The sequence below is a fragment of the Ailuropoda melanoleuca genome, chromosome 1, assembly GCF_002007445.2.
Source record: "Ailuropoda melanoleuca isolate Jingjing chromosome 1, ASM200744v2, whole genome shotgun sequence".
NCBI classification, from domain to species: Eukaryota; Metazoa; Chordata; class Mammalia; order Carnivora; family Ursidae; genus Ailuropoda; species Ailuropoda melanoleuca.
The window spans coordinates 205,507,899-205,578,558 of record NC_048218.1 but is presented as its reverse complement, the minus strand read 5'-3'; the positions used below and the strand labels follow the sequence as shown (position 1 = coordinate 205,578,558).

Here is a 70,660-nt window from a genome sequence, read left to right as displayed (position 1 = left end):
TAAGTGGTAATTTCCCCGCTAATGCCAAGGTAGCTCTGAAATCCCAGCTTGAGCTAAGCCAGTCCCTCCAGTACTGTTCTTAAAGCTGAGGAGATGGGGTGGCTCTTAAACGTCCACTTGACTCTTTTTTCACAGTATGATCCTAAACTGAAGGTTTAAATCCGTTGAATTTTGTTGCAGGCCTGATAGGATGTTGGATTTGGTTTTGATTCATTTATTTTTGAAACTGATAGCAATAAAATGAGTTCTCTGAATCCCGGTCTGTCTATGTGAATGCTGGAGTCTCATGGCTGCCTCCACGGTGGTTGTGCATAGTTAGTTCCCCCTAAGGAAAAGCTGATAATTTAGCAAAGTTTGGCTCATCAGAGTTGAAGAAGCATCAAAGCAGGGGTGCTAAGATGTATGGGGCTAGACTATAGATACAAGATGGACTGACAGGAGTTGTGAGTTTGGGAGCTGCAAAAGAGATGCTGTTCAAAGTCAAGACAGTGAATGAGATTCCCAGGAGTGACTATCTAAGCGGTGACTAAATCTGAGTAAAGACAAAATAACAAAGCCAAGGGGCGCCTAGCTGGCTCAGTTGGTGGAGCGTGTGACTCTTGATCTTGTGGATTGTGAGTTTGAGCCCCACGTTGGGTGTAGAAATTACTTAAAAATAAAGTCTTGGGAAAAAAAGTAACAAAACCAAACAGCTCTGTCATGCAGCACTACTGGCAACAGCAGTTTAGCATAGAGAATTTTCAAGCAGATGTTAAAAGTAAACATAATACAAGTAGAAGTCCAGGAAACTGCCCCGTTTGTTACGTAAGGTGAAGGTTGAGCACAGAATGTACTTCAGGGAAACAACTGCACCCCATTCAAAGAAATCCTGACTTTCAGAGGGTTCATGTTTCATGTAAAAGACCTGAAATTCTGGGGTGTCTGGGTGGCTCAGTCGGTTAAGCATCTGTCTTTCGCTTGGCTCATGATCTTGGGGTCCTGGGATCGGGCTCCCTGCTCAGTAGGGAGTCTGCTTCTTCTCTCCCTCCCTCTCTGTCTCTCAAATAAATAAATAAATAAACTTAAAAAAAGCCCTGAAATTCTGAGGGATGACAGAAAATGAGATTGTCACTAAACTATAACATGTTATTACAAAACAGTGTTTCACACATGATGTTCTCTGGAACACTAGCTCCAAAGATTCTTTTTCTAAAAAAAAAGGAAAGAGGGGCACCTGCGTGACTCAGTCAGTTAAGCATCTGACTTGATTTTGGCTCAGGTCATGATCTCAGGGTTGTGAGATCAAGTCCGGTGTCAAGCTCCATGCTGGGTGTGGAGACTGCTTAAGATTCTTCCTTTCCTTTTGCCTGCGCCCCGCCCCCCCAGCTTGCACTCTCCCTCTCTAAAAAAAAATTTTTTTATTTAAAAAGGAAAGAACGACATGGGCAATCACCCCCTACACACACACAGAGTCTATGGCTCTCCCAGAGGAAGGTGATATTGTGAATGTATTTGACCTTGGGATTCTTTCTTTTTCACATTTACTATGATCTTGTGGACATAGAGTTCTGCAGGATTCATTTTGAAAAAAAATTACTGAAGAGCAAGTATGCTTGGCTCCAGCAAACCAGCTCTTTGTCCATTAATAGGAATGAGAATCCAAGGAAATGAGGTCTTCAGTTTTAGGGGACAAGGAAAACAGACCTGTAGGTCACAATAAATCCTTACTTGGTTTTAGAGCACCCTCTTTCCTCAAGTGGTGGGACACTAACAAAAGCAACTGATAACCTTAAGAGATGATATCATTTAGGCAGGTTTACAATCAGTCAGAGCCCGGCAACGTCTGTTGTGTTCACGAGACAGCCGCCTTCACAAAGCACGGAGTTAAGACTCAGCATAAGCAAAGAAAGGACAGAGGCCGTGCTGCAGGTGAGTGCTTGTGGTGGGGACCTGGAGAGCAGGATGTGATCATGAACCCCACAGGGGTTTTGAGGGAGACTGAAGGCTGGCGCCTCAACTGCACAATCTCAGAGATGGTAAAAGATCCAGAATGTTTATAGTGTTGCTAAAAACTGAAGTTGTTTTGGAAGATGTCGAGAAAAAGGGTAAGATCCAACCAAACCCAAGTACCCTAGGCTGCTCACACTCAACATGAAAAACAGGTCCCAGAGTGGTACTTAAGAGAGAGATTCTGGAAAAGAAGGTATCATAAGCACAGGTTCACAAACCCTTTTCTATCCTGCCCAAAATAACTAAAAAGAAAAATCCATGCTGAGATATCCTGTAGAAGTCCTTGAATTTCAAGAATAAGGAAAGATGTCTAAAAGTATCCAAAAAAATAATCCTATCACCTCCAAAAGAATAATAAATTTGACTGACCCAACAGTGAAGATCATATTCAAAAGGACAGAATGTTTTGGTTTTTTTTTTTTTAATTCCCATTAAGGTCAAGAAGGCAACGGTCTCTGCTGAGCCATTACTTAACATTATGGAATGTGTTCTATCACTGTATACCTGGGTCATCCAAGACAATCACCTAAAGAACTATTACAAGTAAGAAAAAGATCCTATTCACAAAAGCCCAGTCAGTATCTTGACTCAAGATGGGAACTTAGCACACTCATATTTGTCTTCTGCCTCTGGATATCCCAGGAATATTATAGTAAAGGAATTTTTTTATATAAATCCACAACCATGAAAAGAACTCGGAGGAAACCATCAGCGGACGAGAAAGTTCAACAGATGCCATAATGTTATTGGCAGAATGGTATCTAATGAAGGAAAGTGGAGTCATCACAAGCAGGAAGAGGCAGAAAGGGGACTGAGTCTCAGAGGAGTGTCATCGGTTGAGCAGGTGCTTAGCCGGGGAGCCAGGCAGGATGGAGGCCCAAGACCAGGGCAATTAACTGAAAGTCTGTCAGTGACTAGTCAGGCCCTCCGTCCACTACCACCAGCAGCAGCACCAGGAAGGCAAAGGGAAAGATGGAAGGGGAGTTGCTTAACAGATTTGTGAGTCTGGAGCTCAGAGCAGATGTCTGGACTAGAGAGAGAAACTTGGTCATCAGCATTAAATATTTAAATTCCCTGGCACTGAGATCACCTAGAGCTCGGGGGTAGACAAAGGAGAACAGAGGACCAAGTCCTCAATAACCCTAATAATTTGAGGGTCAACAGATTTGGAGAAGTAGGGAAAGAAAACAAAAAGTAGGGAACTGTGAGATGGGAGGGATCCTAGGAGGGAGTGGTGCCTCAGCAGCCAAGCAAGGAGAATATTCCAAGAAGCAGGACAACAGAGATGAGTGCTGCTGAGAAGTTCAGTTCAGTGGAATGAGAACAAAGAAATGGCCAGAAGATTTGGCAACATCGAGGTAGATATTGACCTAGACAAGAACATTTCCCTTTGTGTTGGAGCAGAAAGGCAGACCTTGGTTGACTGGTGCACACTGTGAATAAGGAATTGGAGACAGGCTGTATAGAGAACTCCTTCCAGAAGTTTAAAGTGGAGCAGAGAAATTGATAGTAGCCAGAGAAGTTACTATTATTGATACTGGAGCAGATTTGCCTGCTAACCGGGAAGGATTCTGGAAAAGGAGGAGAGTGAAGATGTAGCAGAAGACAAACAGCCGAGCAGGTGGAGGAATTGGCCTTCAGTGGAGGAGGAACACTTTTCCCAAGTAACTGGAGGAGAGGGGGAGAGGCTGCTACTACAAATACAATTTGGTTATAGAATTGGGGGTTCACATCTGATGGCTTTTTCATTAGCTAAGAAAGAATAGGGGACATTAGAAGAGAAACATGAAAATATGAGTCACCTGAATCCTTGCAAAATTGATCTGTTGGGAGTAAATTATCACCAGTAGCATCTGGTAGGATGTCTTACATAGCACAAACTCAGTAGGCTGTGCTGAGTGTCTCAAGGGAATCTGGAAATTTCTGACTGGTGTGGAAATTTGAACAAATTTGCATAGCAAATCCCCAAAATTTACAAGAGAAGGGGAATAGTTTAGTTTGAAACGTTAGTGAGAATTTTAGGGACAAGAGGAAGTACTTTTTACAGAAGTCTTTATCTTAGAGGCATAAGCAAAAAATAGAGATGGAAATTTATTTGGCTGAATTGGTGAATGTCACAGATGCTTTTTTTTTTAAGATTTTATTTATTTATTTTTATTATTTATTTATTTGACAGAGAGAGACAGCCAGCGAGAGAGGGAACACAAGCAGGGGGAGTGGGAGAGGAAGAAGCAGGCTCCTAGTGGAGAAGCCTGATGTGGGGCTCGATCCCAGATAGCCGGGATCAGGCCCTGAGCTGAAGGCAGGCACTTAATGACTGCGCCACCCAGGCGCCCCAGATGTCACAGATGCTTAACCGATTGAGCCATCCAGGCGTCCCTAGTAGAAGGCTTCTAAGAGAAACACTAGAATATGCCTAACTTCCAAAATCAGTGACAAGTTATGTACGGTATTACTTAAATGAGCCCTTTCTCTTTCTTCCCGTTGCCCTAGCATTTCTCAGAAAATTCTTTTGGGCCTGTTTTCTGTAAGCTGCATAGTATATGGTTTAAGTCTCTCTTGCTCTCGCTCCACTTACACCTTTATCACAAGATTTCTTTAGTGTAACTAATATAGGCTCTGGGGAGGCGTGTTAAGAGCACAGAGAGCTAGGGTATTTCAATATTCTTTTAAAGTAATAGTTCCCAGGTCTGCCTGGGTGGCTCAGTCAGGTAGGCATCTGCCTTCGTCTCAGGTCATGATCCCAGGGTTCTGGGATCGAGCCCCACACCTTTGACCATAGTTAGTGCACCTTCCCCAGTTCGCCTCCCTTATCAACCCCTTCCTGCCCCTCCCGGTTCCTCACAGAAGCTGGAGGAGTTGCTCTGAGCCCAAGGGAGCCCAAACCTTTCCCGAAACAACGAAACTGTGAAAACCACCATGGTGGACAGGTGAGTGGCGGAGAGGTGGATGGAGTAGTGAATGGCTATGCAGTGACGCACAATTTCATTTTGAAGAGCGGCGATCTGGGGCAGCAACAATTGAAGCAGAAAAAGGAACGGTATACAGGATCCAATTCCCTGACTTAAATGCTGATCAATGTTAGATCTAACCTTGTGTAGCCCTCAAAGGAGGGAGGGTCAGAGCTGTGGAAACTGATGCAATTCCAGTTCTTCCAGTCCAGAGAGCAGGGGACGGCCGGATGCTGTTAAAGGATGCACAGAGCTGCTGAACGCCGCCGGAGCAATCTGCTCCTCCTGCCAGCAGGCGGCGCTGTGGGAGCCGAGTTCACGCGTAGGAAAGGCAACGTTCCCAGGATGCCCTGCGTATTTCCAGGGAGACGGCTGCCGCGGGGCGGAGCTGACGGGCGCAGCCCCGCCCCCGGAGGGGCAGCTATGCCTCCCCGACCTCCCCAGTCGCACGACTCCGGGCGTGGGCGGCAGCGGGGCCTTGGCCCGGCGTCTCGGAGCTGTCAGGTGTGAGCGGTGACATCTCGGCCGGCAGAGGGGGCGGCCGCGGTCGCAGAACAGCCGGCCGGCGTGGTCCGGGCCAGTAGGAGGCGAGGCTGGACGGTGACATATGCAGCCCTCTGGTCCAGCAGCCCAGCCTGAGGTCGCGCCCCGGGGTTCGGAGAGGGCCGTGCAGGCAAATCCTTGCGCTCAGCCCAGGACTAAGTTCCATGAAGCAGACAGAGACTGATTGATTTTTCCTTCTTAACCACCGAGTGTAGGGCCTCAGTGGGCGCTCGCCGAACGCTTGATGAATCAATCAATGAATTAATGAATGGAAGAGTCCTGCACACAGCCACTGATTGTAGTCAGGCCCGGGCTCTCTGAGTGTTGCAGTTTCTCGGAAGCTCAGCTTGCATGTTGGTGAGCTGCAGAATGGGAGAAAGAGGAGCAGAGGAGATTATGGCTGGGAAAAGGAAAGACGTCCCATAGGGGGACATATGATAGTACGATTCTAAATTGCCATTTTAGGCCCTGTCACTTTAACAGTTCTTTAGAAAATGCTAATGATGGTCGCAAATCTTTAGTTTTAAGTTTTTCAAAGAAACTTCCCCCTCCAGGGGTGATAGTAATTCAGTTTCCTGATATTTAGCCTAATTTGAAACAACGTTTCCAAAAGCATGAGAATTAATTTCTTACTGCTTTTTTCACTAATGCAAAAAAAAAAAAAAGTATTAAAAATAGAATCCTTAGTGACCATAATCTAACGTCCTCATCTTATGTGTGAGGAAAGTGACTTGCTACAGGTGCCTGATAATACAACTTCCGTTCCCTGAGTTCCAGTTCTGTGCTTTCCTTCCTCTCCTTCAACTAATATCTGTCGCGGACACCTGGGTGACTCAGTCGGTTAAGCATCTTCCTTCCTTCAGCTTAGGTCATGATCCCAGGGTCCTGGGATCAGGTACTGGGATCGGGGCCTGTATCGGGCTCCCTGCTCAGTGAAGAGCCCCTCTCCCTCTGCCTACTGCTCCCCCTGCTTGTGCTGTCTCTCTTTGACGAATAAATAAATAAAATCTTTAAAAAAAAATCTGTCGGGACTTCTTTCCTTTAAGAAATATAATATTCGCAGTATTGCTTCTCTTGGGTGGTGGCTGCCTAATCAATCTCCTGTTCCACATTTTTCAAGTTATTAGGAAGCTATAGGAGATTTTCCTTATTCCTCTTTGTCACCTTCTAGGGAAAGTGCTATTTTGATGTTCTGATGCTAAAGGTCATTGATGTTCTGTCATTTCTTTCTGATATTTGTAATGTGTTCTTGGGGCAAATAATCAGTTTTCAGTTTAAATTGCATTTTTAGTGGACTGAAACAGTACCAGATGTAGAAATCTCTGCAGATGTGACTTTATGTATTTCTTTCTTATAAACACAGATGTTTTAAAGAGATCTCCCAGAAAGTGTTGAAGACAGCTCTATGCATACTTTATCATGCAGTACTATACCTTGTTGACATGACTACATTCTCAAGTATGTTACTGTGTCCTATGGTATGTACTCAAATGTTCATTTAATTGAATCATACTATCCACTTCAGGTTGTGTTTCTGCAGTTAGAAATGAGTGTCTGTGGCCATTCCACTGACTGTCTCCCTTATGAATCCCCCCATGACACACACGTTCTTCTTATGAAACAAGAACCTATGTATTAAATATTCCACCTCTGCCAGAGTGTACATCTGTTTTGTGTGACGTGTATGTTAACTTGTAGAAGGAGGACCAACAACATCATCACAAGCTCTTTCTGGAATTATGTCACCAAAGCCTTGCCTGTCTTACATATTGAAAAGTCTGGCTTCTCGGGATCCATGTTAGAACCCCTTATCCAATATGAACGAAGGTAGAAGGTTTCTAAACATTTCTGATGAGGACAGGTATGAAGCCGTCCTGAGTCTAAAGCAGGTGTGTTTGTGGGACCAGGTGGCAGTGTCCTTTGATGAGGTAGCCATCTGTTTCTAAGCACAGGAGGAGGAGAATCTGGATGAGCGTAAGAAGGAAGTTTTCACGGGGCACCGGGGTAACTCAGCTGTTTAAGCGGCTGACTCTTGATTTTGGCTTGGGTCATGATCTCAGGGTTGTGAGATTGAGCCCTGCATTGGGATCCATGTTCGACGTGGAGCCTGCTTGGGGTTCTCTCTCTCTCTCTCTGCCCCTCCCCTCTCCCCATCCCCCCACATGTGCTCTGTCTCTCTCTCAAGAAAAAAAAGAAGGGACTTTTCACACATGTAATCTATGAGATTGAGCTTTCTAGGCCTGATGTGTTTTTGTTGAAAATTTGAGAGTAATTCATGAAATCAAAGACCAAGCAAGTCTCAGCAATTCATCCATCTTTTCCGTTTGCTGGTTGGCCAGACTTGATTGTGACATCACGCTTCTTAATCAGTAGGATTCTCTGACCCACCCCTCCAATAACTTTTAAAGTCACATATATTAATTTTTGAGTCACGTGCTGTTGAAGATTCAGCAGTGATTCAGTAAGGGATCCACATAAGAATGAAAGAACGTAACTGTATGGGAAATTGTCCCATTTCTCTAGCCCATTAGAGTTTTCGTGCAGGAAGAAGAGAACATGCCTGCAATTTTGCTATTTGAAAATCATGTCATAACTTTTTTTATTCAATGAGAATAACTTACGTGGGGAAAAACACCCTCTTGCCTCCTGGGTAGGAATGAGGAAGGATGTGACCCCAAGAACTGCTCAACCAACATTTGGAAGCGGAACTGAGAGACCGGGAAACCTCTTCCTGTTCACCTTATTTGAGCCCTGGATTAAACTATACCTGAACTTATGCCACCCCCGGCTCTTCAGTTATGCAAACCAGAAACATCTCCCTCTTGTTTAAAATGCCTGGAGTTGAGTTTCCTCTTACAAAATAGAGTCCCAAGAGACACGGGAATTGCTGACAGAAGGGGGTTTGCAAGTAATAGATACTAAAATGTGGAATTGGCTGCAGAGAGAAAGTAGAATGGAAGGAAGTAATGAGTGTCCTGGTCTGAGACACTGACAGTCTTCACTAGGTAGTAACCGTCACCTGTGGAATCTTGGGGCTCAGACCATGTACCTATTCGTGTGTAGCACTGGGGACTCGGGAGGTAGAAAGAATATTCAGGTGCTGCAGCTTGCTTGTTTCGGCCCTCAGTAAGTTTCGGGGGAAAAAAGAGAGAGAGACAGCTTTAGGCTGTCAGGACCCTTATACTTTTCAAGAATATAGGACAGTTGTTTTGTAGAATGTTTTGTAGAATGGGGGTGTGCCTGGTGTGTCTTCAGGAGTAGGGTCAGGTTATTTGCCTGTGGAGGGATAGCCAGGCAGTGATGCTGTGTTCCCACTGCATCTTGTTGGGCAGCCCGTGATTTCAATTCGTTCCATTACCGATGAGGCTCACCTTGGTCACTTAATTAAGGTAGTACCTGCCAGACTTCTCCATGGTGAAGTTGCTTTTTCTCTTCTTTGTAATTATTAAATATGTGGTGCTTTTGTGGGGACGTACTTCGAAACCATGTAAATATCCCATTCCTCATCAAATTTTTCATTTATTTAGCTATATATATATTTTTTTTTAAGATTTTATTTATTTACTTGAGAGAGAGAGCTAGCACAAAGGGAGAGTGAGAGGGAGAAGTGGACTCCCTGTTGAGCAGAGAGCCCAATGCGGGGCTCCGTCCCAGGACCCTGAGGTCAGGACCAGAGCTGAAGGCAGATGCTAAACCAACTGAACCACACAGGCATCCCAATTTAGCTATATATTTTATATCTGTATGGACTCACAGTTTCCTATTTTATTCTTATTTTATCCAGTGGTTTATAATCCTTTCCTACCAGTATTTTTTTTTAAAGATTTTATTTATTTATTTGACAGAGAGGGACAGCCAGCGAGAGAGGGAACACAAGCAGGGGGAGTGGGAGAGGAAGAAAGCAGGCTCCTAGCGGAAAAGCCTGATGTGGGGCTCGATCCCAGAACGCTGGGATCACGCCCTGAGCCAAAGGCAGACGGTTAACGACTGCGCCACCCAGGCGCCCCTTTTCCTACCAGTATTTATTATGATGCTCTATCCCAAGTTTGGCCTCTGGGGGCTCCCTTACACAGGCTTCTGTGTCCTTTTGACCTGTTCCCATCATTCTTGAGCAACTTCCTTTGTTCTCTGGCACAAGTTGTTCAGGCACATCTTCTATTTTCCCCGTTGGAGCTCTGGAGCGGGACATTTCCACAAGGAGCCCTGGTTCCTTGTAGCAGACAGTGGAATAGAAGCCAAGATCTGGTGTTATGTGTGCTTATTGCTGCTTGAGTGTTGCTACTCCCAGGCCGTCTCGTAGTGGCTTGAGCGAGAACATGCCTATGTATAACACACACATGTTTACATGTGCACTTATTTCTCTTTCCCTTTTTAAAAATGACAGCCCGGCAATACTGCCAATTTCATTCTGACACCACAGTGTCCTTTCAAGTTTTGTCCCTTCTCATATTTGTAACTCTATCTCGGACAGTAAGAAGCTTTGAGCCCATTATTCTTCATATATTTATTTATCTGACCAGTCCCCCTGTATGTAACCCATCTCACGTGACCACTGCCACTCCCTGCCCTGAGCAGATGCCCTCCTTGCCCTCCCCCTGCAGCTCTGATGCTCTGCTCCAGGCACCCCACTCCCCTCCCATTCCCCCACTGGTGTGGATGCTTACCTTACTGGGCTCCATTTAATCATTTTGGAACGGAATGGTTCGGGAAACGAAGGGAAGAGAAGGAGGAAGGCAAGGAGAAGGCGGTGACACAGTTCATGGAAATGGTTTAGCTAACAAAATGAATCAATGTGGATGTGGAAAAAATACACAGGAGATAATGTAATATGCAAGTGGATATATGACTGAAATTAATCCCCGAAAGTGAATCTAGAGTTATAGATTTGGGAGTCGTTTCAGTAAGGGTGACTCTAATTCTATTAAATGAGGAATAGTTAGGGGCACTTGGGTGGCTCAGTCAGTTGAGCGTCTCTCTCTTGATTTCGGCTCAGATCATGATCTCAGGGTGGTGAGATTGAGCCCCGCATCATTGGGCTGCATGCTCAGCAGGGAGTCTGCTTGAGATTCGATCTCTCTCCCTCTGCCCCTACCCCTGCTCGCACGTGCTCTCTCTCGGTCTCAAATAAATAAATAGATCTTTAAAAAACATTTGGAGTAGTTCACTGGGATCATAAACATCAACAGCAAAGCATGACAGCCACGAGCGGATGTTTGGAAAGCACCAGGTTAAAGGACAGCAGCAGGAAGGAAAGCAGCCCTATGCATGCGACAGGCACTGATATGGCCAGTCTCGTGGGCAGAAGGAGGAATTCATGGGCAGTAAAGTGGAATGAGCGCCAGCCCAGAGGGAAAGCACCAGTGGGAGGGCAGCACACGGGAAGGACACTTGACTGGAACTGGAGGGGCCCGGAAAGCTGTTGCAGAGAAATTGACATCTCAGCTGAGTCTCCACCCCATGTCAAGGGGATGGCTGCTGCCCGAGCAGACTAGAAGTTGATAAAGTGCAGGCAGGGGCGCCTGGGTGGCGCAGTCGTTAACCATCTGCCTTCGGCTCAGGGCGTGATCCCGGAGTCCTGGGATCGAGCCCCACATCAGGCTCCTCCACTGGGAGCCTGCTTCTTCCTCTCCCGCTCCCCCTGCTTGTGTTCCCTCTCTCGCTGTCTGTCTCTCTCTGTCAAATAAATAATAAATAAAATCTTTAAAAAAAAAAAAGAAGTTGATAAAGTGCAGGCTGGATAGGCTAACAGAGCCAAGGAGGAAAGGCAAGTTCCTTTTCCACCAAGGGGTCCGTGTGTGGGCTATGAAAAAAGGCAGGTTTCGGAAGGAGGCAGTTGAGACTTCCACATCAGGGGCTCCTGGCTTGCTCAGTCGGTAAAGCATGCAACGCTTGATCTTGGGGTCCTGAGTTCAAGCCCCACATTGGGTGTAGAGTTTACTTAAATAAAAACTTTAAAAAAAAATCCACACATGAGACAGCTGCGCCCCTCCCTCAGTCTCTCCCAGACCACGCACCAGATTCCTCATGGTTTCCTGGCATCTGCTTCCTAAACTACACCCGGCCATTTCCTCCACTCCTTTCTGGGACCGTGCTGGCCAGCCTCTTAGAGAACAGCTGGAACTGCCCTTTGGTTTTGAGCAAAATAGTCCTGTCACTTGGGTTAGATGCTGCTGAGTATGCCTGACAGTGTCTCTCCTGGGGTGGTATTTCTACTATGACCCTAAATACCGTAACACATACACCACACTGGGCTGCTTGGTCGCGTGAGAAGTGTGCCACCTTCCAAGTGAAGGTTACATCCCTGGAGTGCCCATGGTTTTAGTTTCCCTTCCTGGCACCACTGGGTCCTCAGGCTGTTGTTAGGTTTTCGTTTTGATTGTCTCTCTCCCAGTATCTTGTGCGGTTGGTAAAATATGGGAATTCCAGCACCCCGGAAGTTGCTTTTGGACCTAAAGTGGGAGGAAACGAATCCACCTCCTGGTGGCCTCTCTGTGCAGACTCTGATAGTCCCAAACCAGACTCCATATCCCAGACTGAAGTGGGGTGAGAGCCACCTGCCGTTTGGGGACGGAGAGGAAAGGAGAGAGAAAAGGCGGTTAACTCCCACACTGGTGAGCAGATGGGTTTGAAGAGCGTGAGAGCATGGCCGGTTTGGGGGTAAGAGCTCCGACATCTGAGACGCTGCATAGAGATTATACAAGTCCCTTTTCTTAGTCTCCTTGTCATGGTGGCAGCTTTGGGGTTCACGAAAGTGACTGAACTAGAGGAGAAAGCATTGCTCTTCGAGACAGGAATAAGAGATGCTGGTTTGTTCACAGATTGATTTATAAAGTTGATATCAAAAATAGGACAAAAACGCTAAGATAAGCTGAAGGTAGAGTTCCTTTTCAAAGGGAATTGATGCTTTTTCATATATATGATATATCATCATATCATATATGTGCCATGGTCAAAATTATAACTTACATTTAGAACCATGGACATAGACTGTAGTTTTTGTTTTGTTTTGTTTTTGTTTTTTAATGTCTGGGGTATCTGCAACTGATTTCTGAGAAGTTTAAACGTTCAGTAGACTGTTGAAGTTAAATAGGCCACATCACAAAAGAAGATTCTGCAAAACATTTTATTTTGGTTTCACTTCTGGCTTTATTTCAGAGAAGCAAATAAACCAAGATCTTCAAAAAGATCACTAGGTTTCTTTGGGAAAGAACAACCTGTTATCATACACAGTTATCTCCCCTAGTCTGAGAGTGAAAGACATCGGGTTATTCACCAATTTAATGAGAGTTCTAAACCGTCAAATAACTTTTTTAAAAGATTTTATTTATTTTGGGGGCAGGGGGATGGGTTAGCCTGGTGATGGGTATAAAGGAGGGCACATATCGCATGATGCACTGGGCGTTATACACAAACAATGAATCACGGAACACTGCATCAAAAACTAATGAAGTACTGTATGGTGACTAAGATAACATAATATAAACAAACAACAGGCCAAAAAAAAAGATTTTGTTTGTTTGTTTGTTTTTTTGTTTTGGAGTGGGGCGGTGGGGGAGGAGCAGAGAGAGAGGGACAAGCAGACTCCAAGCTGAGTGCAGAGCCCAATGCAGGACTCGATTTCACAACCCTGATGTCACCACCCTGAGATCATGGCCTAAGCTGAAATCAAGAGCTGGATGCTCGACTGACTGAGCCACCCACGTGTCCCTGTCAAATAGATTTTTTAAACTAATACATAAGACAGGGGAATTTTGCATATTGTATCTTAGGTGATGTTGGTCTGAGTCATGGAGATGGTTCTATAGGTATCAAAATAAAGCTGTGAGGCCCAAAGGTGGGACTTGAAGTGCCCTGTTAGATTACCTAATCAGATACTGGACAAGTTTGGAACCTGAGGTGACCCCTTTCTCACTGTCCAGTGTTGTTCTCTCCTGAACTTAGCAGTATAGAGAATTCTCTGATTTCAGCCTTCAAGACCTTTCTGTAATAAAAACTAAATCTGCTCTGTGATAATAGCACAGACCACTTCCTGCCTTAACACCTAACTCGGTTTGATCCCTTGACATCTGTTCGTTTGAGAACACCACTGGCCATATCCAGGTATCATGTGCCTCAGCCGATACAGGGTTCCTTAGAAAACAGAGCTGTTTCTCAGAGAACTCTCTTCATTCAAGAAGCTCTTTTATCCTTTTCCTAGACTCCTTTCTCAATTATGTCCTCTTTGTAAAAAATGTTTTTGCCTTTAGTTATGAAAGTAGAATGAACCTTGTCCCAAAGTCTCCCTTTGGCACCAGTAACACACTGAAGATGTGACAGTAACACAGTTGAGAGGACTTGACGTGTCTGGTTCTGTTTTCTCTCTGCCTTTATAGGGTATCTGCCAAGTCGTGGGCTGTTTAATGATCCTGGACTTCCTGGTGTCCTTATTCTGACAGGCTTAAACCTTGGTATATCAAGTATGTATTCAGGATCAATGCCAATAATAATCTGGGGACAAAGTTAACAACCTCCCTGAGGTTCGGGGGGCTGAATCCTTGTTGCTAGAACTTACTTAGGTCCTAGAATGGAGAAGTCATCTTCTCCTCCACAAGGTGCTTGGAGAAGATCAGGTAGCCGTAGTACAGAATACACAGATTTTCAAAGGCAAGGGAAGAGTTCTGTGCAAAGACTGAACAACTACTCATGTTACTTACGTATATGAGGATACGCACAGATCCATCTCCAGAATTACACACGCAAGGATTCTACCCAGAGACCTGGCGAACAAAACCGACCGCTCTCCAGGGATGCCTGGGTGGCTCAGTTGGTTAAGCTTCTGCCTTCGGATCAAGTCCCACATCAGGCACCTTGCTCAGCAGGGCGCCTGGTTCTCCCTCTGCCTGCTGCTCGCCCTGCTTGTGCGTGTGTGCTCTCTCTCTGACAAATAAATAAAATAAAAATATTTAAAACCTATAGCTCCCCAGATCAAAATGTACCAGCCTAAGATACTCCCTTTGTCTTGCTGGAATCTCAGTACGGTTGGCAAAAAATCATTAAAAAATACAACACTGTACAAAAAAACCCTTTTCTTTCTTTCAAGTTATACAAAGCTTTCTGAAACATGTATGCTGTCCAATTGTGCTGTGCTTTGTAAAAAATAATTAATAACATGTTTGATAACCTTAACCTGTCCGTGTTTCAGCTTTAACATGGTTGATAATAATTTCCTTACATACAAGGTACAAGTGTCGAACTTAAAATTTGAAACTCATTTTGTTTACAAACAAAGTTACTTTCATGGATATATCCAAGTGCTGTGAAAATGAAAGCGAACTTATTGTTTTATGATCCCGATAGAGTTATACAGCAGAAATAAGATGGCTTATCCAAAAGTCTCTAAGGAACTTCAGAATATTTTGATTGACCAGCTGGAGAAACCATAGCTCATTCGAGAACTAAACACCAACAGAATATGTTTCTCTTTAAAGCTTTTCATACAATGACAATGAAATCAGCTTTTATAACAATTTAATGTAATACACCTAAATGCTTCTGCAGTTTTTTTAGAAGATCAAAACATGATGCTGATTTTTAAAAATTACCAGCTATTGCGTGCTGTTTAAAACCACGTAAGTGAAATATCTATAGTACTTAAATCACCATTATTATTATTTTTTTATTATTATTATTTTTTGGTGGGCAGCAAAGCGAGGTTTATTGAGCCGTAGTAAAGTGATAGTATAAAGCTCCTGAAGAGGGAGGGGACCTGAGAGGTTGCCCTGAATCACCATAATATTTTTGTGTGTGTGAGAAGTTTTTTTTTTTATATTAAAGTACAGTTGACACACTATGTTACATTTGTTTCAGGTGTACAAGCTTCTGCAGTTTTATTTTTTTAAAGATTTATTTTATTTTATTTTATTTTATTTTATTTTATTTTATTTTATTTATTTTATTTATTTGAGAAAGAGAGAGAGAGAAGGGGGAGGAGCAGAGAGAGAATCTCAAGCGGACTCCAAGCTGAGCACAGAGCCGGACACAGGGTTCAATCCCATGACCCTGAGATCATGACCTGAGCTAAAGTCAAGAGTCAGCTGCTTAACCGACTGAGCCAGGTGCCCCTACTTTTGTGGTTTAAAAAAAGCCACAATAAATCATTCCATATTAAAATATCAAGGAACATCAAGCTTGTGAAATTAACTTTCTCATTTACCAGTGGCGAAAGACTTCCCTCACTGGAAATGACCATAAACTCAGATGGGTTTCTTTACTGGCTATCAGTAGCTAATTAGCTCAAGTGGACATCTCACCAGAGTAGTGAGAATAACGTGATGGACCAAATCCCTGAGTGGGGTGACTTAGTGAGTCAAGCCTATGGCTATAGATTTATTTTTTCAACAGAATTCTTTAGAGATTATGTAAAAATACCACCTACAGAGTGTGTATTAGGTTTGAGCACTAGATGGCAAGACTGCAAAATCCCTTCCTTTCACAGGGAACCTTGCTTTTCTCCCTTGCTACAGAAAAGACAGAGTCAGGGATTGCCCTACTCAAAGGAGTATGTTATTGACTGAATATCTATGCCTCTCCCCCCATTTCATATGTTAAATCCTAATGCCCACGGTGATGGTTTTAGGAAGCCCGCCTTTGGGAGGTGATTAGGTCATGAGGGGGGAGCCCTCAGGAAGAGACTAGTGTCCTTATAAAAGAGACCCCAGAGAGCGCCCTGGCGCCACACACTCCAGGACACAGTGAGAGGATGGCGTCTATGACCCCGGAAGCCTTCCTCCCCAGACGTGGAATCTGCCAGAGCCTTGGTCTCAGACTTGCATCCTCTGCGCTGTGAGAAATAAGCTTCTGTTGTTCCTCAGCCAGCCAGTCTGTAGAATCCTGTGATGGCAGCCCAGATGGTCCAAGACAGGGGCACCATTCACGTCATCTCTCTGTGGTGTGATCCCGCGTTTGCATTCACTTAGATCAACAGGAACAGCGCTTCGTCAGCTGAGGGCAGCAGGGGCCCTGAGGTTTCTCCACGACGTCTTTACAAATGTTCAAGAAGAGTAGATGATAAGACCTACTCATTTATGAAATAGCAGGGGGCACCTGGGTGGCGCACTTGGTTAAGCCAGACTCTTGGTTTCAGCTGGGGTTGTGATCTCGGGGTGGTGAGATCAAGCCCCATGTCAGGCTCGAGCTCAGCACGGAGTCTGCTTGTCCCTCTCCCTCCCCACTTCCCCTCCATGCTCTCTCTCTCAAATAAACAAACAAATAAAATCTTAAATAAACAAATAAGTAAAATAAAAAATAAAATGTCAGAGATCACAGAGAGGCAGTTAAAACCAGGGATGCTGGAGTCAGAAGCTTCATATCCTGTATTACTTGTCATATGTTCTGACAGTTAATAGCAGTGTGACCCGGGAGGTCAATAAGCAGGCTCTTCAAGTCTCAGTTTGATCTCTGTAAGATGAGGAGAAAGACAATGTTCAGGCCATAGGATTATTGTGGGATTTAAGTGTGTGTGGGGGGGAGCATGCAGAAATGCTCAGCAGAGTGCCTGTCATGTAGTGCGCAAAGATCACTAATTTCCCAAGTTCATAAATTTCATAAGGGAAGTGACAGTAATTATGGTCACCACTCTATCCCTGGGCCTCATTGGACGTCTGCCCCGCAGTTAGCATTCCACAAGCACTTGTCTTAGTGTGCGTCTCCCCTACTCTAAGTCAGGAAATTACGTGGCCCTGATACTACAGTAAATAGTAAGCCACCTAATTTACTGCACCCATCCACGTAAGGGGTTCAAATGGTTCAACTCTAGCTTTGCCAATGCCCAAAGTCTTCCCCTCATTAAAAATTATCATATCCTCATATAGGTTTTTTTTTTTTTTCCCTCTTAGCAGCTAGTTAGCTCAGCTGGATATTCACCACAGTGATATGGATAAGGTAATGCATCTCATCTCTGAGTAAGCTTTACCTTTAGAAGGAAGATTTTTTATTTATTTTTTTTAAAGATTTTATTTATTTATTAGACAGAGAGAGAGACACGGCAAGAGAGGGAACACCAGCAGGAGGAGTGGGAGAGGGAGAAGCAGGCTTCCCGCTGAGCAGGGAGCCCAATGCGGGGCTCGATTCCAGGACCCTGGGATCATGACCTGAGCTGAAGGCAGACGCTTAACAACTGAGCCACCCAGGCATCCCAGAAGGAAGATTTTTAAAAATTTTTCTTTAAAATGGTTTTTCTTATGGATCTACTACATTTTGAAAAATACAGCTTTGCCTACTGACAGTTTGAAAGTTCAACCTGATATTATTCATTCAAGATAGTGTTTGTATCAGGGCACCTGGGTGGATCAGTCGTTAAGCGTCTGTCTTTGGCTTAGGTCACAATCCCAGTGTCCTGGGATCAAGGCCAACCTCGGGCTCCCTGCTCTGCTGGGAGCTTGCTTCTTCCTCTCCCACCCCCCCTGCTTGTTCCCTCTCTTACTGGCTGTCTCTCTCTGTCAAATAAATAAAATAAAATCTTAAAAAAAAAAAAAGATAGTGTTTGTATTATACCCATCAGGATAACATCATCTTAGGTCTCTTCTTTGAGTAAACCACCCAAAGATGTGCTTAGAGGGATTATTATATTTCCCTTGGACTTCAAATTAAATCTTTTTTTTTTATTTCATAAAAGACTCTGGCTTTAAATAAAACACCACCCTGTGAATATCTTTTAAAAATTAATTAATTGATTAAAAGAGAAATTATTAAAAATAAAGTGGTTTTTCTTTCCAAAAAAAGAAAATCATGTCTTGCCTCTATTTCCCTATTATATCCAATTATTTTAAAGTACCCACATAAGTGGGGGAAGATTCATCAAATATAATGTTAATGGAAAAAAGAAAAACAATACAACCCCCAAGATGATATAGATAGTATCTCATTTTTTTTAATGTAGGCTCCATGCCCAACATTGGGCTTGAATTCACAACCTGATATCAAGAGTCACATGCTCTACTGACTGAGCCAGCCAGGCGCCCCTAGTATCTCATTTTTGTACAAGAGAATGTGGACATGTGGGTGTGTGTAATGTGTATGCACACTGATACAAAAAAAAGGAAGGAGATAACCACAAGATTCACAGTAGTAGTCTTTGGGTAGGTGGCCTATGGATTTTTTTTTCCTTCATATATTTCCTTATATCTTCTTGTAGTTTTCAAGTGTTCTATAAATAATACGTATTACTATTTTTAAATACCTCATGAAGAGTCCATACTACTGCTCTGTTGATAAATCTCATAGACATTGTTGTGCTCCTTGTCTTATTGTTCTCTCTTTCATGAGACTTTTCTCTTTCATAACAAAATGATCACTCTTACCTCTCTTGTATCTTATGACAGTCCCTGAGATATTGTTCTCCCAAGTGCCATCCTCCACTTTCTTCTCACTCCACACATTCTCCATGGGTGATTCCACCCACTCACAATGCTTCACTTACCCTTCATATACTGGCTGTAGCCAACTCATCTCTGGGCAAGGGATTTGTCCTAAGCTCCAAACCCATGTACACACTTGCCTACTATATATCTCTACTCAGACGCCTAACAGGCATCTTAAACTTAACATGCCCCAAACTGGAATTGTTCCCAGCCTCATTCCCACCCTAGTCCCTGCCTGTCAATACACATGTTCCTCCATGTCTTTCCCTATCTCGCTAAGTGGCACCGCTAGCTGTCCTACTGACTCTGCTTTCCCCTGCCCGATACATCTCTGTCAGTCATCACTTTCACACTGATTTTAGCTCTCTGCTAACACTCTCATCTCTTGGCTTCATCCCCACCCTCACTGCCATCTCTCACCAGGATTAGCACAAGACCACCTTCAACCTGGTGTATCTGACTGTAGGTACTTCTTCCTCCACATGACCACCAGAGTATCTTTAGACAATGCAAATACTATCATGCTACTCTCCTACTTAAAATTCTTCACTCACTCTTTATTGCCCTCAGGCCAAAGCCTTTTATTATCTGGCTTCCTCTTCTCCAGCTTCATTCCTTGCTGCACCTCCTGTCACCTCGGCTATACTAAATAATCTGCCTTTCCCCCAAATTCTCCATGTTCTAGTTTTTTGCATGGTCTCCCCTTGCATAGAGTACCTCTCATTATGTATCTGAGCTGTATTATGTTTCCCATCCTGTGTGTTCTAATTCCTGGATAGACCGTCCTATATCCACCATCTCCACCTGCCTAATTCATTGTCTAAAGCCATCATTAGAGGGAAGTTTGTAGCACAAAATGCCTATATTAGAAGAGAAGAAAGGCCACAAAGCCATGACCTCGGCTTCCATTTTAAGAGACTGGAGGGAAAAAAGGTAGATAAAACCTAAAGTAAGCTGAAGAAAGGAAATAAAGATCAGAGCTGAAATCAGTGAAACAGAAAACAAGAAAAGAATAAAGGAAAAATCAATGCAACCAAAAACTGGTTCTTTGAGGAGGCCAATAAAATTTACAAGCCTACCAGACTAATAAAAAAAGAGAGAAGACAAAAATTATCAACATCAGCAATGAGAGGTGACCTCGCTACAGATTCTATAGTTACTAATATGTAAGAAAAGAATATTATGAACTTTATGCCAATAAATTTGACAATTTATGTGAAATAGGGGAATTTCCACTACAACCAAAGCTCACCCAAGAAGAAATAGATGACCTGAATAGCCCTATATATCTATTAAAGAAATTGAATTTATGGTTATAATCTTCCCCACAAAGAAAATTTCACTAGAAAATTCTACCAAACATTTCAGAAAGAAAAATATATCAATTTTACACAAACTCTTCCAGAAAACTGAGAGGGAGAGTACTTCCCAATTCATTCTATGAAGTAAACATTATGTGGTATCAAAGCCAGACAAAAATCTAACGAGAGAAGAACAATAAAGGCATACATACATAGATGTATAAACTCAATAGAATTTTAGTAAATCAAGTCCAACAATATAAAAATGATAATACATCATGACCAAGTGCAATTTGTCTCAGGAATTCAACAGTTGGTCTAACTGTTGAAAAGCAATCAATATAACAATCTATATGAACAGACTAAAGAAGACAAACCATGTGATCCATTCCTAATTTTAAAATCTTTCAGAAAACAAGAATCAGAAGGGAACCTCCTCAACCTGACAAAGAGCATCTACTAAAAATCTACAGCTAACAATTTATGCAATGGGAAAGACTGAATTATTTCCCTAAGATCAGGAACAAGGCAAGGATATCCACTCTTACGACTTCTTTTCAACATTGTACTGGAGGTTCTGGCCAGTGAAATAGGGAAAGCCAGATAAACGAAAGGCATCCATAATGAAAAAGTAAAGTGTCTTTATTTGCAGAGGATATGATTTATGTGGAAAATCCTACGGAATCTACAGCAAAGCTACCAAAACTATTGTGAGTTTAGCAAGGTTGCAGTATTCAAGGTCAATACAAAAAAATCTATTGTACTTCCGTATATTTGTAATGAGCAAGAGTTTGAAATTTTAAAAATGCACTTTAAAATAGCATAAAAAATTATAAAACATATGGAAGATTGCACACCGATAACTCCTTGGCACATAATAAATACTTATTATGGTACTTAATAATTACTGAATGAGTAAATAAAGGAGTAGGGTCTAACCTCAAGATCATGCAGTCTGACTCCAGAGCCTCTACTGCCCTTTCACAACAAATACAGTAAATATTTTTTGTTTCTAATATAAATGTATTATGTCTTTGATTTAAGTTTTACTGTTTAATTTCCACAAATACCAATAATGTCTTTTTAGTAACAGCTACCATATGCCTAGAACCTTCTAGCATTTGGTGACAATGAAATTTGAATACTAAGGGAAAAATCTTAGTTTGAATCTAAAAACATCTTAAGAATTCCTTCACCTTGGGCACCTGGGTGGCTTAAGGGCCTGCCTTCGGCTCAGGTCATGATCCCAGTGTCTTAGGGTCGAGTCCAACATTGAGCTCCCTGCTCAGCAGGGAGTCTGTTTCTCCTTCTGCGCCTCCTCCTGGCTCATGCTCTCTCACTCTCTCAAAAATAAAATAAAATCTTTAAAAAAAAAAAAAAAGAATTCTTTCATCTTGGGGCCTCCTGCGTGGCTCAGTCAGTTGAGTGGCTGAGTGGCTGGCTCTTGGTTTCAGTTCAGGTCATGATCTCAGGGTCCTGACCCTGCTTGTCCCTCTCCCTCTGCTCCTCCTCCCCTGGAATAAATAAAATCTTAAAAAAAAAAAAAGAATTTCTCACTTTAGAACAATGAGAAATGGTGGCCAAGAGCATTGGCTTAACAATGAAATGACTGTGCCAGTTACCTATTTCTGCAAACTTGAAAAGAATGTCTTGTCACAGACAACCTCCTGCAAAAATGTCAGCATGGCCTTATTTTCAATGGTTGGCCACCTGTATATGTGTGAACATTTCCCTATTTTGAATCAGAGCAAAAGTAGTCAGTACTCAAGGTTATTGGCAGATGCAATAAAAGTTGCAGCTGCTGACGTAGCGTTATCCTCTGAAAGGTAGCGATAGAATCTGAGCACAGCGTCTCAGCCGTGCATAAAAGGAATTTAAGGAGTATGGCAGGCATTCTCCGGCAGCAGCCAGAACAGTGAAAGGAGTTCTGAGTGTGGGTTTGGGACCTCCTTTCCATCTCTAATTTTCTTAGTTAAGGCAGAGCCTTCAAGTGAAAGCAAAGTTCCCTCAGAAGACAAGGTAACAGGGTGGGAAAAACTATTATAATGCAATATTAAGTTTAAAATGTAGGATAGAAAATTACATGCAGGTGAGTGTATCTCTGGCTACAATAGTGTTTGGCTGAAGAAGCAGATATTTCTGAAAATGAATTCTTTTATTTTTGAAAGCTTCAGCTCCCCCCCTTTCAAAAAGGTTTTATTTATTTATTTATTTATTTATTTATTTATTTATTTATTTATTTTAGAGGGGGTGGGGAGGAGCAGAGGGAAAGAGAGGGAGCAAATCACAAGCAGACTCCGCACTGAGAACAGGGCTGATTAGGGGCTCCATCTCCTGACCCTGAGATCATGACCTGAGCTGAAACCAAGAGCTGGGCTCCCTACTGGCCTAGCCACCCAGGTGCCTCCAGCTTTCTCCCCTTCTATCGTAATCATAGGATGGTAGTCAGGACCACTCCTGAGTTCTCCAAGCACATATAAGAGATTGTTTCATCCTACATGGTCTAATTCCCTGATCAGATCAATCATAAGACTCATCGTGCAGGGCATGGAGATGGGCAGCTGCCTGGTCTCAGTGTACTGTTTTCTGACCATATATACTTGGCATGTGACAGCTAACCTAAGTGCCTGGATCTGTAATGATGTCACAGATCGCCTGGACAATATCTACATGGGGAGGATTATTTCCCCATAGGTCATTTCTCTAGGGATGCTTCAAAGAGGGAAGCACATGTTCAAACTGACCTGTAAACATAGCCCAACAGTTAAATGGCAGCTGGAGGGACACGTCAGGGGCGAGTTGCATGACTTAACAGTCAGCCTCTCTATACTAACAACCAATTTTAGGGATCTTGGAGATAGTTATGAAACTATTCTGAGCTTTGGCACAGTGGTCTCCCAACCTGCTGTTACTAACCCCATAACTAAATCAGTGAGATTTAATGATAAAGAAAGAACAAGGATCTTTCCAACTTGATGTTTTGCTATTGAATGAACTTCTATTGCTATACTATAAATGCTTTTATTTATTTTTTTTAAAGATCTCCTTTATTTATTTGAAAGAGACAGAGGTAGCGAGAGCGCAAGAGCAGGGGGGAGAGGGAGAAGCAGGCTCCCTGCTGAGCTGGGAGCCCCAATGTGGGGCTCAATCCCAGAACCCTGGAACCATGACCTGTGCTGGAGGCAGATGCTTAACCGACTGAGCCACCCAGGCATCCCTATAAGTGCTTTTAAAAAGAACATATTTAATTTCACAAGTAATGTGATACTGATTACACACACAGAGATAATATATATTTATACTGCATTTTGAAAGGTTTCCTTCCAGACCTTGTGTCAACAAAGGGTCTTAGTCACTTTTCCAATGAAGACATACAAATGGCTAACAGACACATGAAAAAATGTTCAAAATCATTAGCCATCAGGGAAATTCAAATCAAAACCACACTGAGATACCACCTTACGCCAGTTAGAATGGCAAAGATAGACAAGGCAAGAAACAACAATTGTTGGAGAGGATGTGGAGAAAGGGGATCCCTCCTACATTGTTGGTGGGAATGCAAGTTGGTACAGCCACTCTGGAAAACAGTGTGGAGGTCCCTTAAAAAGTTAAAAATTGAACTACCCTATGACCCAGCCATTGCACTACTGGGTGTTTACCCCAAAGATACAGACGTAGTAAAGAGAAGGGCCATATGCACCCCAATGTTCATAGCTGCATTGTCCACAATAGCCAAATCATGGAAGGAGCCGAGATGCCCTTCAACAGATGACTGGATTAAGAAGCTGTGGTCCATATATACAATGGAATATTACTCAGCTATCAGAAAGAACGAATTCTCAACATTTGCTGCAACATGGACGGCACTGGAGGAGATAATGCTAAGTGAAATAAGTCAAGCAGAGAAAGACAATTATCATATGATTTCTCTCATCTATGGAACATAAGAACTAGGATGATCGGTAGGGGAAGAAAGGGATAAAGAAAGGGGGGGTAATCAGAAGGGGGAATGAAACATGAGAGACTATACTATGAGAAACAAACTGAGGGCCTCAGAGGGGAGGGGGGTGGGGGATTGGGGGATTCTGGCTAGGCTCAACCTTTTTGAAGAGTTCTCTAAAATGATATTGCTGATGAACACCTGTAGTGTATAGAATTGTTGATGCACTATATTGTACACCCAAAATTAGTAACACTGGGTGTTAACCATACTGGAATTTAAAAACAGATAAATATAAAATGATATTGAACTATTCGATATTCTACGTCCCTAGCATTCAAATAGGTCACTTCATGTATACTTTGGTGTTGTTAGTTGCAGAATGTCTTTCTGCCCTACGAAATTGAGGGGAGAACCATCAGATTCATAGGAATTCATTAAAGATTTATTAAATTAAAATTTTCTAATTGCTAAAGTCTGTGAGTAGCCGGCTTTCTTCCTTCCTGACTCAATCTGTATACACAGAAAAATACTCCTGGACTAGAGTTTTTTCCTCCATTTGTCTTCTCTAACTCTTCAGGCATACTAATCCCCTCGGGTGGAAGAAGTCTCAAACCCTAATACACACCACAGGTTTGGCATTCAAAAATTATTTTAACCTAATTTTCTTCTTATACGTTGTCAGGAAGGCAAACCTGGACTGTATTTAGGTATATGTAGGCCACTAGATTGCCTATCTGGTATTGCACTTTTGCTGAAAATCACTAGAGTAATAAACAACAGGAGACAAAGTTTAGACAAACAACTGATGGTCTGTTCATAAATGAAGCCGCGGAGGGCAGCTTCCAGAACTCTTAGGTCTGGATTCATTTTGCAGCATACTCAACCCCGCCCCCAAGCCCAGTATGTGTTTTAACCAAGGAAAAAAATGCAATCTTTTATTTGCTGAAAGGCACACAAAAAGAAGCCCACGAACATAAAGCAGACTCAAGGGCCACGTTCTCTTTTCCCGTCAACATAACTTGCTCAGGCCCCTCTGCCGCTTCGACCTCAAGCCTCACCAGGCCGAGCTAGTAGCGCGAACACCCGACGCTTTTCCCTACAGCTCCTGTAAGGACACGTGTTCTTCCAGCCAAGCCTGGCGGCTGGACCCGGAGCCCCGCCGCGCCCCGCCTTCCCAAGTTCCGCCCCGCCCACAGCCTCGCCAGCCAATCGCCCCCCAATGCGCAGCCCCGCCCCGCCCCTCCGGCCCAGGCCCGCCGCCTTTGTTCTCCCTCACTCCCTCTCTCAGCCTGTGCGCTCCCGGCAAACCGAGTGGCAGCCGCTGATTGGTGGCTGCGGCGCAGCCAATCAGAAGGGGGCACCTCACGTTAGGGCTCGGAGCTTTAAACGCGCGAGCCGCGGGGCGCGCGGAGGAGGACGGGGAGGAGGGCCGGGGCGGAGGGCGGCGCCGCGGGGCCCCGACGCGCAGCGAGGCGCACGCGGCCCGCACCCCCAGTCCGTCTGGGATTGGCCCGCCGGTGGCTTCTCCGCCCCCAGCCCGTTGCTGGCGAGGACTTCCTGGGGGGTTTTTTGCCTTCCCTCCCGTTTCGCTGTAGAGGCGAGGGCTCGAGGTCCGGCTGCGTCCAGGGGCTGTTGGGAGGCCGCGCTGCGCACTGTCGTGATGAGGCTCCGGAAAGCATGCCTGCTGCTTCTGCTCCTGGCGCTGGCGCAGCTACGGGCCGCAGCGAGCGCCGGGGGGCCGGACGAAGGTGAGCTGCCCGGCAGCGGGCCGGGCCTTATGGGCCGCAGGGACCTGTAAGTGGGGGCCGGGGTGGCTGCGACCCGGGACCGGTGGGTTTCATGCGGAGCCCTTCCAAAACTGACGTCTGGTGCCAACTTGCTGGAGTTTAAGAGCAGTAGCGGTGAGCGGAATCGCTTAGGAGATCCCGGGAGAGGAAGGAGGCGGAGGCCTCCTAGCAAGCCCCCTGCCACTGAAGCTGAGGGCGCGGAGAGGGTGCCAAGTGCCTTTTTTGCAGCTGGCTCCTTCGTGATCGCGCTCAGATTTTACTCGGGTTCGGGTCGACTGCTCGCTTTTGGCAAGGGGAGCTTGGGAGCTGGTTAAAATTTCCGGGCGAACACGCCCAGGGAGCTTGAACAAGAGGGGGCCGCTGTTTTCAAAACAGGTCTTAGAGAAGAGGCGAGAAGACCTGGTAGGAGCTCTCCAGGGCAGACGTGGGCAGCAAGCGTCTTTTAAAAATGTAGTTTGTAGATTTGGAAATAAATAGCTCATGGATATTGGTTTGAGGGAGAAAGGGACAACGGCTTGGTTTGCATTTGTTAGAAACCAAAGGTTCCATTCCCTCTGCGGCCATTTATTCAATACCTACTATGTGCCAGTTACTGAGCAGGGTTCTGGGAGTATAGGATGAGCGTGGCCACCACGGCCCATAAAGCTCCCGCTCTAGTAGGAGCACTGGACAGCTACTAGTCATTATTGCCACATTTTTCTTGGAAACCAGCTAGCAGAAAACAAATGGCATAAGAGAAATTCGATAAAGAGAATACACTAGTCAAGAAAAGAATGCTGTTCCTAGAAAACAGGCATCACATTCCTGGTCTTAACTTTCTTCCTCTCTGGCCTTTCTCCTGATGACAGATTTTGCCAGCTAGTTTGTTCCAATATAAATAAACCCCATTTTCTGACAGTGTGTAGGGGAAGTGTGAACTTTATACCCTTTCAAACAGATTGAGTAACTTCTGTGTGGGTCACTAATTCAAGTCTAAACCCAAATAGAAAGGGAAGTAAGAACAAGCACTTGGTGATAAAGACACCTCCTGAGAGGAAGTAGAAAGCAGCGTGGCCTTCAGGTGAATTTTGGGACCTTTATCCAAATCACCTGATGCTTTTTTAAATACAGAGTCCCAGGGGTGCCCTGGTGGCTCAGTTGGTTAAGCGTCTGCCTAAGGCTCAGGTCATGACCTCAGGGTCCTCTCTGCTCAGCGGGGAGCCTGCTCCCTCTCCCTCTGCTTGCTGCTCTGCTTACTTGTGTTCTCTCTCTCTCTCTCTGTTAAATAAAATCTTAAAATAAATAAATAAATACAGAGTCCCAAAATACACCAAAGCAGATTGCAGGGGTCAGCCCTGGAATCTGCAGTTTAAACATGTTCTTCATTGATTCACATGCAAGTTAAACTTTGGGGGGCACCTTAAGTTTGAGGACCAGTGGGATGGAGGGTCATTTTTGGAATGTTGCTGAAAAGCAAAATTGTTTTGTCTTGACTTTGATTTAGTGATTCTGTTTTGAGGGGCTTCTTAAGAGGCCTGAGACAGTGGCAAACTTGGGTGCATGCCAAGGGTTATTAGGACCTGCAGGTTTATTATTTGGGTGACAGTTCGCTAATGCTGTGAAGGCCCCGGGAAGCAGCTGCCTCTGGGTTGAGCCCAGGAACCTCTGGAGTTGTCATGGTCATGGCAGGTCTTCCAGGGCACTGTCCTCTGGCAGGGTTGGGCTGGGGGGAGTTCTAGTCCCTACCTTGACCCTTTCCCATCCCTGAGGGCATCCTTGGTCCTTCACTTTCACAGGTAACTTGTCCTGCAAATTTATTTTGGGGCCACATTTCTCTCCCACTGCAGATGTTCTAAGTCTTTCGGTTTTGTTTTTGTTTTGTCTCTCTTACGTTTCAGATTCAAACATCCCAGTGGTGTCAGGGCCACAAAAGACAACACCCTCTCCCCCCCAAGAATATGGTTACTAAATAGAGCTTAAGCTGTGGTGGTGCAGGCCTTAGGTGGTGGGGCTTTCTGTGCCTCAGATCAGAAATCACCTGTACTTTTCCCATCTTTCCAGCTAAAACAGTGAAAGAAAATACTTTGATGCTGGTTGTTGCCTGTTTTTATCTGGGATTGGTTTAGATTTAAAAGTTAAGTGAAGATCCACTTGTGTGTAGTGCTAATGAACTGTCCAGCCCCTCTCTTTTCATTCCTGAGAAGTAATTATCACATGATTCCACCTAAAGCTTTGGGCATATTGGGAAACAATCTGAGGTGACAAGAGAGCAGCTGAGTGGTCAGGACCCTCCACTAAGTAACTTCGTGATCCTTGGGCAGGTGATCACCCTGTCTGTGCCTTAGTTTCTTCATCCGTAAAGTACATGTAAAGTGTCCCTCAAGGGGTGAGAGAATGTGTTTACGAGCGCAGCACGGTGCCTGGCACTTAACAAATAGCTGCTGTAATGATTTGTCTGATGACAAGTTTCTCTTTCTCCATATTTAATGTCAGCTTCAGTGTTGACCTAATGGTAGAGTTTATCCAACTGCTCTAGGCGCTAAGCCGGTGGGGACTGAAGAGTGAGCAGCTGAGGGAGTAGAGCAAGGACATCTTGGAAGGAGCTGCCTGCATCCAGGCTGGGCAGGGCTCCGGTGTTATCGTCAGAGGTACTGTTGAGAGTGGACAGGAATCGCAGAGGCCTTACCAGGTGGGCTAAGCAATGTGGAGGTGATGTGGGCGGCTTCATTGGCCTCATACTGAGGTTAATGGCACCCATCCAGAAGATGCTAGAAGGCTGTGGATATATTTTCTGTCCTAGAATGTCCAGCCTTAAAAGTGAAGCCCAGTGAAAAAATTGTCTCCCTGTTAAAATGTGGGATATTTTCCTTGCAGGGATGTGTGGCTTTCTAGTAGGTAGGAATATAGAGCCAGCACCCTCTCAGGTCACAGAGGGTCCAGTCCCAGGGTTATCTGCAGGCTAGGAAGGACTGGAAAGGTAGGGGCATGCCTTAATGCATTTGAGAGTCTTTAATAATGTGGGGCAGGTTCTGTCATTTTGTTTGTTCTTTTAAAAAAAAAAAAGTTGGGTTATTTATTTATTCCAAGTATCAAGAAATGAGTTCACTCTTTGGAGCTCTGTCCCGTGGCCTCTCAGGGACACCCACTGGATCCTGAGAGCTCTGCCACTAGTGGTGCTCACAGCCCACATCAGGCTGAGCGTAGGAAAGAAGGCAGGTTTCCTTGTCCTTTTTTTGTAAAATTCACCTTATCCCAGTGCTTTGAGTGGATTGTCGAGTCCCTCTGCCTCCCCCCGCTGTCTCTTCTAGCTTAAAGTGCGGATTAAGTACCCTAGATCGTTCTTTCCATCCAGTGCGCCCGTCTTTCCGTCCGCCTACAAGTTAATCTGCTTCCCGTATTGGCCAGAGCCGTCAGGCAGTGAGATCGGATCTGCGGGGCCCACAAGCCCTGCCTAACTGTCCTCAGCAGGCCGTCCAGCCTGTGGGAAGCATCCAGATCGGAGGCCGCGGGTGCAGTGCCTCCTAGGCCCCTGACCTGGAGCAGAGACCCTGCAGAACGTCCCCGCATCAAGTCCTCAGCTTTGCAGCCACCACACAGGTCATTCTGGGTAGGACTTTTCAAATGTTGAGTGGTCAGAGTAGCCTTTTGGAAAGCCAGGGTGACTGCTTGTACCACAGGCCACAACAGGAAAGCTCAGTGCTTGGTTCTTGCCTTGCGGGGTGGCTGTAGGCAGTATTTCCAGAAGCACCTAGAAGCCCTGGCCAGCTAGTATTAAACTCAGGTTCCCCAGAGCACTAGGTGCTCAGATTCACGAAGACCTGGGTGTGGAGTGTTGGCTGCCCATCACGGGGGGAGAGGGACTCTGTGTAGGCCACCAGCCTAAGGGGCGAAGATGGGGGTTGAGCCCGCATTGTATTCCCCAGGTCCTGCCCTCCTCCACATCCAGGAGGTCGGATGACAGTGCTGGGGGCCCGGGCCTCTGCAGGCCTGTCCTCCCCTAGATTTCTTGCTGTGGCGGAGGGAGGCAGGGGCAGATGCTAGAGAGCCGTGGCCCCTGGGAAACCGGGAGTCCGCTTGGTTTGTACTTCTCAAATTGGTGGCTTTTCTTTTGGGACTTTAGAGGCCTTTCTTCCTCCCCCACAAAGGAGGAGAACTTTACCTTAGGCTGGAGAGACAGACATGGAAGTCAGGGAGAAACAGCAGGATGTGTAAAGGGACATGATGCAGCAAAGTGTGGCTGCTGGTGGATTTTTGCTTTGCTTTTTGTAGTTAGTTTGCAGCTTGGTAGATTTTCACGAAAAGGAACAGAGCTGCTACGCCACCCAGACCGGTTCCCTGGCCTGTCCCAGCAGCTGTGGAGCCAGCCCTGGACTCGTTAGGGGCAGGGTGAGGGTGGGGCAAGTCCCTGAGGTTCCCGGATCCTGAGGCTGACTTCATCCTCCGCCCTCAACACAGAAGCATCAGAGTTGCTTTATCTCCTGAGAAGCATCTCAGGAAAGAATAATTGTTCCCTTGACATGATCTGGCCGCAGAGTTCATGCATTTCGGGGCCCAGCTGCATTTGGCTGGTGAGACTGCCGCGGGGGAAGCCGGTGACAAGAGCTGCCGTCCCATGTTTCCTTGTATCTGTCGTTGGGCAAGATAGTCCCTGAAACCTGGGTAGTAAGCTGAACTCACTTGCTTGTGCTCTGGGAAGAGAGCTTTGCAAGGCAAGGCATCCGACGGAGGTGCGATTTGTTGTGTAATTTTGATGCACATTGACCCTGTAAATCTTTAAAATTCTTTGTGGGATAACTCCTACCCTGGGCATTACTCTGGGGTGACTCTGTAAGTCAATAAAATTCCCCACCCTCTTCCCTGCACACTTCAGTCTCTCTCTAAAGGACCATGAAACCTGTGGGGCTGGTTTTTGTGCATATGAGGTAAAATGCCACCCTCTTTCAGAAATGGAATTAGTTAGTAGTCCATCCTCCAGAATGAAAAGTCGAGTGTGAGTCCTTGTGTCCTGTGGGTGCTGTTTTGGGAGCCGGGCAGCCATTTGTTCACGGGAGACTGAAGGAGGCCCGACCTGTGCAAAGCATAGTGCGTGAAGAAGAGGAAGGTGTTGGTGAAAGTTAGCTCCGCCCTGGAGCACAAACGTGGGGTAACCGCAAAACGAAGTGCCTTAGAGCACAAAGCATGGGATGTGGATAAAGGAGCCTTGCTATGGGGTGAGGCCTGGAGAGCCTGCAGCGGGGCGGTGCTGGGGACTGGATCAGACCCCAGAGTGGGGAGGAGGGGCTGACGGTTAGGGTCTGCCCAGCCTGGGTGGGAGGCATGCCGAGCCAGGCTGCCGGGGGGCTCCATTTGCAGCCTCAAGTCCTGCCCTCAAGTCTTGCTGGGGCATTTAGACTTTAACTTCTATTTTGCAAACATCTTTGTAACTGGGACCTCTGTTCAAGTGAACTCCTAAGTGGCGACCCAATATGCAAACTTTGGAGCAGAATTTCTGGGGTAGGGGAGACCTGATGTCCCCACTGCGGCTCGTGGTGGCCCTCAGGGGCCCCTCAGGACTCATGACACATTTGGAAGGTTTGGGGTTCTAGGAAAGTTTTTAAGGAGAAGAGTCACCAATTTCCTAACCAGTCTGGATATTTTCTGCTCAGATTCTTCTAATAAAGAAGATGCCATTGAGGATGAGGAGGAGGAGGAGGAGGACGACGACGACGATGACGAGGATGACTTGGAAGTCAAGGAAGAAAATGGTGTCCTGGTCCTGAATGACGTGAACTTTGATAACTTCGTGGCTGACAAAGACACGGTGCTGCTGGAGTTCTATGCTCCATGGTAAGGACCCTCGTTATCCCACCAGCCTGGACGAGGGGTACATCAGTGCTCACATGCTTGACGCCTCACGGACCTCCAAACCCTGTGATGGGGGGAGTGTGGGTGCAGGAACCCCAGGAACTCAGCATCCAGTGAGCCAGCCCTCACGGAACGTGGTCCCTAGCAGTTTAAAATAGGAATGTGTCCTCTGGGGCGCCTGGGTGGCACAGCGGTTAAGCGTCTGCCTTTGGCTCAGGGCGTGATCCCGGCATTATGGGATCCGAGCCCCACATCAGGTTCCTCCGCTGGGAGCCTGCTTCTTCCTCTCCCACTCCCCCTGCTTGTGTTCCCTCTCTCACTGGCTGTCTTTATCTCTGTCAAATAAATAAATAAAATCTTTATAAAAAAAAAAAAAGAATGTGTCCTCTGGTAGTTACAGCTGGGGTATGGGTATGTGATGACATGGAGACCTGTGTTGGTGACAGACCCGTCCCTGGCTACAGGTTCTGCCCTGACCCATCTCAAGGCCACTTGCCACCCTGCCTCTGCCAGTTGCTGCCCAGGTGCAGGTGTGGCCCGCGGGTGGTTTCCAGTATGGGAAGACACACCATCCCCGGGGGCAGTGGGCACCCCACTTGTCCTGTCCTGTCCTTCACCCTCGTGGGCCCTTCCTCCTCACCTCTGCTGCTGGTCTTTATCTCATAATCCCTTCTTGTCTTTCCTCTTTGCCCTGCCCTCTTTGGTTCACTTTGGAGACAGAATAGTTAAGCTATACTTTGTTTTTGGTCCAGTGCGTGGTGTTCAGGCATGAGGCGTTTTGTATAAAATATCTAAATAGTCCTTTGAAGAGGTCTGTGAGGTCATAGTGTTTTGTAGATCAGTACATCTCAAACTCTGGTCTTGTGAGTCCAAATAGCTTTTTATGTGGGTCATGGCTATCTGTAGTTACCATATTAGACATTAGAACTGAGGCATTTCCATATTAACTCATCTTTAACAATAAACTTTCCATGTTAACATCAGTATGTTGACCTTGTGGTCAGTCATGTAGCCTCTGGAAAACTCACTGTATGCTCTGAGGGAATGAGTGAAGAAGGCCAGAAAGGTCTTTTGTAAAGAGTTTTTTTACTTCACAGACCCCATGCGAGGAGTCCCTGGACGAACTTTGAGAAGCTTATGGAAGTCTGAGCCCAGGCCAGAGCTGGAGTTCCTGCCTCCATCTGTCTGGCTCCAGCCGCCTTGGCTTCCTTGTTGTCTTACCTTGTGTGTCTCCTCTTAACTGCAGTCGTTCTGGTCCTGGCGCCCCTGTTCCTGAGTGCATTGCTGGATGTAAGTCTCCATGGGTAGAATTAACCTGCTTCTCCTTCCCAGGTGTGGACATTGCAAGCAGTTTGCTCCAGAATATGAAAAAATCGCCAGTGCCTTGAAGGAGAACGACCCTCCCATTCCTGTGGCCAAGATCGACGCAACGTCAGAGTCGGCACTGGCCAGCAGGTTTGATGTGAGCGGCTACCCCACCATCAAGGTCCTTAAGAAGGGGCAGGCTGTGGACTACGAGGGCTCCAGGACTCAGGAAGGTGAGTGGAGCCTGTGCTCCTGGGGGAGGCGGGGCTAGGACTCTCTTCCCACTGGAAAGTAGAAAGGGGGATGTTTGGATAAGAGAGAGGAAGATAAGTTGGTGGGCTGGGAGTGGCCCCAGGAGCACCAGCTTCTGGGAGTGCTCCCTGCTGGAATGTTCCAGGTAACTGAGATCAAAGTAAATTTGTCGTAGGGTAGGAGGGGTGTCTTCTCATTTCAGACTGTGAAACTCAAGATCCGGAGCCCTTGTGTTACGTGACACACAAGGCCGCGGTTCTAGGAGGTGCCCTAGAGCAGTGCTGCTCGTGTTGACCCTTGTCAGAGTCACTTGGTGGGCTCCTGAAGCCAGTGCTGAGCCCTATCTCCTGCCTCCCAAGTCCCTAAGTTTCAGGTCAGGCTCCCAGGGCTTATCTGAAGCTGTGGGTTCAGAGCCCTGTGTTGAAAACCCCTGATGTGGGGAGCCAGGCAGTTCTCCAAAACCAGGCCTGATGGGTCCCTGCCTGACTTACATTAGGCACAAAATAAAATTTTTTTAAATGAATGAACAAATAAGACGGTGGTATCTTCCCCATATCTCTTAGTCACTAGAAAAAACCCATCACGTTACAGTTTCCATTCCCAGTGTGGCATAGTGGACATAGCGGTATCTGCATGTCCCCTTGTGTCCTGGACACGTGTTTTCCCTTCGCCAGGCCTTGGGTTCCTCATCTGAGAACCAGGGGTGACTTGGATCTGATTTTGGAGTTCCCTTCGAGCTGGCAGAGGGCCTGTCCTGTGCCCCCCCTAGGGATTGTACCCACTGCAGGCGCATAAGGAAACATCACAGCTGTTAACGCTTGCTTTCACATTGTCTGCTGACTAGTTCATACGTTTATGGGGTTCAGAATTCAAGGGGCTAGATAAGAGTCTTTCCACCCAGACCCTGGCTGTCCAGCTCCCGCCTGGGAAGGCGGCTCGTGTAACAAGTTTCTCCTGTGTCCTTCAGAGATACTGTGGGCACGTGAGAGCAAATGTATGTGTATGTGTGTCATTTCTCACAATTGTTAGCATATCTTTTTTTTTTTTTTTTTTAAGATTTTTATTTATTTATTTGACAGAGATAGAGACAGCCAGTGAGAGAGGGAACAAGCAGGGGGAGTGGGAGAGGAAGAAGCAGGCTCCCAGCGGAGGAGCCTGATGTGGGGCTCGATCCCAGAACTCCCGGATCACGCCCTGAGCCGAAGGCAGACGCTTAATGACTGAGCCACCCAGGCACCCCTGTTAGCATATCTTAATCGCCATTTGCACCTTCACGTTTTACTTAATGAAAAATGTCTTAGCCACACCAGCACATAAAGGAACTTCATCTGAGCACAGGCATAAAGCCGTGTCCGTATTGTTTGAAAGTGAACAGGCTTGTGTGTTTAGAGGTCCGTGCCCAATGTTTGACCGCTAGAGGTGGGGCTCGCTGGGGATCTCGAGAGTGGTGTTTGCCAAAGGGGGCTCCTTGGGCCGCTGGCCTCCCCGACACTGATGGACTCGGGCTTTGGGTGTGGGCCGGGACCAGGGCTTCCCGCCGTGTTGGTGCCGCAGAGGTGCCGCTGTACACACTTCCGCCGGAAGCCGCCTGCTTTGCAGGAGTGGTTCTCAGCTCTCGCTTCTTGGCCATTGCACAGCAGAACAAAAAAAGGAGAAAAAAGAAAAACGTGAAGTTTGCCACCAGTGCTCCTAAGAGCCACTTGGAAGGTGCCTTGTGAGAGTGTGTTCTGTGTCCCACTCCCGTCATTGAGTCTGTCCCTGGGGCACGAGGCCACTACCTTCCCCGTGATGCTGATGCAGCCTGAGCAGTGGGGGCCGTGCTGCTCTCTTCATTTTTCTTGATTTTTTGCACGTCGTGACGTGCTTGTGCCACATTGCGTGGCTAGATGCATAGGTCTTTGTACGTGAGGAGGGGACGCCCTCGAGACTGCTTGTGGGCACTCACGGTCGGCTGCGGGGAGATGCGCTCGCAGTTAGCACCACAATCTGGCAGGAGCAGGGCCTCTCTCGTCAGCTTGGTCTTGGGCTGTCAGAGAAGCCGCCAGGCAGTGGAAGGATAGGGAAGAGTGGACCCTCATACCCTGAACTGTGGCCTCAAACTGCAGAGTGGCACTGGCTGGAGATGCAGCTGGATTTTAGGGAATCCCATTTCCTGTTCTCCTTGGCCCTGCCGCTTCTCCGTCCTCTCCTCCCCACCTGCCTTTGCGGGGAGGGTCTGCCTGTGCTCAGGCTTGTTTGGTTTCTTTCAGAAATCGTTGCCAAGGTCAGAGAGATCTCCCAGCCCAACTGGACGCCTCCACCAGAAGTCACGCTTGTGCTGACCAAAGAGAACTTCGATGAAGTGGTGAATGACGCAGACATCATTCTGGTGGAGTTCTATGCCCCGTGGTAAGATGGTGTCCGTCCCGTGTTGCTCAGATATTGACGAGCTCTGTCCTGCATTCGGTACTACCCCAGCCACTGGGCAGGGGCGTCAGGGACCCCTGCGCGTGAGGCAGAGCCGAGAACAAGGGGCTGCCCTGTACCCATCATGCAGAAAAGCTGATGTGTCTAGGAGAGGGGTAGTATTTTCCCAGGGGTGGGACGAGGTAGACAGGCCTATAGCTCAGAGGAGCGTGAAGCCTGGGAGACAGAGCAGGGCTGCCACCACCGTGGGCAGGGCTGTGGTAACTGGTGGCCTCAGGCTGCCTGCTCCAGCCTTGCTGCCTCCTGAGGTGTCTGAACGGTGGTTTTATCTCAGCTCGTGGCAGAGATGTTCTGGAGCGAATCTTGGAAGGTGACCCTCAACCTTGCTTCACCTTCCAGACGTGTGCCCTTCTCATGTTCGGGCCTCCGGGTTCCCGCAGTTCTGTCTCCTCCATTCACCCTGTCTCCTGCCTCTCTCGCCCCCAAATCCTCCATTACAACTGGGCCTCTTGTAGGAGAGAAACAGCAGAGCCCAGCTGGGGGGTCCTGAGGAGCTCTTGTTTGGGGGCAGCGGCCCGAGGACATGGTTGGGATTGAAGCCTGCTCTCTGTCAGAAAACAGGAAGCCCCAGCTCTGCCGAGGAATTGGGCCAGTTCCTTAGAGTTTAGCAGGGACGTGGCCTACGTGTCCCCAGCATGTGCAGGAAACAGCTGGTTCTGGCCCCAGATAGTAGGTGATGACATCTCATCGAGGAGAGCAGCGCAGAAATGATCAAGGTGGGAACATGCAGGAGCAGGAATCCGGTGGGTCGGGACCCGGATGTGGGAAAGAAGATGCCAGAAAGGCAGTCGGAGAGTGGGGGAGAGTGGCTGATCGAGGTGCCGGCTTGGGAGCCACGATGCTGCGTTTCTCGTGCTTCGTGAGGAGAGGAGGGAGGCGTGGGCAGCTGGAGGAGACAGCAAGGCAGGCCATCTTCAAGGGAGATGTGAGTGTCGTGGCCAGTGCTCTGGGAAGACTGTCGTCTGCTCCAGGTACTGTCTGTTGGTGACTTCATCCTGGGTCATGATTCTTGAGCAGGCTTGTGTTTGTCAGGGTGGGTGGTGTAGACCAGAATCAGGAATGTGACCATGGGGCGAATGACAGTGACCCAAGGCTCTGGACCTCTGCAGCATAAGGCACTGCCCTTGGTCATCGTAGGGTGTGCGTACCCAGAGGGGACAGATGGGCGGGGGCGGGAGGAACACCTGGTGCACTCGGAGAGCAGGGGGGCCCATGAGTTGGTGAAGGTGTTGGAGGACAAACAGCTACACAGGGATGTCTCTCAATGAGTTACGGATCCTACATCGTACTTGCCCGGAGCTAAGTTCAGCAAGCTGCTGTTCACGTCACATGCTCAGGAAATGCTTAGAGAGCAAATGCCCCTTGTTTCTGACGCTGCGGAGAACGTTATCCTCTCCTTGCAGACGGTTTACATTCTGTAGGGCACAGCCGGGAGGTGCCCTGAGGACCTTAATGTGAGACTGTGCTTCGTTCAGCTCGGTCTGCAGAGCCTGTGATTGGCGAGGCCCTTGCCCACGTGGGTCTGCAGAGCCTGTGATTGGTGAGGCCCTTGCCCACGTGGGATCCGTCGGTTCCTGCCGTACACACAGGCTATTTTAAGTTGTCTCCGTTCCCAGTTCCCTTGGCTCAGGCCCACCTTCTCCTGCCCTGTGTTCATTGTTCTGGCCCCGGGCTTTTGTTACGTTGTCCCTCCCCTCACCCACCCTTGATGAGCTCAGGTCCACTTCCTCCCTCTCTGTCCTATCCCAGATCAACTGTCACATCCTATATGAAGCCACCCCTGTCTTGGTGTCCTCACCTGTCCCGACTCTCCAACTGAGAGAATCTTCCTTCTTAGGACATTGTCTTTCTTAGGCTTTCCCACATTACATGTTCCTGCCTGTGTCACGTGCATTTGTCACACGTATGTGTGTGTGGTGTGCGTCCTCTTGTTGTGTGAGCACCAGTGCCAGTGATGTCATGCTGGCCTCCAGAGGGGCCTCTCTCTATGCCCTCACCTGGGAGACCTTCGGAGGTTGGCTGGATCGAACCGAGTTGCTCGGGAACACAGGTTGGGTTTTGCTGCCTCCTCGGATGGGAGGCCGGGTCCATGATGGAACAGGCGCTTCAAGGACTGATGCTTCTTGTAGGTGTGGACACTGCAAGAAGCTGGCCCCCGAGTACGAGAAGGCCGCCAAGGAGCTGAGCAAGCGCTCCCCCCCAATCCCCCTGGCCAAGGTCGACGCCACTGCGGAGACAGACCTGGCCAAGAGGTTCGATGTCTCTGGCTATCCCACCCTGAAAATCTTCCGCAAGGGAAAGCCTTTTGATTACAACGGCCCACGGGAAAAATATGGTAGGCTGCCTCCCAGTCCTGGCTCAACAGGGAGGGGGAGCAGAGCTGTCCCGGGGGAGGTGGGGGCAGGGAGAACAGTGGAGCCCCGAGCTCCTCCTCAGGCATGTGCTTTGCTCCCAGGTATCGTGGACTACATGATCGAGCAGTCCGGGCCACCCTCCAAGGAGGTCGTGGCTCTGAAGCAGGTCCAGGAGTTCCTGAAGGATGGGGATGACGTCATCATCATTGGGGTCTTTAAAGCAGAGAGTGACCCAGCCTACCAGCAGTACCAGGATGCTGGTGAGTAGTGGTCCTCTCGGCTGGACGATACGTACCTGCCCAGGCTATGATAGGTTTCTGGGGAGCCTGCTGATTCTGTGGGAAACTCCTGGGGCGGCAGTTTAAAGGATAGCTTGATTAGGAATTGAGATAGCATCTGTGGGGAACAGGCTTTCCTTTCTGGGGTTGGGGCTAGAGTAGAGCTTAGTCCCCCGTTGCCTTGATTACACCTGGGAGATAGGATCTCATACTGAGTGGATGGGTGTGCCAGCTCCCTCCTGGCCTCTGAGGGGAGGGCAGGGGCACGTCAGAGTCATCCAAGTTCATTGTCTCCCTCCCTGTCTTTCCAGGAGCCCCTTCCCAGCGCCTCTGCAAGGGGCAGCGTCTCGACCAGAAAATGAGGGTTTCTAAGTCAGATTCGGGTTCGAGTCCTGCCTCTGCCAGTTACTAGCATGTGAGCGCAGGTGGTGACTTGATCTTTTCTTTTAAAATGTACTTCATTAAATAATCGGCTGTGGAGATCTTTTCTACTTCAGGAGGTTGTTCCATTGAGGTAATGTGGACGAAGCACCTAGTAAGGCTAGCGTCCACGAAGTGCTGGCCCTGAGAGGGGGAGTTATTGGGAACAGCTGTCCCAGGGTGTGTCCTGTGGGGGCAAGTGGCACTCCCCCTGTCCTGAGATCCGTCGTCTGCTCCTGCCTGGTGGCAGGTGTACTTGCTGTCCTGCCTGACCCTAGGTTATGAAAGAGAGACGTTTTCTTTCAGGAAGACTGAGGATCCTCTCCGTCCTTGTCAAGTTCCTTCTGAGCGCCCTCCGCCCCCACACCCCCACTCACGTACCACAGATGGCTTGGTTTTCTGTTTTAGAGGAGTAATCACAGTCCTGTAACTGCACCGATGGCCGCCTAGTGCTGGTTCCGGTGCCGCACAGAACAGCTGTGCATGTGTCAAGTGGAGGTTCACGTGGTAAGGCTGAGAGCAGAGGGAACTTCCGTGTCTGGGGCCGGGGCCAGAGTGGAGGTGCTTCGTCAGTCTTTATTGGTTAGGTAGCCTTGTCATCTCCTTGGAACTAGCCGGGAAGAATCTTGACGAGGGAGACCCCAGTCTCCCCCGTGGCTGCGAAGTAGGCCGCCACAGTTCTACAGAGGAGAGACTGTGGCCCGGGGAGGTGAATCACTCACGTGCCTAAAGTCACACCATTCACAGGTCTCAGAATTGAGATTTGAATCTACTTCTGGCTGATTTTAAAAGCCGCCTCCTACCTCCCCCAAAACGTGTTTCCAATAACCCGGTGGGGAGGCCCACCCTCTGGAGTTGGGAGCACCTCTGACATCTTACCCAGTGTTTGGATCACAGACTCGGCTCAGGACAGAGCAGAGACTGCGGTGCGCTCGTCCAGGGGATATCGGGCAGGGGTGGGCAGGCTGGCCTGGTTCTGTTCGTCTTACAGGAACGCAGCACACTCACTGGTATACATGTTTTCGAGCTGCTTTTACCCCACAGTACAAAGTTGAGTGGCGGGGATGGTATGGCCTGCAAAGCCAAAGATCTTGTCTGGCCCTTTCCAGAAAGTTTGCCAGCCCCTGTTCTCAAGTGTCCTTAGACAGTGGGGTTTCATCTTGAGAGTTTCACGAGATTTAAATAAAAGTATATATAGCAAAAGAATTGCAGCCCACAAATAGACCAGCCACCAATCCAAGGAGAGGTTGGGTGTGGAAACCCACCGTGTGGCTACGGGGAATGTGGTGCCCACCTGTTCTCACGGACCATCTGTGGCTTTCTCAGCATTGGAGACAGCTCCTGACAAATTAGCTCTAAGCTGTTCTGTGAACATTTGGTTTGCTTATTATTTTGGTTTTTTAAAAAAACAACTTCTAAGCTAGAGGCTCTAAGGTGTTATACCTACACCAGGTTGTAAAATGCAAACTTCCTTTGGGTGTTTAAGCTCTGGGCATTGTCCACGCAGAATTCACGGTGCTAATTCCGGTCTTCACAGGGCATCAGCTGGGGCTGTGAGTTCAGCTTCGGTCAGTGATGCAATTTAATAAACTGTGTATTTATCATTCTGTTAATTTCTCAGCGAACAACCTGAGAGAAGATTATAAATTCCACCACACTTTCAACACTGAAATAGCAAAGTTCTTGAAAGTCTCCCCGGGGAAGCTGGTCGTAATGCAGCCTGAGAAGTTCCAGTCCAAGTACGAGCCGCGGAGCCACGTCATGGACATTGAGGTGAGGCAGGGCCGTCCGGAGTCACAGCAGCCTGGGCTGCTTTGTTTGTATTTACCTTGCAGTGAGTTAACATACAGTGTCTGAAAGCCTCCGCTGTGTTGTACAGCCAGGCTTTTGGTCGGCCTGAGGCTACTGGTCGAGCAGTGGCTGGGGATCTGAAGCAGATTTTGCTCTGTGCTTCAGACAAGTAGGTTCTGGACTGCCCTTCCCAGCGCCCTGATCCCCGCGGTAAAGGTGCAGGGTCCCGGGCGGCTGAGGATGCCGGCGGGGTGGCCTGTGATTTATTGCACCTGCCAGAGTTGCTCCCTCTCTGCTCCTCCTGCAGGCCAGCGCCAGCCTCCCCCGGCGCTCAGCCGCTGTGGCTCTGGCCTGCGTGTCTGCCATCATCCCTGGCAGGACGTGCTCCTGGGTCTGAGTTCAGCCTCCTTAGTCAACAGGCGGCTCAGGCGCTGAGCTACAGAGTGACGGCAGGCCTCTCTTCCTTGGCTGGAGCTGTGGAGAGTAGCGCATGGGTTTGGCCTTCCTCCCCCACCTCCCTGGGGCCTGCCCAGCCCACATCTTCTGAGTATGACTTCCGAGTGTGACGTACTCACCTTGGGGAGGGTGGAGGGAGCTTCTGGCCCAGGCTAAGCCTGGATACAGCTTCATGTCCCGAGTGCTTCATGGGGGCCCAGTGCTGCAGTGAGCAGATCTCCGGATTTGGAAGAAACCTTCTGTCTCGAAGCCAGAGCTTTCCTTTGATAGATGGGAATGCAGAGCAGTGAGCCGTCTGCCTGGCTCCCATAGCCAGCTGGGAGCAGGGTGAGGGGAAGGGCTGGGCCATGACCCTCGCTGTTTAGGCAGAGGGCTCTCATGGGACCTGAAGGAGGTGATGGGCAAGGCGGGGTGAGCTCCGCGTGGGCCACAGGGAGCAGCCACGCCCGTTCTGATCCATTTTTGTGAACTGGGAACACAGGGGGCCTTGGAGGGGCTGCCCTGAATCCCTGACTCCTTGGAGCCTAAGCCCCGTTGCCCCTTCTCAGAGTCTGGTGCACATCCTTTCATCTGCTGCTGCTCAGGCCCAGGGCCCCTCTCCCGGGACGTACGGCGGCTGCCCCATCTCCTGTCCCATCCACTGCCTCTCCTTCCATCCTTAGGTACTGACCCCGGGTCTAGAGATGGGCTCTCGTGAGCTGGGGTGCTGCAGACCCCAGGAGTCAGGCACATTCGGGGTGGTGTGCATGTCCCCGGGAAAGGGGTCTATAGCTTTCGACAGATTCTTGAAGGAGTCCTTGACTCCAGAAAGGTTAAGGCCGCTCGGTCTAGTCTGTATACACATCACTGCCTTTTTACTCTTCGTTTTAAATGGATTGGTATTACTCAGGTAGCACCTTTGTTGGAGAAATTATTTAGACTGCTTCATAAACATCGTACAGCAGTAAAATGCAGGTTTTTAAGAAGTGGTTATGGAGGGGCGCCTGGCTGGCTCAGTTGGGGGAGCGTGTGACTCTAGATCTCGGGGTCCTGAGGTCAAGCCCCACGTTGGGTATAGAGATGACTTAAAGTATAAAGAAAAAGTGAATTTGGAATTCGGTACAAAAGGAAGACAAAGGCAGGGCAGGTGAGAGGGAGCCGGCTTGAAAGGCAGCCCAGGAATCGCTGCCATGAGAAGGAAGCAGCTCTTCGCAGGACGTGAGGCCAGATCGGCCCCGGAGTTCAGGGTTGGGCTTGTGGGTGGTACACGCTCGGTTGCAGAGCGGGTTTGCCTGGGCTCACTCTGCTTGACCCTTGACTTCACCTTCTGAGTGATGTTCAGTCTGGGGGCTGTCCTAAGGACAGCCTATGGCCCTGCTGTCACCTTCGGCCACTTTTCCAGCACTTTCCCCCCCACCCCATCATCCTCTGTGCTTTGTCCCCTGCGTGGTTCCTGCTGTTTCCTCCCCTGGAGCACCTTCCCCCTCCCACCTGGCAAGTCCTGCCATCCTGTCCCATCCCAACAGGACTCGGGCCCAGAGTGAAGAGTGCGGTGGTCACCATTTCTAGCTCTGCAGCCTGCGTGAGCAGCTCAGCCTGGCTGTGCCTCAGTTTCTTCTCCATAACGTGAGATGGCAGTGCCCACCCTTGGGTGCTTGTGAGGCTGGTGTCTGGAGGATCTGGCTCAGCATCTGTCTTAGCGTGAGCCAGGGGGCCCTGCATGGCCTTTGGGGCAGTCACCCCAGCCCCTGTCCCCAGACCACTGCACCCAGCTGGTCACGGGTGCTGCCTGAAATGTCCGTTGGGTTCATCTCACCTGGAAAACACCTGGAAAGCCTTAGGAACCAGCCTTAGGAGCCAGTGATACTGAGCCTGTCCAAGGACGGCCACCTGGTGCTAGACTGCTGAGCCCTCATGTGCCAGGCCGCCGGGCCTCATCGCAGGAGGGGTGGCCTTGGTTGGAGCAGCCTCCAGGCCCTGTAGCTCTCTCTGGCTCCATGGTCTTACCAGAGAGGAAGCGCTTTGGTGAAACGGGTGGTCATGGGTGTGGCCTCTCCAGGTAGAACTCAGAGTCCAACATGGCTTCTCGCCAGTGTGCGCACCTGGGCCTGTCTGCCTTCACCTCACATGCTGTGTCGTCGGTAAAATGCCCCCCAGGGGCTATTGTGAGGGTCAGATGAGGGGGAGAAGGGATCATTCCGCTCAGTTCAGCGGTGGAAACAGCTGCTCTCTGGAAGCCTGCCTTCCCCGAGTGGTTTCTGATTGACACCGACAGTGAGCCCAGACTCAGAGGAAAGGGCACGTGGTGTCCTCAATGGCCCCAGAAGCTCACTTAGGAGACACTGGAGGAAAGGAGCCCCAGAAGACCGCAGGGAATTACCAGGTGCGCTCCCAGAGCTGCTCACCTTCAGATGGCTCCTCCCCCACGCCTGGCCCTTCAGAGCAGATGTCTTCCTTCTCATCGGTGGCAGCAGAAGGTGGGGTGACATGAGCCCCGCTTTGTCCGACTGCTCCTCACCTGTCCCTGCTTTTTTGCAGAGCTCCACGGAGGGGGCAGCCATCAAGGACCACGTGTTGAAGTACACGTTGCCTCTGGTGGGTCACCGCAAGACCTCCAACGACGCCAAGCGGTACACGCGGCGCCCTCTGGTGGTCGTCTACTACAGCGTGGACTTCAGCTTCGATTACAGAGCTGGTGAGAGACCCCGGGACCTGTCCTGTTGGTGGGGCTCTGGCATTTAGGAATCCTGTCCCCAGGCCCTTGCAGGGTGGTGGCTAGGGTGGATTTTTTATTTATGCCTTCAAGGTGGTTTCCCTTGTGTATGTAGCTACCCCTTTTCCTTCCTTTTCGAGCCCGAGGCGAACTTGGTGCAGAGTCCAGAGCCCTCTTAGAGATGAGGCCACCAAAGCCTGGAGGCTTTCAGAGGCTGCAGAGCTGGGACTAGGCTGGCCCCTGACCCTTAGGCAGGCGGGGGCTTATGTCCTTGGGCTCACTGGGCTTTTGTGCGCTTGCTCACGAAGGTGGCTTTTCAGAAATGCTTCTCTCCAAGTTAGGCGTGAGCCTGGTCAGAGATCTGAGCCACAGGACTCTTCAGCTTGATCTCTGCGGCTCAGCTCACAGTGCTTGCTCCCATTTCAGCCACTCAGTTTTGGCGGAACAAAGTCCTGGAGGTGGCCAAGGACTTCCCCGAGTACACCTTTGCCGTGGCTGACGAGGAGGACTTCGCCACGGAGGTGAAGGACCTGGGGCTCAGTGAGAGCGGGGAGGACGTCAACGCAGCCATCCTGGATGAGGGCGGGCGGAAGTTCGCCATGGAGCCTGACGACTTTGACTCTGACGCTCTCCGGGAGTTTGTCAGAGCTTTCAAAAAAGGTGAGCCTTGGCCGCGCCCCCTTGGACCTCGTCCTGCTTCCCCACACGCAGCCTAGGGGTGGGGGGGGCACCCAGTTCTCCAACCCCATCTCCCCCACTCGCTTATTCTGCTGAGCCTGGCCCTGGGTTTCCTCTCCTATATCTGAGAGATAGGCAAATGGACATGGAGAGTCTCCATTCTTTTGCTTGCTGTTTTGTTTTTTTGTTTTTGTTTTTTTTTTTTACAAAAAGAAAAGGCAGGTATTTTAGAAATTTCAGGAAGCCTTACTTTAAAAGTATTTAAAGCAAAACAGGCTTTTGGAGCTAGAAATAAGATTTGTATACATGGAAAACTTGCTTTGAGGGATTAGACAGAGTATCTTTATTGGTCTGGTTGAGCACAGTGGCCCAGTTTCCTGGCACGGGCCAAGCTGTGGGCAGACCTTGCCCCACCGTCTGCTGTATTCTTGCTGCTTCTGACCACCGAGGCTTTCCGGCTCCCGGCAGCCCCTTTGCACCAGGTGGCACCTCTCATGGGACCGCCTCATTGGGTGGGACCTGGTGGCCCATCAGGCCTGGGGTGGGACCATTAGCATCCTCTCTGGCCTCTGCAGGGACTGGGGAGGTAGAAGGGGTGAAGAGACTAGAGAAATCAGGGGGTCAGCTTGGGGAGGCAGGGCCCCACCTGGCCCTGGTGTGTTTGACTTGCCCGTCCCCCTGCATGTCAGGCTCCCTGTCCGAGCCGGCAGAGCCCAGGGCCTTCTCAGCACTCACACCACTCCCCTCACTCCCCTACTTGCTTTCCTTGGCAGGAAAACTGAAGCCAGTCGTCAAATCCCAGCCGGTGCCCAAGAACAACAAGGGGCCTGTCAAGGTCGTGGTGGGGAAGACCTTTGACTCCATTGTGATGGACCCCAAGAAGGATGTCCTCATCGAATTCTACGCACCCTGGTGCGGGCACTGCAAGCAGCTGGAGCCCGAGTACACCGCCCTCGGCAAGAAGTACAAGAACCACAAGAATCTGGTCATCGCCAAGATGGACGCCACTGCCAACGACATCACCAACGACCGCTACAAAGTTGAGGGGTTCCCTACCATCTACTTCGCCCCCAGTGGGGACAAAAAGAACCCAATTAAATTTGAGGACGGAAACAGAGATCTGGAACATTTGAGCAAGTTTGTGGAAGAACATGCCACAAAACTGAGCAGGACCAGGGAAGACCTTTGAAGGCCTCGAGTGAGGTCTGTGGCGGGCGGGAGGGACCGGACACTGGAGCCCCCAGCAGCCGGTGGCCAGAGCCCCCGCAAGCCATACAGCTGGGGGGTTAGCGCAAGGGCAGGATCTCTTTGGTTTTTAATTTTTTTTTTTTTTTTTTTTTTTTAATACTCTGGGGTTTCACCTCATGCTCTGAATACTGAATAGGTAAGAAGGACTCCGTAGATTAGCCCAGATTTTTACAGAGGATACATCTATTTTTACCATTATTTGGGGTGTGATTTTTTTTTTTTAACCTTCCATTTTCTTTAATATATTTCTTCAAAGCAAATAAGTTGAATCTCTTCTGTGTGAATGTTTTTTTCTTTTAATTTAAAATTTAAGAAAACATTTGCCAAATCACATTGATTTTTTTTTTTGGCCTTTTATTTTACCATTGTCTGAGGAATTACTCGCTGGAGAAGATTTGTCCATGTGCTTTAGTTTTCATTTCTTCCTGTATGGCACAAGGAACTGTCACTGAGCACCCTGCCAAGGATGACATTTCAGCCCGACCTCTGGGCCGTCACCCAGTCCTGAGAGAGGCGGCATCCCTGCGCAGGACTGGGCGTCGCCGTGCCTTCTGCTTTCAAGCCAAGGACTGCGGGGAGAGGAGCAGCTCCCAGGTCCCCCAGACCCCGGGAGCCAGGTTCCAAGGCTCAGCCTCGGGGAGAGAGAGGCCCCCCCCACTTGGGTTAGGCAGCCCCACCTCTTCAGAATCAGTACTGCCTGAGGAGAGGTGACCCAGGGCACAGGTGGATACCTTAGGGTGATGGAAGAGATAGGGTAGGCTGTCGTGATGGAATAAAACAATTACTGAAAATGAAGCTCCATAACTGTGTCAGAGAACATCTCCATCCCGGAGCCTTGGCTGAGTTGAGGACCTAGGCTTGGCGGGGAGGGCTGGCCGGCCTGCGGGCTGCCTCAGACCCCTGAACATCCAGGGGATGGGGTATCCTCCTGACCAGGATGGAGGGCACCGGGGGTCTCCGCTCTGGTGTGTGGAGGTGAGCAGTGGCACCTTCGGACGGGATGCGGCAGGGACAGAGGCTGCGGGGACTGCCGGAGCAGTCCAGGGGCCTGGGAGGAGGGGTAGGGCAGGGCGGGAAGCTGGTGCAGCCCCGACACTGAGGTCCCGGGGGGACTCATTCCAGTGGTTCTGTTCACCAGCACGTGCCGTCTGCACCTCCCCTGTCCTGGTGCTCGCCTGCTCGCAGCTCGACTGATACAGAAGTGAGGAGGCTGAACATGGTGGAGCTGGTGGCAGCTCTTTGAACAGTAACTGTGATTGTGGCAGGGACTGGCGGGGGGCAGGAAGCAGGTCTTGGGGAGGGGCAGCTTACGTGAGCCTTTCCAGAGGATCTGCTTTCCAGTTGACTCAGGCCCAGGCAGACTGGGTGTTAGTTGTGGGAGGGCGGTGGTGTCTGGTAAGTTCTCAGAGTGGCCAGTGTGGCAGGAGGTCTACACCCTCCTCGACGTCCTCTTTCATTGGGAGCACATGCGGGCCTCCCCTCAGGGGCTCGATGCCAGAAGACTCAGGAGCGAAGGTGGGTATGGGGCTTGAAGGTCTTCATCCAGCATCACCAGGAGAAGGAAGTGGTACCTTCCTGGGGCTTCCGGTCAAGTTGGGGAGATGTCACAGTCTACGCAAGGCCCCAAGGAAGACCCCTGGGCTCTTGGAGGGAGTAACGTGTGGCCTCCTTTGAGTTGATGTGTCCAGAAAAGCCCTTCTTTCTGAAGTGATGTTTGAGCTGAGACCCAAGGATGAGTTGGCTTGAGCCTGGTAAAGGGTTAGTTAGGACTAAGTCTTGCTTCTCAGGGTGGTCCTGGGCCTTGCAGCATGGCACTCCCTGGATGTTTGTCAGAAATGTGGGATCTCAGGCTGGCCCCCAGATCTAATAAACCGGAATCTACTTTAAGATTTTATTTTTAAGTAATCTCTTCACCCAACGTGGGGCTTGAACTACAACCCTGAGATCGAAGTCACATGCTGTACTGACCAAGCCAGCCAGGCGCCCCTCAGATCCCAGGAGATCTGTATGCATGTTGAAGTTTGAGGAGCACCAGGCAGAGAGGTCCTGAGGCAGAGGTCAGGATGTGTTCAGTTCTGAAATACAATCTGGAAACCAAATTGCCGAAGAGTATCTTGATTGCCGGATTTGGCCCTACATTGAGTGCAGAAAGTAGGCCCCCTGGGAGAGAGCTGACCCCAGATCGGATAGGGAGCTGGTAGACTGGTGGAGGAGCCAGGCAAGGAAGTGGATTACAGTCCTTGTGGCCAGGGCCATGTGAGGAATGGGTTGGCAGCCATGGGAGCCCGGAGAGCCACACGGCCCCAGAAAGAGAGTCTAGAGGGGGAGGGGGGAGGAAGAGGAGAACTTCCCATAGGGCTTGTGAGGGGACAGGTATCAAGCATAGGGCAGACCGGATGTGGTGCCCGGTGTGAGGGGAGTGGTGCTGAGGCTGGAGAGGTGGGCCAGAGGGCGGGCCTCTGGCGGGAAGCCAGGAGTTTGACATTATCTGAGCACTGGGGGGAGGGGGGTGCCACTGATGACGAAGCGGGGATAAGGTATGATCAGCTTGAAATTTTAGTAATGAGAGTGACGATTGGTACTTACGGGACACTCCGCAAAAGCCAGACCCCGTGTTCAGAAGTGTTGCCGGGTCGTGTGCTGAAGTGATCTGTGAGGCGGGTACTGCTGTGCTCGTTTCTCAGTGGAATAAAGGGCGGAAGGTGTTGGGTAGCCCTGAGCACATGCAGAGTGGGGTTTGCGGGCAGGCCCCCCAGTCACTGGGCTGTGGCCTCTCCCCTGTAGAAAACCTGGTCTGGTAGCAAGGGAGCCAGAGCAGGCTGCAGGGAAATGGGCTGCATTTGGAGAACCGGCTCTAGCAGGCTAAGGAGCAGGGGCTCCGGGGCTGGTGGGAAGTTGAGGGTGGGTGAGGACCCCAGAAGCTGGTATGACACCCAGGTCTTTGAGTTGAAGTTTTGTTACTTAATTAGGAAACTTCTCAAGCGGGCACAGAAACGACACCTTTTGCTCCCCACCCACTTAGAACAAGTACCGAAAGTTTGCTGCATCTTCTTGACCTATGGATCCCCCTTCTTTCCTCGAATGATCTGTTCCAGGCCCATGCTCTCACCCGTGCGCACTTGAGAATGCTTTTCCTATAGAACCACAGTGCCTTAGCACAGCTGCCTGAATAAAGGGTTTCACGCGGTACCCAGTGCCTGATGGTCTCAAAAATGGCTTCTCGCCGTTGGTCCATGAGGCTACTCAGTGAGTAGGGTCTGTGCTCTGTGTCTGTCTCTCGTGCCTGTCACCTGTTTGCTTTTCCCTGCGGCTTTCACGCAATAGAAACAGGGACAAGGGATCAGATAAATGAATCTGTTATTTGTGTTATTTGTGTCGAGTGTACAAGTTTGAGGAATGTTCTACGTTCACTGTCTCATTGGTGTATCTGGGAGGTACACAGAGACCTGGAGAGATCTGAGAGTGAAAACTGTACCGAATCTTGAAGGCTGAGCATAGGTACCACGGACTGTGTGCCTGCTGGGTATCCAGGACCTGGCGTGTGGTGTTATTAAAGCCCTAATCCAAGCCGACGCTACTCAGCTGTGTGACTCTGGGCAAGTTACCTTAACTCCTCCTGGGGCTGATTTTCCCATCTGGAGCATGATGACCCAGCCTTTGCAGGGAGCCATAGGGCCCCGTGCAGTCCTGTGTGCATGGGCTCAGCTCACCCCTAGCAGGTGGTGACCGTGGGTAGGGCGGGTGCTGCCGAGTCCCAGGCTCAGAGTTCTTGCTAACGAAGGCCTACCGCCCTTAGAAGTGATTGTCTCTAACCCAGTGTGCACCAGCTTAATGATGGGGATTCCCGGCGCATCAAAGAGGCAGTTGGTGAACTTCTGTTCTGAACATCAGACACGAACGCAAAGCTTGGCGGAGCTCTGAAATGCTAAATTTGAGGCCTTTTCCGTTTATGTGGGAAATGCTCATCTTTGTCTCTCTGGCCTGTTCTGATGGACCGGGATGGGGCCCTTGGCTGTGCATTGTGCAGACAAGGTAGACCCTAAATGGAGGGCTTGGGTGTGGTTTTGTGTAAGATGCAGATTCTTCGTGGACCCTGGTGCTGGCCTACGGAATCAGATCCAGCAGGACTGGAGCCTAGTGGCAGTTTTCAGAGCTTCCCAAATACAGTCATATCTCCCCCTGAAATGTAGGCAGGACAGGTATCATGACCTCCAACACATAATGGAGGAAATGGAGGTCAGAGAGATGAAGTCATTTGCCCAAAGCCATTCGGCCAGTAAATTGGCAAGTCAGAACTAGAAGTCAGAACCAGTGTTCTTTCCAAGGCCCCAGCATTTCCCAAGATGTGTTGGAAGAACATTTTTTTTTTAAAGATTTTATTTATTTATTTGACAGACAGCCAGTGAGAGAGGGAACAGAGCAGGAGGAGTTGGAGAGGAAGAACCAGGCTCACAGGGGAGGAGCCCAATGTGGGGCTTGATCCCAGGATCACGCCCTGAGCCAAAGGCAGACGCTTAACCACTGAGCCACCCAGGGGCCCCTGAAAGAACATTTCTAAAGGAGATTAATAAGTGTTCCTTTAAAGACAAATTCTGTTAATAATTGGCTTGGGAAATCCCAGAACTTAAAAAAAAAAAAAAAGCTTAAACGGGGATCTTGTTGAAGGAGTTCTCAGAGCATCCCTGAGCATTCCAGGGACTTTGCGGGAGGAAGACGGACTTGACCTTGCTTCTATAGCACAAACCACTCAGGCCCACAGAGCTGCGTGGTGACTCCCTCTCCCCAGCCTGTCCCCCGGGCCCTGAGGAAGCACTCATGACTCCCCTCACCCCCTCCCTCCCCCGTCAGTGTGGATGAGCCCTGGGGTGAAGGGGTGAAGGACATAGGCCAGGAAGTGTTCCAGGAGCACAGGGACAAACCTGACCCTGAACCCATCACAGTGCACAGCAACTCACAGGTCTTCCGAAGAGCCTTTCCACTGAGAGGAAGGGACTAAGCCCCCGAGGGCACAGTGCTGTGGCTGCTTGGTAACTGACAGTGCGTCCTCTGGCCCTATGACTAAGGTAAGGTGTCTCTCCTTGAAATCCATCTAGTTCCCGCGTGATGGTTGGCCAGCTGTGCCTAGCACGGGGCTTGAGAAAGCTGCTAACAAGATGCAGGGGGGTGGGGGGTGCCAGGTCTGACCACCCAATAATGGAACACTGAATGAATGAAGGAAGGAAGGAAGGACCAAATCCCTGGGTGGACCAGGCTCGAGGACCAGGCAGGGCAGGGCTCTGTGGTCCCTCCTCCCGTTCAGCTCCCAGAGCTCACCCTGCACTTGGCGCAGCCCCAGAGCCAGCACGGTTCCCCAATTCAACGTGTTCCCACCTTCAATTATGGAGATATTGTGGCAGAGAGAGCGGGGCGGACAAAGGACCACTTGTTTGTAAAGTGGAGAAGGGGGGCTTTTAGAAAGTGGTGGCTATTGCTTGCACAAGGGATCCTGTGGGAAGGAGCCCTCTGTATTCTTTCCAGCTTGTCTTATATATAAAAAGGAAGGATGAGCTCAGCTCAGGTTGGATTGAAAACAGATACCTCAATCACAGGTGTATAAGAATCATGAATCTTCCCTCTCCCCACCTGCTACAAGAGTATCCTACCCGGAAATCATGGATAACTGGGGTTGGCTGGAGATTTGAGGGAGCTTCAAGGTCAGAAAGTAAAAAATTCCAGTGTTCAAGGGTCCTGACAGGTAAGTTAACTGCCCATGTGGGCAATAGGGAGTGATGGTGACCAGGGCACAATTTTGATTCTGTCCCACCTGAAGGGAGTACTTGTTGCCTATGGGTATCTGGGCCTGCTGTTGCTGTTCTGATTTTTTTTTTTTAATTTTTAATTTAATTTTATTTTATTCTTGTTTTTTTTTTTTTTTAAAGAGAAGCCAGAATTTCAATTTGCAATCTCCCAGTTTTTAAATGTTGAATCTATTTCTGATTGTGGTAGCAATACTATGTGGGCCAAAGTAAAGGCTTCCGAGGGCTGGATTCAATTAGAAACTGCAGACCGCAGTAAAACCCCACTTTGTTTTTCCTGTTTTATAATCACAAGAAACAAACTAGCACAGAGGATGCCCTGCATGTAACAAAGTCTTCAAAATCGAGTTGGTTCCGAAAAGCTGGAGATTTCATTCTGGCGTTGGGACTGGGATTTGGGCTGAGTTTGGTGGTGAAGGTGGGTTGTTGGTACAGGGCGTGGTCTGCACTTCACATTTGAACACAGGAGGGCTGCCCAGGCAGGCAGGATCGCTCTGTTTATGGGTCCCCTCCCTCAGGTAGAGACGTGCTGGTCAGTCTTCCTGTTACCCTTCTGCCCCCCTGGCAGCATCCCCACAGGGAGACCTGCTCTACCCCACTTCTTACCACCGCCCTCTGCTCACCCCAACACTAGTTTGGGGCATGGAAGCAGCAACAGTCCCCTGAGGGGCTGCACTAGTGGGGCTCCAAGTCCACCCGAATCTGCTGTTCCTGCCAAAGCCTTGACACTTCTCACTCCCTCCTTTTTAGGAAACTGAGGCCTAGAGAAGAGATAGGCTTGCCCAAGTCACAGAGGTGGCCCAGGGCACTTCCAAATATCCAAAACCACAAAGGGTTAGAGGCTACTGTCAGTGTGTTCTATTTCCATGCCCTGGGGGTTTCCAGGCTCTCCCTTGTTGCTGATTGAGCATGGGGTGTCGACTCTGCTGTCCCCTTCACTGCCACCAGCCCAAGCTCCTCATGTCATGACCTTGTGGCTGTCAGGCTCCCAGCCTCCTCACGTGGCCCTGCACTTGTCACTGTGGTTCCAGACTGAAGTGTCTCCACCTCCCCTCTGTCCTTTCTTCACGGCTCCCCTTCCTCTGGGTTTGAAAACCAAAGGAGTGGAGAGGGAGCCCTGTTCTTTTCAGAAAGGGTCTGCTTACAATGCACAGTTGTCACCTAGGAGGAAAGGTGGTCTGGCTCTTCGAGGAAAGTTCCTGAGTCTGGCAGCAGGAGTGAGGGCAGTGTCCCAGGAGCCTCCTGAGGGGGACCCAGTCATCTAGGCTGACACCTGTGGTCCTTCCCTCTTCCTTAAAAACAGAGCCTCAACGGGCAGACAGACAAGAGGACCAAAGGGAGGGCCTCCTTAATGAAAAGCAGGATGGAATCTGTGAGGGAGAGAAGCCCCAGCGGAGGCCCTGGAGGGGAGATGGTCTGTTCAAATTCCAGAGAAGTCAGGAGGGATTTTTTTTAGGCTTTTAACTCTGCCACGTGAGCGAGGAAGTGGTACCTTGGACGGAATGGGTGTATGGTGTCCTCGGGGAAGAGCAGAAAGATCATCTCAAGGCTACCGAAGAGTCCTATCTGCACAGGCACCAACATCAGTGCACTGGCAGGTGGCAGCACCTTGTGTGGGACCGTGGCGGGTGGGGTGGAGGCAGTCCCTGAAGTTTTGAAAGATTAAGAGGAAATCTGCCAAGGCATGGACGCGGGTTCTCAGGGAAGAAGGGCCCCTAGGTTTGTGTCCACGAGGCCACAACTGTCGGGATGCAGGGCTCCAGGTCTGGCTTGTGTGTGGGAGTGGCAGTTACCTGCACCCAGGGGGCTCAGAACAGCAATCTGGGGACCTCAGCAGGGAGCACCCAAGTGGGCCCATCCTCACTCCCAGGACCACACCAGCCCAGGCACAGATCTGTTCAGAAAAAGCAAATCCAAGTGAGAACCAGTGCTATGGACTAAATGTGTCCCCCTAAAATCCACGTGTTGAAGCCCTAACCCCCAAGGTGATGGCCTTTGGGCAGCGGGGCTTTGGGGAGGAATTAGGTTTAGATGAAGCCGTGGGGTTGGGGCCCCACGATAGGAGTATGTCTTTATGAGAAGAGGAAGAGACCGGAGCTTTCTCTCTCCCTCATGTGAGCACACAGGGAGAAGGCAGCCATCCAAAAGCCGGGAAGACAGTCCTTACCAAGAACTGAATTGTTTGGTGCCCTGATCTTGGACTCCCAGCCTCCAGAACTGTGAGAAACACATGCCTGTTGTTTAAGCCCCCAGCCTGTGGTAGTTTGTGACAGGTCCCGAGTCAGCTGAAGCAGCCAGGGTCGCTGGTCTGCGCACAACCCTCAGGCAGAGGCCCCTGAGGCCTGCAAGGGTCTGCCAGCTGGGGGCCACAGAGCCCACGGACTGTGGAAGCCCTGGTGGAGGTGTCTTTTTATTTCACTTTGTTGTTGTTGATGATGTGGTTTTATTTTCCCAGTTCAAAGGCAGGAGGGACTTCAGGAGAGACATTCGATTTCCATCTGACTCTCCTGGTGGATGGCAGTGGGTCATAAGAAAAAGACTTCTTTGTATACCAGTTTCTCATATTCATATGATTTTAAGTGTCACCCCCCCACCACCCCAGTTTTGTTGTTGTTCTTCCCTTATTTCCCGTGACCCAGGGTAGTAACACACGGGGAGGCAAAGAGAGGATCAGACATAAGAGTGCCGGAAAGGTTTGCAACCGAGTACCCCCCCTGTCTCCTTGAGATAACATTAAGAAGCGTCTCTGCAGCAGCTCAGGCACCTGGCCCTACAGGTGCCCCCCCCCCCCCGCCGGGGCAGACCTGCAGACCACGGCGTGGCCTCCTGGGAGGGAAGGAACAGAGGGAGGAAGGGAGGACCTGCCCCACTTTGTGGGGTTGATGAGGCCAAAAGTCGAAGGGTCAAGGAAGCACAGTCCTTACCGACGGCCCCGGGGGTGGGGGGAGGATTCCGAGCCAGCAGGACCTCATGGGAGGTGACAGGGAAACAGGGAGGTCAGTGGATGTTGGGGACTGTGCTGGGTGTTGAATCGTTGACTCCCTGCTCCAGACCCAGACTGCCACTGCCCAGCTAGTTACTAATGGGGGCAGCCCCCAAACCACTTCCAGCCTCATTTGTCTCAGCCATAAGACTAGAAAAAAACGGTGCCAATCCTCCGCCTTCACAGGCTTGTCACGAGGACCAAATCTAGTGGATATGGTTCATTGAAAGCATTTTTTAACATTGAGGTAGAATTCAGAGAACAGAAAGTTAACCATTTTAAGGGTACAACTCCGTGGCATTTGTACATTCACAATGTCAGGTAACCACCACCTCCATCTAGTCTCAACACGTGTTATTCCCCTGAAAAGGAAACTCCATGTTCTTTAAGCAATCGTTCCTGCAGCCCCTACCGACCACCAGTCTGTGTTCTGTCTCTGTGGATTTACTTATTCTGGAATCATCCACGGTGCGACCTTTTGTGTGTGGCTCCTTCCACTGAGCATGATGTTTTCATGGTTCATCCACGTGGTAGCAGGTGTCATTCCTTCTTATGGCTGGATAATTTTCCATTGGAGGGACATCGCCCGCTTTGACTATCCATTCGTGCTTTGATGGACACTCAGAGTGTTTCCATGTTTCTGCGACTGTGAAAAGTGCTGCTGGGAACACGTGTGTGTGTGTGTGTGTGTGTGTGTGTGTGTGTGTGTGTGTATTTGAGTGCCTGCTTGCAACACTTTGGGGTATCCCTAGGAGTGGAGTTCTGGGTTGTGAGGTAACACATGTTTAACTCTCTGGGGACCATCACACTGTGAAGTTGAAAGCGTTTTGTGAAATCAGGAATGTGCAAGGAAGTGTGTATCACCACCTCGGTCACCTTCCCCTGGGCACACTCTAGTTTGCCATGTTGTTTTTTTAAAAACTGTCCCTTGGGCCTTGGGTACCTGGCCAGAGCACACCTCAGAGGGACAGTGACAGCTCACTTCTGTGTAACTATGCTAGTATTCGGATTTTTACTTTGTGAGATTCTCTTATCTGGTATCTGCTCAGATTTTTTTTTTTTTAAAGATTTTATTTATTTATTCGACAGAGATAGAGACAGCCAGCGAGAGAGGGAACACAAGCAGGGGGAGTGGGAGAGGAAGAAGCAGGCTCACAGCGGAGGAGCCTGATGTGGGGCTCGATCCCATAACGCCGGGATCACGCCCTGAGCCGAAGGCAGACGCTTAACCGCTGTGCCACCCAGGCGCCCCCAGATTTTTTTTTTTTAAATTTTTAACTGAAAAAGGGAACTTCAGGGGCACCTGGGTGGCTCAGTCATTAAGCGTCTGCCTTCAGCTCAGGGCGTGATCCTGGCTGTGGGATCGAGCGCCGCATCAGGCTCCTCCGTTGGGAGCCTGCTTCTTCCTCTCCCACTCCCCCTGCTTGTGTTCCCTCTCTTGCTGGCTGTCTCTCTCTGTCAAATAAATAAATAAAATCTAAAAAAAAAAAAAAAAGAAAAGAAAAGGGGAACTTCAGCTCTGTTCATTTGTGCCCATTATATTGTTAGTTTGTATCAGAAACCGAGGCGCAAGCAAGGTAACTCATCCAAAGACACATCACCAGTAGATGGTCAAATCTAGGACCTAGATGATGTGATATGAGCCCATGTTGTAAATCTCTGGGGCCTCCCTGATTCTCACAGCATATTGCCTATGGTGCCATCAATCTGAGGCCGTCTTCATTCATGTGGTTCACAAAAACAGGTTAGACAGGATCTGGCCAAGGAACACCCCATGGCACAGCACCAGCGCCCCTCTCCCAGGATGGCATCAACCCTATCAGCAGCCTCTGAGCCGGGCTGTGGAATCACTTCCAGCCCACTGAACCCAACCCACACAAAGGGCCATAAGAGATGTAACCAGTTGAGTCAAACACCAATTATAAAGCAGAAATTAACCATTTCGGTGTGTGACTTTTTCTTGTTAATTGCAACTTGGCTCCCAGTATAAATCTACCTCCTTAGGAATCCATTCTAGAATCTTGCTAGGAAGCAACAGCAATTCAGAGGTTGTCTATAGTTTATGAAATTCTTACTCTCTTTTCTCCTCTTGAAGATTAAGACATTTCCCTATGTCTAGTTTTCTGGGATTGTTCATTCTCCTTCATCTCATGTATTCACTCACTTGACATGTTTATTGAGCGTTGCTATGTGCCAGGCATTGTACTAGGCACCAATGGAATCAGCAGCCTTTCACATCAGCACCCAGGGGTGTGTTTTGTCGGGGGGTGGGGGAGCTGCCTGTCCTCCTGCTCCCCTGCACGGCACTCTCATTGTTGGGTCTGCTCTTTCCTAGGGAGCAAAACGGACCTTGAACTCTGCGGCCCTCTACCTCCTGTTCCAGAATATTCCCGTTCTCATTGCTCGCGATTCCTCCCTGCCATCCTCTTGCTGTTCTTTGCATTGAGGTCGAACTTTGGGTCTTTCTGAGGTTTGCTTCTCTGACACTTTGACAGAAATCTGTTCCACTTGCCTTCGCATAGTCATCGTTGTTTCTGACCTTGGGCTTCTGTCTTTTGTCCCTTTAATTTCTGATGTCCTAAGCAGCATCCAAGCGCTTGGGGTGTTTCAGATGCCGTCTCCTCCTGTTCCTGTAGTGGTTTCTGTTTTCTCAGTTGGGGTTTTGAAGGAGGACGGGGTTCGTGGGCAACGGGGGAGGCATCTCTGCTGTTCTGGAGGGAGCCGACTCTGCTTCCAGGGTGTGGAGCTCCGCGGGGGCTCACAGATGCAGGGAATCAGACTACCCGCTCCACCTCAGAGTTTTCTCCGTGCCTCACGGGGCTGTCCCACGGGTCACATGTGATAATCAGCCAAAGGAGGTCAGCGCTGATTGGGCAGCTCTCCCAGAACCCGGGGCTGAGACACTCCAGACAGCAGGACTTGAAGAGAGACACCCTAGTGACGAGATGCTAATTTTGCATTCTCCTTCCCAGGATGCTCAGCAATGCTTCTGATTCTGGTTGTTAAATGCATTAATGCTGTCTATCGATAACTAGATGCACTGAGGAACTCTTAAAGGATGCATATAATTGATATTATGAATATAGTTATTTATAAGATGTAACTGAAATGTCGCTGTAAGCTAAAAAGGAACAAATCATTGAGCTTTAAATACTTCAAGCAGCAACGGGGTTGTTTGGCTGGTCCGAAGGTAGTGAGTTATCTCAATTGATTGTTCACAGTCAGTTACAGATCGAACTCCTTGTTCTACTCTTTCCCCCCTTCTCACTACTGCACTTGACTAGTCTTTTATTAAAATATTTCGTCCCTGTTTCTATTTAAAAATTTTAAGTCAACACTACCAAGTAGTGCTGCTGTGTTTCTATCATTGAGATAAGAGCTGGGAATACAAAAAAAATTTTTTTTAAATATAGTTCCCTACCTTGCAGAGCTAATGATGAATTTGGGGAAGCCAACACAGACCCTCCTCCCCGCCACCAAAACCAAATCAAATAGAGATGACGAAGATAGTATATACTCTAAGAGATCAGGGAAAGGAAATGGGGTGGGGATAGTATATATTCTAAGCGATCAAGGAAAGGAAATAAAGAGGCTTTAATTTTTCCCACTTTTTAATAGACTTTTTTTTCATTCAACAAATATTTGTTGAATACCTGCTACAGCCAGTAACTGTTCTTTTTTTTTCTTTCTTTTCCAATTTTTATTTAAATTCTAGTTAGTTAAATACTGTGCGATACTGGTTTCAGGAATAGAATTCAGTGATTCATCACTTACATACCAGAGCTCATCACAAGTGCCCTCGTTAATCCCATCACACTTCTAGCCCATCCCCCACCAACCTCCCTCCATCAACCCTCAGTTTGTTCCCTATTGTTAAGAGTCTCTTACAGTTTCTCTCTCTTTATTACCCCTTCCCCATGTTCATCTGTTTTGTTTCTTAAATTCCATGTGAGTGAAATCATACGGTATTTGTCTTTCTCTGACTTATTTCACTTAGCATAATACACCAGCTCCATCTATGTTGTTGCAAATGACAAAATATCATTCTTTTTGATGGCTGAGTATCATTCCATTGTGTGTGTATATGTATGTATATATATACCACATATTTATCCATTCATCAGTGGGTGGACACTTGGGCTGTTTCCATAGTTTGGCTATTGTTGATAATGCTGCTCTAAATACCCGGGTGCATGTGCCCCCTCAAATCTGTATTATTGTGTCCTTTGGGTAAATACCTAGTAGTGCAATTGCTGGATTATTGGGTAGTTCTATTTCAGAGTGGGGTTGTATTTGATTTCTACATTCTTTATGTCATTTGCAAACAAACAAAAACAAAAACCAAAGGAAAAGTCTTTGAAGGTATGTAAGGATTTTTAAATGTTTGAATATCGGAGTGAGACACCTATATTTGATGACACAACACTTAATAGGGAAAATTAGGAGACATTTCAAAGTTGACAATCCTGTTAAGTTTTGAAGACAGAGATATGAACATTCTCAAGGAGAAAACATTTTGGAAGAAGAAAAACCATGTCCAAGAGTCTGAAAACAGAGAAGAAGATAGAGAAGGGCAGAGTATGTTGTGGGATGGCCAGGTGGGGCCTCAGAGCCACTTTGTCATCCTGGTTCTGCCCTTATGTTCTTGTGTAACCTTGGGAAACCCATTCAGCTGCTCTCTCATCTGCAAGTAGGGGCCATAACACTGATCCACCTTTCTCCTTTGCTAGATGGAGGAGTAATTCCTTTTTTTAAAAAAATTTATTTATTTATTTGATAGAGCGCAAGCAGGCAGAGTGGCAGGCAGAAGGAGAGGGAGAGGGGAAGCAGGCTCCCCTCAGAGCAGAGAACCCGATGTGGGACTCGATCCCAGGACTCTGAGATCGTGACCTGAGCCGAAGACACCCCGGAAGTGTAATTCCTGACAGCATCAGAAGCAAGATGTAGTACCATGTGCTGGCCACAAATGTGTATCTAATAAAGGAAGCTATTTGGTTTGTTCTTATAGGTATAGGCAACCCAAGGTACCTTGAGAACACACTGGATTTCCCTAGTGCTTCCGTGAGTATCGTCTTGTGTAGTCTCGAGTTGACTCCACAGGGAGGTAAGGCAGTGTTAAGAGCAGCACCCTAAGACTTAGAGAGACCAAGGACTCAGTGGGTGTTCTCAATCTAAATCTCATGGCCTTTCCTGTATACCTCACTGCTTCCTCGGTAATGGATATACACACAGAAGGAGATCCACCTTACAGATCCTTACAGATCCTTACAGAGGATCGTTCAAGCCAACTGGTGATGCTATGATCATACACCAGCAATTAACACAGGATTATCGTATCTGAAGAATAATAAGTGATACCATGAGAAGACCACAGTCTGCTGGCCATGGCCAATGCTCTACATTTGTCAAAGAAAACCCTATGTTTGTATTGTATTTTATAAGGTGCAAAATATTTTCATATTATTTAATTCACAATATTCTTTACAACCCAGTTACTTTAGTGTGGCAGACATTACTGTTTCACAAACAAAAAAACTGAGGCTCTGAGAACACATGGGGAGCTCAAGGCCCACCACAGAGTTTATTGCTTGTTGGACCAGCATAACCTTTCTTCTTCAGGAGATCTCTCTGCTAACCTACAATGAAAAACCTACAAAGTGGGGTGCCTGGGTAGCTCAAGACCGTTAAGCCTCCAACTCTTGATTCATGATCTCAGGGTCCTAGGATTGAGCCCTGTGTCAGGCTCCACGCTCAGCTGAGAGTCTGCTTGGGATTCTCTCCCTCCCCCCACACTTGCTCTCTTTCTCTAAAATAATAAATAAACCATTAAAAAAAAAAAAACCTGACAGAGCAACAATGGCAACAAAGCCATAAACCAAGTGCTGTGGTGTCCCAATCAATGGAAACATGGTTTTCAAATGCAAATCTAGTTAGGTAGGTAATAAAATCAGGGTTCAGGGGAGTGGTGGAATAAATGTGAATGTGGACACAGAGAAATGAGAACAATCAATTTCTCTGACCCTAGGAAAATCTCATTCCATAGGCTACGGACTGCACAATCCCATTAGTCTTGATGATATATGTGTCTCCTCTCCTGAGGATTCCTAACCAGTTAATAATATACACAAAGCAATAATGAATGGCCAACCCAGAGTAATAGAATAACTCCAGAAGGAAAAGAGTTCAGGGTTACTCGTGACGAAGATAGGGTTGCCAAATAAAATGCAAGATGCTAAGATAACAATCATTTTTTAGTAGAAGTGTATCACAAATATTGCATGGTATATTCTGCTATCACTGCATATCCTATAGTTTGAAGCCAAAATGAACTTGATTTGCCAACACTTGGCATTTGAAAAGAGAAAGGGGATTTTTTCAACACCAAAATCTCAATGTTTTACTAGAAAAGCAAAGCTTGGTGGATCCACGGCTTACAGCTAATACCATGAACCGCAGGGACTGAGGAATGCATAAGGGTGCATGGGCAATTTGTCTAGGATTCAGAACAGAGTAAAGCATCCCTTCTGCCAGGCCATACAGGCTTGGGATTTCCTTTGTCATCTTTCTCTGTGTTTTCTGTGAACACAGACAAACTTACAGATATGTACGTTGTTTTTGCTTTATACAGTGACACAGAAGCATGCTATGCAAATTACTTTGCAACTGGCCTGTGCTCTTTCCACGGCACTGTGCTACCCCTTGCTCTCCTGCCCTCTTTCCTGCACACCTGACACTGGGCATAAGGAGGAGCAGGAGGCATGTTTCATTCCCTAGGTCACCTAGACCTTGGTTCTCCCTGTTCTCAAGATACAATCTGGAGACAATAGGATCTTCCTTTTCAGCACGAGCCATGCAGATCCATAAACGCTCAATATGCTGCTGTCCAGTAGTCATCCCTGCTGGCAGGTGGTCGTCAGGCACGATGTATTTACTGGTGTGTTTAAGAAACCGTCAGGCAGAGCTAGTACTTGGCTGGCCTATAGGGGGAAAATATTTTTTTTCTCCCTGTCCCCGCCCAAAAGGCTAGTCAAGTGAAGCAGTGGGAGTGGAGAAGGAACAAAGAAATCTGTAACTGGCTGTGATCAATTAATTGTAAGCACCACTGCACTCGGACCAGCCAGAGAAAGTTGGTCTATTACTATTTATATAAGTCTCCAAAGTTTCATCTTCTCTACAGTTACGGTGACTACAGTAAAGCTTACTTTTAAATGTATAAATATAAGCTTCATATATAAACCACATATTTTAAAGACAAAAACATGAAACAACTTTGTCGAGGGAAAAAGCCTTTCCCTCTTCAGTGGAATTAAAGGAGCTCCAGGGAATGCTGCTCAGCATTATGGGTGATTTGCATGCAAACAGGAAGCAGCCACATCCACCAGAATCCAAAAGGTGGGTCCTGGCGGCTCTGTTAAGTGCGCCGAAGTGACACAATTTGTCTTAATCTGAATTTGCCTTGTCAGGGCTTCTTCCCAGGCAGGACGCCTGTGGGGACGGCATGGGGGGTGCGGATAGCTCCCGCCTTTCCGAACGGCCCCTCCCCCGCCGCAGGTGCAGGATGCTCGGCGGCCGTGTCCCCCAGCCCGGAGCCCGACCGGACGGATCCTGGTCTCCTCCACCCGCCGGCAGTCCGCGCTCTCACTTTACCGGCCAGTCTCGGTGGCACTGCTGCCCTGCTCTTATCAAGCGGTTTTGTTTCTATGAGAACTGGGTGCTGTCAGCCCCCCTAGGGGGGACACGGGGGTCCCCCTGTGCAAACAGAAGGGGACGCCCAGGGAGGCTGAGATAGTGTATCAGTAGAAGTCGGTTTCACAACACTGCCGTGCAGAAACGAGGCCACGGTAACCGCAGACAGAAGTCGTGGGGAGGGCAATTTCTCTGGTTTCCCCCAGGACCTGGCGGCGCGTCTCCCGCGGCCCTTCCGCGGCCCGCCCGGACTGCGTGGTCCTGTCGACCCGGGCGCACAGCCAGCTTGGCGGAAGTTTTCTTCTTCAGGATGAGCAGCTGCGACCAACTGCTTGAGCCCGGAGGGGGTCATTTGGAACATTCCTCTGTACGAGAGATATTTTCAGTCATACCCATATAATTATCAGGAATGGTCGCTGTTTCCTTCGTTCGTTTTAAAAGAAGCGACCGACAATTTGAAAAGGAAGAAATTTACATTTTTGAAGATTTTATTTAAATTCAGTAAGTTATTTCACGTATGAATTAAAATTTGTACTTAGGAAATAAAAATATCACACCTCGCAGTTCCCTCGGTGCGTCCCTGTTAAAAATAGTGTGTGTTTTAAATTTTAAATTAAAAAAACTTAATTTGATTTTAAAACCAATTTAAACCAATTTGTTTTAAAATTAAACTTCAAAATTCATCTAAATTAATTTAAAATTAAGTTTTAACAAATAAAAATTCCAAGTGGTGACATACAATGATAGAAATTAAGTAATTCAAGTTCTGTTTCTTGTCTGAACAATCACTGTCCTACAATTTTTTGATGTTGTTAAATGGCTTTATTTTTAGGACAGTTTTAGGATCACAACAAAATTGAGTAGAATAAATTTTTCTTGAGGTCTCCTCTTTGACTCATGGGTTATTTACAAGTGCACTGTTTAATCACCAAGCATTTTGGGATTTCCCAGCTATCTTTCTATCACTGGTGTGTAGTTTAATTCTACTGTGGTCTGGAGCAGACATTTTACAATTTCTATCCTTTTACAGGTGTTAAGATGTGTTTTATGACCCAGAATGTGTTCTATCTCGGTGAGCTTAAGAATGTGAATTATGCTTTTGAATGAAGTGGTCCATAGATGTTGACTGGTGACTTAGTTTTAATAACGTAGTCCTAAGGAACCTCAGTAACTCTCTCCTCAGACAAATGCTGGAGCTGAGTCCACGTGCGTTGGTTGACTCTATGCCTGAGAGTTCTCCAAATTAACTTCCATATAGAATAGGATGTGTGTTGAAGGGAACATTTAAAATGGGTGAATTCTAATCTTAGAGATATTTATTAAATTCGAGAGTAGCAGCAATTATTTTACAACTTAGATAAGCAATAGATTTGGGAGAGAGGAGCATTTTAGTTTTGGCATTGTTTAAAATTACCAGCGCTTGGGGATAATAAAAAGCAGGCCACCTTCTAATCGGCTTTATGATTGCTTCTTGGTCCGGTTGGACAGCGTCCTGCCTCTGCGGGCCGCCTCCCTGGCACGTCCTTTCCCAGTGCATGCTCTCCTTGGATCCGCAGGCCCCGGGGACAAGTTGTTTCTTCTGTTGTTTTTCAGTCTGGGAGCATTAGGTCTGAATGGTTCTGCTCACAGCCACCTGGGCCCCCGACAGGCTGACTCCCTTCCGTAGGTGACTGGCTGCTCACGGGGGTACTTTATCTTCGTCCCTTTCTACTGTCCAGTCCCAGCATTTCTCTAAAAGTCACAAGGCTCTGCTCTTGTCTACCTCTTCCCAGGCTGCGAATCCGCTGACTTTCCTCCAAATCCCCCGGAGAGGCACACATCTTCATTCCTCAGCTCGTACCCTAGCCTCTCCCGGGAACTACACTGGGGACTTATTTCCTTCCTTGGGCCTGGCTACATGGAGTTTGTTCCTGAATTGGCCCAGAATTTGGTGGTGGTTGGGGAGGGTTGGGCATATCTTTCCACACTCATCATCGGTAACCTATGTTTCATGTGTCCCTCCCCACCCCACCCAAGAGTGAGGATGGATTTGCCATAAGCAGGGCTATGGATAGCCTTGGATCTAAGTAGTAAAAGGTCCTCCATTCTTTTTTTTTTTTAATAAAATTTTTTATTATATTATGTTAGTCACCATACAGTACATCACTAGTTTTCGATGTAAAGTTCCATGATTCATTACTTACGTATAACACCCAGTGCACCAGGCAATACGTGCCCTCCTTACTACCCACCAGCCTATCCCATTCCCACACCTCCCTCCCCTCTGAAGCCCTCAGTTTGTTTCCCAGAGTCCCTAGTCTCTCATGGTTCATTTCCCCTTCTGTTTACCCCCCCTTCTTCTTCCCTTTCTTCTCCTACCGATCTTCCTACTTCTTATGTTCCATAAATGAGTGAAACCATATGATAATCGTCTTTCTCTGCTTGACTTATTTCGCTTAGCATAATCTCCTCCAGTCCCGTCCATGTTGCAGCAAATGTTGAGAAACAGTTCTTTTTGATGGCTGAGTAATATTCCATTGTATATATAAAGGTCCTCCATTCTTAAGTTAAAAAAGGATTTTAGTTAATATCATTTATATGTCAATAACAGTAGCAAAAATATAAAATCATTCCATGTAATGTATAAAACATGTATAAATGCCCAAATATGAAACACAAGCTAATAGAAACATGAATTTTAAATCACAATAAATAAAAACTAAAAATCACCACGATACAATAATTTACTATATATTAGTCTTGCATACAGGTCTTGCTTTTGTAAAATGGAAATGGCAGTTTTGATGCTTACTCGCATTACATTATGGCCCTGAATTTTGTACTGACAAAATTCCCTCAGCAACAAATAAGCAATTCTTATAAAATAGTAAACCGGGACAAAGTAGTTTCTAATTTCTATCTAGGTAGTGTTTGCTTTCTGGAGAGCAGAGATGAATGTATACAAGTTATTACATAATCAAAGTGCTCACAGATGTTATTTGGGAATTCAGCAATATAGTTCTGACACAGTAAAGAAACCACAAAGTAAAGTGTCAAAATTAGGCAATGTACGAGTTAGTCCCCAGAGAGGATTTAATTTGAAAATAGTCACCAATCAGGGCAGAAAAAGAGCTCTTGTTTAGAAGCACTTTTTCCTTCTTTGTAATTCCAAGTGGAATGATCGATATCAGTCCTGCTAGAATAAGACTTCTTCCACCTCTTTGTGTATTTGTGTACACTAATTTTGTAAAAAAAAAAAAAAAAAAAACCCAAAATATTTTATTATTATTGCTGGGACATTGTGTATATATATCTCATCATTGGAGTCAGTACAATAATAATAAAAATTTAAATATTTTGCAAAATAATGAAGATATCTGCAGTGGGAATAGCATCCATGTATATGTGGTGCCCTTGTGCAGTGCACACCCTGAACAACTGTACATGGAGCCCAGGCTTTGGAGCATCAGTAGTCCCTCAGGCTCTCTCCTTGTAGGTGCACACACACATTCCAACAAAGTCTGCCCCTCCAGCGAGGTGGGTGAAATGTGCATAAATAACTAATCTGTGTCTGGAGACCAGGGCTAAGTTGACACTTCTACAGGGGTACTTATATTGGTATTCTAATGTGGGTTATTTTATTCTTAGAAAACAGGTAATCCTCTAATTGAACATTGAAATGAATATATTGTTTCAAAGGAGTGTCTGAAATTTTCTCTGGTAAGCACAGGTGTTTTGCAACTCACAGCCAAACCTATGATATGAATAGTGTGACTTGTAAGGAATGTCTATTCCATCCATGTCTCTTGTCCTTCTAATTGCTGCTGGTCCCATAGACCCAGCAATTGTAACATGTTGCACGATTGGATCGTTGCCCTCCACAGCAGTTCCACAGGCTCCTGCGAACGCACCGTTTGCTCATTGCCTTCGGTTGTCTTGTATTGTAGGAAAATATACTTAACACAACATTCACCATTTTAACCATTTTTTAGGTGTGCAGCTCAGTAGCATTAAATACATTCACAGTGTTGTGTGACCTTCACCACCATTTATGTCCAGAACTTTTTTCATCTTCTAAAACTGGAACTCTATATCCATGAAACAACTACTCCCCGTTTCCCCCTCCCTGTACTCTCCGTCTCCGTGAATGGGACTATTCTAAGGATCTCACATAAGTGGAGTCATACAGTATTTATCTTTTTGTGACTGGCTTAGCTTCATATCCTCCAGGTCCATCCATGTTGTTGCCTGTGTCGGGATTTCCTTTCTTTCTAAGGGCTGAATACTACGCCATTGTACATATATACCGCATGTAGTTTATCCATTCATCTGTTGATGGGTGCAGGGGTGGGGCTGGGGGGGTGGTTGGGCTCTTGGCTGTTGTGAATAACGCTGCTCTGATGTTCAAATATCTGTTGGTGTCCCTGTATTCAGTTCCTGGGGGTGTATACCCAGAAGTGGAATTGGCTGGATCATCCAGTAATTTGAGCTGCAATTTTCTGAGGAACTGCCACGCTGTTCCCTCAGGGGTCGTACCAGCTTGCATTCCCACCCCCAGTGCCCCCCCCCCCGTCCCAACTTCTCCCCACTGATCAATTACTTTTAATCATCTCTCCCTTTCTCCTCTTAGCCATATCCCTTTTCTGACCATTCTTACCTTTCAACACTCGCGTTGCTTTTGCATAAATCAGACATGATGGGATAGACAGTCTTCCTAAAATACTTTGAAACAAACACAGTGGCAGCGGCCAGAGGTCGCCTGGAATGAGATGGAATGACCGCTTGACCGCCAACGCCATCTGTTGGACGTGGACGGAGTAACAAGCCTTGGCTGCAGCATGAAAAGCCTCAGGAGCCAGTTCAGTCTACACAAGCTCTGGGCTGGGCTGGTTTTGCCAATGAGTTCCTTTCTCAGAGGCTTTGGGAAAGTCCTTGGAGAGGGTCTGGTTGCCTGGAGGCTTCCGATGGAGGACTGAAGAGAGTTCCATGTGCCTGATGCCCAGAGAAGTAGGGTCAGGGGAGGGGGAGGGTGGTGGACAGAGGCAGAGAGATGTTTATTCTGGGCGTTTCCAAAGAAATAGGCATGCAGGATATTTACTAGAGATCAATGCCTGTGAAAGGAAAACAGGAGAACAGATTGGGCAGAGGAAGAAGCTGAACTATGATATGGCTCCAATAACCAGCAACCCAGTACTGAGCTCTGGAGCAAATTGTGCCCACCAGAGTCAAACTAGCTTTCAGTGCTTAAAAGAAAAGGAACACTCAGATACTTGCTCACGATGTTCAGAGGGACACTATTCCCAACAGCCAGGGTGGAAACCCCCATGTGTCCATCAACAGATGCATGGGTCCACCAAATGTGGCACATCTATGCAAAGGAATCTTATTCAGCCTTAACAAGGAAGGAAAGTCTGGGGTGCCTGCGTGGCTCCGTTGGTTAAGCGACCAATTCTTGGTTTCACTTCAGGTCAAGATCCCAGGGCTGTGAGATCGAGTCCCCATGTTGAGCCCCACACTTGGCCAGAGTCTTCCTCCCTCTCTGTGCACGTGCTCTCTCTCTCTCTAAAATAAATAAAATTTTTTAAAAAGGGAAGGAAAATCTGACACACGTGACAACATGGACGAACCTGGAAGACATTATGCAAAGTAAAGTAAGCCAGTCATGAAAGGACAAACACTATCTGTCTGATCCCACTTCTATGAGGTACCTAGACTGGTCAAAAAGACAAAGTAGAACGGTGGTTGGGAAGGGCTGGGAGGAGAGGGAAAGGGGAAGGGGTTTAATGGGAGCAGAGTTCCGAAGATGGATAGCACTCTGTGTGTCTATACTTAAGGCTACTCAACCGTACACCTCAAAATGGTTAAGATGGTAAATTTTAAGTTATGTGTACTGCTCTGTGATTTACAAACACAACAAAAGAAGTAAAGAAATGTATGATGCAGAATGACAGGACGTCTAGAGTACACTAGGCCCCAGATGTGGTCCGGCAGGGCCCTGGCTCAGTTTCTCTGGAATTCCTAGTTCTGCTTCATGTGTGTGCCTTGTCCGCACGGGGCTTCCCTCTTCAGCAGCTGGGACAACGTGGTCACTTGTTTGCATCCAGCGGGAGAGAGGCACCTCCCCCAGCCCTGGAACAAAATCTTTTCTGTCAATAGGATGGGACCATGTGCCCAGCTCACAATCGATACCGGACCCAGGTCAAGGCCATGCACTGCTGGGCTGAGATCCTGAACCGATTCCTGCTGAGGGAGTTGGAATTACCATACTGGAGTGGTCTCAGCCAGGGTGAGGGGTTCCGTCACGGGTGGAGGGTGAGAACCGGCGGCTACCACCTCTTCACAATCCTAACAGCAACACCCTCTCATCCGTTCCCCTCCCCTTACAACAGCCTTCCGCTTATTACGCATTTGAATTCATACTTGACCCACAACAGATGCCCAGTGTAGACTCCTTGATTATTTGACTCAAGGTTCATGTCCTTGAAGGGATAAAATTTAGGAGAATTGCCCAGTTTGGGGGTTGATGTCTTTTCAATGGATACAACTCCACTTTAGAAAAATGCAGTTTTAGTCTCTTAAAAACTTTGTTTAACAAAGCAGGTCCGTCAACGTGGGCCAAGCGCAAGCCTACACGGTCTCATGGCCAGGCCCATTCTCTGGGAGGCCAGGTCGGTCAAACGGCAGAGCAGGACCCGGGCTGCCGGTGACGGGTGGAAGCGATCGCTGGGGGGTCTTCAGAGCAGAGCTTTCTTCAAGCCCCGCCACTTTAGAAGCCCCGCAGTGGTTGCCTAATAGAACTGCAGTTCTCGCGAGACTGCTTGTCTGTCGCTGAGCAGGACCAGCTGTGGCGGCGCCCAGCTCCAGTCTTCCCTCCTCATCCGGGGTCCTTAGGGAGCCTTATCTGCCCCACAGCACGTGTTCTTACCGGAAGTGCTGGGCTGCGCCGTCCTTCCACTCTTAAGACCCTGGATGAAGGGAATTTTACAACTCGGGAGGCCTTAGGGAATGTTGCCTCCAAGGTTAACAAAGTCAGCACCGTTTAATCTGGGAGAGAATTGCCTCAGGAAATCTCCATTTCCAACGCAAATGGCTCCGTAATTCCCCGGCGCCCCGGCTCAGCATCCCCTGCTCCCAGAGGCGACAGGAGAGATATCGCCAAAGGTGTAGGTCCTGGCCCCTGGGCCTGGGGGTGGCGGCGGTCAAGGTGGTCTTGGGCCAGACCTCCCAGGGCGGTGGGGAGACTGGAGGGTCACTGAAGGGGATTCGGAGCTGTTGTTCCTTGACGTAGAGTGGAGGAGACCCTGGTCTTTGTCCTGTCTCTGGAGTCCTTTCTTGGCTCCTCGTTTCTCTGTCTTCAGCCTCTCCTTTTTATGTAATTCTGTCCTTACTGGCCTAGAAGTGGGTTGAAAGTATCCTTTGAAGTGTTCATTGTATTGTTTAATTAATACCGTTCTGTGTTTCTGATTCTTTATTTAAAGTGCCTGAGCTGAAGGTATTACATTCGTCTCAAAGCAGGGAGATGGGCTCATCACTGGAGAGAAGATCAGAAGAGAGGCAGGTGACCAGGTATTTTCTTCCTTCCTTCCTTCCTTCCTTCCTTCCTTCCTTCCTTCCTTCCTTCCTTCCTTCCTTCCTTCATTGGCTCCGTGTGGGGTGCCTGGGTGGCTCAGTTGTTGGGCGTCTGCCTTTGGCTCAGGTCATGGTCCCCGGGTCCTGGGATGGAGCCCCGCTTTGGGTTCCCTGCTCCGCGGGAAGCCTGCTTCTCCCTCTTCCCTCCCACTCGCCCTGTTTGTGTTCCTTCTCTCACTGTGTCTATCTCTGTCAAATAAATACAATCTTAAAAAAAAAAAAAAGATTGGCTTCCTGTTCAACATGGGGCCCAACACAGGGGGGCTTGAACTCACAACTGTGAGATCAAAACCTGAGCTAAGATTAGGAGTTGAATACTTAGCCAACTGAGCCACCATGGCTGCCCAGCTGGGCTTCACATTCTAACGACTTAATGTCCTACCTCCCAGGAAGGTGGGCATATACGACGGCGGTCAGCATAATAGAAGTTCAAGAATACACCAAAACTGCACATCGCACTGGGAAATGTAATTTGCCTAAAGTACTGTCTGTTGGGTACACCAACAACCCCATAGGTGTGATTTGTACCCTCACAAAACACCTTCTCCCTTACAAGCGAATCACAGCAGTGCAATTCACAGACTGTTATGACAGTGGACCATCAAGCAACTGCTTAGAACCTTCTTTTTCTCATATGTAAAAGGAGAAATGTGTCTAAAGAGCCCTAAAATGAATCCCTAAAGTTCTGTGATTCTGTTATGATTTTTAAACTTTTCTATAGCTTTATTGACATATACACCATAAAATCCATCCTTTTAAAGTGTATAATTCTGTGGTTTTCAGTATATTCACAGAGTTGTGCAACCATTACTATGACCTAATTTTAGAACATTTTTCATTACCCTAAAAAGAAACCCCATATCCACGAGCAGTCCCTCCCCAACCTCCTACCCCCCACCCCTGGCAACCACTAA

General features: G+C 48.0%; 2 protein-coding genes across 2 annotated transcripts in view; both read left to right on the top strand.

The window, feature by feature from the left end:
* The window catches only part of ZNF786 (zinc finger protein 786), a 33,462-nt gene extending 33,208 nt beyond the window's left edge, over positions 1-254 (top strand). Inside the window, 1 exon segment of the mRNA XM_034639073.1 lies at positions 1-254. This exon segment is cut by the window's left edge and continues 304 nt beyond it. The gene's annotated coding sequence lies outside the window, so the exon portion shown is untranslated.
* A 25,272-nt stretch (positions 255-25,526) lies between these two features.
* On the top strand, positions 25,527-46,475 carry PDIA4 (protein disulfide isomerase family A member 4). The gene is made up of 10 exons (XM_002923767.4): positions 25,527-25,872; positions 31,536-31,716; positions 33,067-33,272; positions 35,541-35,679; positions 37,887-38,092; positions 38,213-38,371; positions 40,431-40,582; positions 43,574-43,730; positions 44,175-44,408; positions 45,200-46,475. The coding sequence occupies exons 1-10, from the start codon at positions 25,785-25,787 to the stop codon at positions 45,613-45,615; spliced, it is 1,938 nt and encodes a 645-aa protein (XP_002923813.2). The 5' UTR covers positions 25,527-25,784; the 3' UTR covers positions 45,616-46,475.
* The last annotated feature ends 24,185 nt before the right edge of the window (positions 46,476-70,660 follow it).

Excerpts from the sequence above, each read along its gene's own strand:
- PDIA4 (XM_002923767.4), top strand. The coding sequence starts at position 25,785 with ATGAGGCTCCGGAAAGCATGCCTGCTGCTTCTGCTCCTGGCGCTGGCG. Across the intron at positions 33,273-35,540 it reads GGGCTCCAGGACTCAGGAAG|AAATCGTTGCCAAGGTCAGA; the intron begins GTGAGTGGAGCC and ends GGTTTCTTTCAG. Across the intron at positions 44,409-45,199 it reads TGTCAGAGCTTTCAAAAAAG|GAAAACTGAAGCCAGTCGTC; the intron begins GTGAGCCTTGGC and ends TTTCCTTGGCAG.